Source organism: Ostrea edulis, chromosome 1 (assembly GCF_947568905.1).
Source record: "Ostrea edulis chromosome 1, xbOstEdul1.1, whole genome shotgun sequence".
Classification (NCBI taxonomy): domain Eukaryota; kingdom Metazoa; phylum Mollusca; class Bivalvia; order Ostreida; family Ostreidae; genus Ostrea; species Ostrea edulis.
Genome location: NC_079164.1, coordinates 53,180,134 through 53,252,222, shown reverse-complemented (window position 1 = coordinate 53,252,222; position 72,089 = coordinate 53,180,134). Strand labels below are relative to the sequence as shown.

At 37.1% G+C, this 72,089-nt stretch overlaps 2 protein-coding genes and 1 non-coding gene across 6 annotated transcripts in view; 1 reads left to right on the top strand and 2 right to left on the bottom strand.

Annotated features, from left to right (window-relative positions):
• Window positions 1–2,446, top strand: part of LOC125649920 (tyrosine-protein phosphatase non-receptor type 1-like) — a 31,361-nt gene extending 28,915 nt beyond the window's left edge. Inside the window, exons 9-10 of one of the 3 annotated variants that reach the window (XM_048877795.2) lie at window positions 400–567; window positions 1,296–2,446. In XM_048877795.2, the coding sequence (XP_048733752.1) occupies window positions 400–567; window positions 1,296–1,311 (184 nt within the window). In that variant the 3' untranslated portion in view covers window positions 1,312–2,446. Of the gene's footprint in view, window positions 1–375 lie in introns of all 3 variants that reach the window. The other 2 variants (XM_048877788.2, XM_056153945.1) reach the window with 2 other exon arrangements.
• Window positions 2,447–25,261: 22,815 nt separating this feature from the next.
• Window positions 25,262–40,932, bottom strand: LOC125650341 (uncharacterized). 2 transcript variants are annotated; one of them, XM_048878553.2, is made up of 2 exons: window positions 40,814–40,932; window positions 25,262–28,168 (listed from the first exon to the last, which is right to left on the bottom strand). In XM_048878553.2, the coding sequence occupies exon 2, from the start codon at window positions 28,106–28,108 to the stop codon at window positions 27,002–27,004; it is 1,107 nt and encodes a 368-aa protein (XP_048734510.1). In that variant the 5' UTR covers window positions 28,109–28,168; window positions 40,814–40,932; the 3' UTR covers window positions 25,262–27,001. The 2 variants fall into 2 exon arrangements, with proteins under 2 accessions (XP_048734510.1, XP_048734519.1); XM_048878562.2 differs by lacking the exon at window positions 40,814–40,932 and adding an exon at window positions 29,593–29,663.
• A 16,084-nt stretch (window positions 40,933–57,016) lies between these two features.
• Trnat-agu (transfer RNA threonine (anticodon AGU)) lies at window positions 57,017–57,090 on the bottom strand. Its single transcript has one exon. It is a non-coding gene; the product is annotated as a tRNA-Thr (tRNA).
• Between the last annotated feature and the right edge of the window lie 14,999 nt (window positions 57,091–72,089).

The following is a 72,089-nucleotide window of genomic DNA, read 5'->3' as shown; positions in this document are numbered from 1 at the left end:
TGACATTGGTCATAACTTCTAAATGGTAAATATTAGAGCTTTCATATTGTACATGAGCATTTCTTGTGACAAGATCTTTCTACTGGTACCAAGATATTTGTCCTTGTGACCTTGGCCATCTTCGGAATTGGCCATTATCAGGGGCATTTGTGTTTCACAAACACATCTTGTTAAAAGCAAATTTTCTAGACAAGCTTTAGTCAGATAGTATAATGAAAACTGCAGGCATTTCGAGAAACTTTTTAAAATACTACACATCCATATGTAACATGTTATGAAAAATCTAAGCAGAGAATTTTAACTGAATGTACTACAGCATTCTGAACTAGATGTAACTGCTTACATTATATTGAGAATTTTCCTTTATCTTTACAGTAGTACTTTCCTTTATCTTTACAGTAGTACTTTCCGCCGAAGAATTCAGAGAGAAGAACGCAAACAGAAAACACAGGATCAGATCAATCGCATGAAAGAAAAACAGAGAAAAAGTGAACTATGGAGAAACAGACGCTCATATCTAACCCCTGTTGCCATAGGAATAACATTGTTCATTGGTGGACTCCTTCTGTATAAATACTATTTCTGATATATTATATATGCAAAGAACAAGTCAGTGACATCACTTTTGTTATCTCGCCTGAACCATTGGCTCAAGTGAGCTTTTCTGATCATTGTCTGCCATCTGTCATCAACCTCTCCAGAACAACTCAGCCATAAAGTATCTTAAGGGGAAGGGAATTTGAGTTTATATGAATAAAGGGCTAAGGAGATAATTGAGAAATAGTAAAATGTTTAAAACTCTTCAAGAGTGATTAAGATCAGTATACACTTATTGCATTGCTTCTTGGGGAGCAGTCAAACTGTTGTCTTGAAGTAGGAGAGAAGACCTGAGAAACTGTTGCTTGTGGTCTTGGTAATAAGTTTCCAACTCAGGTTTGTTTTGGGTCAGTCTAAGTTTAGCCACCAAATGCATTTAAAGTTTTACATAGAAATATGTATAAGAACCCAATGTCTCCAATTTGTCAACATAATATGAAGTATCTTAAGATAGTGTAGAATGACCTCCAGAGTCAGGATAGGGCCACGATTCATGGTTAATGACACACTGTCTGACTATAAGCAATCTTAACGCAAAGTAGGAGTTACTAGTGTCTGTCCACTATAAAGTTATGGCCTAGACAATCTTTAGGTCACCTGAATCATTCAGGTGACCCATTGCGATTGGTAGTTGTCCATCATCATCCGTCGTTTGTTGTCATCTAAATGTAATCAACTTTTCTTTTCATCACCTTTAGTATGGAACATCTTTAGGAAAAGGGGAATTTAAATGGTCACTGCACTCATGGAGTTTGAGGGATGTGGCATTGAAAAATCTTCTTTACTCATGGACAGACTATCATCATAGTAGACAGACTATTATAGTCATGATGAGCAAGTATGCCCCTCCCAAAAATAGGACATTCATGGCCTTTGGGTCGTGAGATCTAATGCTAGGCAGGTATCAAAACTGTAATAAAAAAAATATGCAATTTAACAATCTTTTTCTTTACTCAGGGACATTTAGCAGGCAAATTGTGTGTATAGTCATAAAGAGCAGGAATGCCTTTACTAAAATTTTGAAATTCAATGCTCCAGGGTTTAAATAATATGAGTTGTAGTTCTTTAGAAATCTTTTCAGGTTCAGGCTCTAGTGGAGAGCTAAATAGATAAGAGATTGATGATACCTTTTATCTAGTAAAATCACCCTCTTTACTTTGGTGCATTGTGACAAAATACTTAATGTATGGTTATGAAGAATGCTTTCATGACCCCACTGTCAGCACTAGTTTCTTCAGGGAGCAGCTATCGTATAATGAAAATACAATACATGAATTTATTTAGAATGCTTTTTCACTCTTGGACATTGAAAAAACTGAAAAATTTAGCTGTCCATTGAAGAGTGGAGGTATGTTAGTCAGGTGATCATTACGGTCCATGAACATCTTGTTTACAATTGAACTTATCTGGAAGACTTTTGGTGAGGATCATGACACATATCTCTATAAAAAAAACCTTGGTGCAAAGTATGAATTATGAACTCTAGGTGGCCACAACAGAGGGTTAAAGTTTTACATGGGAACATACAGGAATTTCTCGAAAAATCTTCTCAAAAACATTAAGGGTATAGTTTTTTAATGATAGGCAAGTTCCTAAAAAACATTAAGGGTATAGTTTCTTGATGATAGGCAAGTGTTGTCTTGTAGTACAGTTCAATTTTCTCCCATGATTTGAAATTGAACACCGGAGTATGAAGGGAAATGGTTTGAAAGTTTACTCTAAAAACTCGTGAGCGTACTACAGTTTGTCCAAGTAGTGCATATGCAGCATGAGGTAGGTGAGCATTGTGGTCCATTGACTTTTTGTTTCTTTAGTTTTATACAATTACAAGTAAAATACCATATTTATACTTTTCTTAATTTATTGATGCCTTAGAGCAACACGTAGTCACTTTGTATTGTTGTTCTGAGTGAATGGTATGTACATTGACCATTATATTGACTGCTGATGATCTGGCCATGCTTATAGCATACAGTACCGTCTATACCCTATCTTATACACTAGAATTGGCTCAGAAAAGCAGACATTAGGTTCACTTTGTATTCAATCCAGCAAATGCTTGGTGGGTCAGCTTCAGAGCAGACTCTAAATTTGCTTTTTAGTCGGCTATTCTTACCCATATATGAGGTGTCTATCTGTCCGTCAACTACGGAATGAAAAGTTGTAATTCTGAGTCGTGGTTAAAATGCTGGAATATGTTCAGAATGAAGAAAAATAAAAGCAGTCTGAGGTTGGGAGGGAGCATGTGAACATGTTTTGAAAGTTAAAAGATGGTTATCGCAGTCGGGATATCATCATAGATGAAGTTGAAAGAGTTGTATTGATATATTTGTTACATCCTTGGAGAGTAGTGACTTGGATAGTTCTGAAACTGGAGAAGAAGGACTATAGTAGCATTATAGGGATTGGGTTGGGCCCAGAGGCTTGTTCTCATTGAAAAAATTGCAAACAATACTATATTTTAAGTGAAAATATTGCTTACATTTTATGCCCCTACCATAAAGTGGACAGGGCAAGATTTTGTAGTTCAGGTTTTCAAACATGAAAATATACATGATCAAGAATAAAATTTACTTAAAATGATTTGTGTTGCAATTACTTCAATGTTGCCTCATTTATCTGCTTAATTTGACTAGGCTAATATAGTTTTACCCTTGTCCATCCTTCCGTCCTTCCGCAACACCCAGTTTTGTGGACTTTATTTCTAAACACCTTGAGATATTAAATTGAATATTTTGTCTGCAGGTGTATATTGATGAGTTACAGATCGAGTTTTAGTTTTGTTCCGGTTCGTTGATTTTTTTAATTTAGTTGTGCCCCTTTAACTTAGAAAAATTACTGTTACAATCAGTTTTACAGACTTTTTTTTCTAAACGCCTTGATATATTGAATTGATCTTTAGTATGCAGGTGTATATTGATGAGTTACAGATAGAATTGGAGTGTGGTTCTGGTTCATTGATTTTTATACGCCCATCATTAGACGGAACTTATTATGTTATGGCACTGTCTGTGCGTCTGTCTGGCTGTTCGTCCGTCCGGGGTCATGTTTTCCGGACTTTTTTCCATAACAGATGCATATACGACTTTGAAATTTTGGTCATAATTTCCCTTCAAGAATTGTAAGAGTGAGTTTGCATTTCAGCTGGATTGGTCCATCTTTGACCTACTTTAGGGCTATAAGTAGGTCAAACAGTTTTCCAGGTTTTTCTTCATTATGGGTACAGATATTGCCCTGAAATTTAGTTACAGGCTTCCTCTTGGTGGAATACAAATTCAGGTTGCATTTCAGCTGGATTTGTCTGTCCTTGACTTAATTTTGGGCTAAAAATAGGTCAAACAGTTGTCTGGGCTTTTTCATTAAGGATACAGATTTAGTCACAGGCTTCTTTTTGGGGGGGGGGGATACAAGTTCAGGTTGCATTTCAGCTGAATTGGTCCATCCTTGACCTATTTTTGGGCTAAAAGTAGGTCAAACAGTTTTCCAAAAGTTTTTCTAAAAATAGGTCAGTTTTTGGGGGCTTTTTTTCGTTATGGATACAGATATTTCCCTGATATTTAGTCAAAGGCTTCCTCTCAGAGGAATACAAGGGCAGTTAGCATTTCAGCTGGATTGGTGCACTATGACCTACTTTAGGAGTAGAAGTAGGTCAAACAGTTTTTCAGATTTTTTTTGGTATGGTCACAGGTATTGCTCTAAAATTTAGTCACAACCTCCCTCTCAGAGAAATACATTTCAAAACAGTTCACATTTCAAACATTTTAACTTAATTGGTGCACTATGACCTACTTTAGGGCTAAAAGTAGATCAAATGGTTTCTTGGACTTTTTATCATCATAGATATTGCACTGACATTTTGTCACAATTTCACTCTTAGAGAAATACTTAATCAGTTCACATGTCAGATTGATGGGTGCACCATGACCCAATTTAAGGTTTAACATATAAAGGATTGTTGTTGAGTTCTTCATTGTACTAAATGGGTGTAACATACAATCTGAATACCACATTCAATGCTTTCCTACATAATACATTTGACTTTATATTACTGCAGGCAGGGGCTTCCATGTCGTGCCGACAAGTTTTTTAACGGGTGCACGCCCCTGTGGGTGGTGTGTGGAGTAGACTTGAAACATCCCTCTGTTCTTGCAGTCTAACGGTTTACCTTTGGCACTCCAATATTAGTAGCCCAGTATTACGTGTAATATCAGACTATCAATACTGATACTCTTCAAAATAGGACAGTTACTGTAGGAAAAGAAATAAAAACGTGATTATTTAACAAAACATCACAGTTAGATTGTACGTGATTATTTAACAAAACAGCACAGTTGGATTGTACGTGATTATTTAACAAAACAGCACAGTTGGATTGTACGTGATTATTTAACAAAACAGCACAGTTGGATTGTACAATGCGTATTTTGATACCTCAATCGCAACACATTTTTTGCTGCATGCACGTGTACACTTCTCGTAGCAGATCAGAAACAACATCACAAGGAGAACAAGAAAAAAGCACCACATGGAGTTGCATTATGTAAATGATTTCATTTTCGACGATTTAGAATACTGTCAACAACTCTAAGCTTAAAATTGATCATCTGACGTTCTTCTATACTCACGAAGTGCCAGTGGACAATAACCAGTTTTGGGGATATGATTTTTTCCTGAAATAACTGTTTGTCAATTCTTGCAGAAAACGGACACGCGGTCGCTATTGCACGGAGAGTTTGGTAAAGAAACCACTGAATCTTACAGGTACGACAACAGTCTTTGGATGAATGAGTTGAAACATGAAATCGTAACAACCGTCGTATGATTTCAGGCTTTCTGACAATAAAACGCATTCGTTTTCCCCACTCTCTTAAGTCAATGACATGTTTTTAGTACATTTTCAAAGTTCATATCTGTATTTTCCTTTTTCATTCCCAGAATCAAAAATAACATTTATGTGAGGAAATATGACATACATGTAAATTTACATTGGACTCTTAGCATGGTGGTTAGGGCGTTTCGGATCAAACCTGATGCTAATCCGAGATTCTTCTGACTCTTACCCCCGCTGCACATGCCACAATATAAAAGCGGGGGTAAGAGTCGGAGGAATCTCGGATTAACCTAAGGCGTACAACTGGTGACGTCTCAATGAGTGAGAATGGAACGTAAAAACAAAACCTTGCCCCCACCCCCTTTTTTAAAATTTACACGTAGACTCTATTTCATGTCATGAATATGATATATTTCATAGATTGAAATATTGTATCATTTTACCACTCCAACAGTCCATATATCCATTACGATTTTTTTTTCTTCATTGTAATTTTAGATCATGACCATACTATGCAATGTTTGAACTTGAACATCCCCGACGTTTTTCAACCGGAATCGCACATTTTATTATTTTTTTTTATTTTATTCGTAAGAATACTTATGAAAATTCTGAAAATCTAAAGATTGATATGCAAGCAAGTATGTACATATAGTGTAAATTCAAATAAAATTTGTTTCAATGTGTAACCGACAAGGGGTCTTGGCGACGTCTGGGCCACAAGGAGTTTTAAAGTTTTTTAAAAATAGGAATATACAATGTAAAATGGGAGGGAAATTCACAAGTACATTATATTAAATCAATATGTAAGAATTTAATGCAGTGTAGAATAAAGTTCGTTCACACAATTATCCCTGGAGCCACAGTACGGATTCGTGTATAAATTAGGATTGTTTTTTTTTTTTAAGAATTACGTACTTATGAAAAAGATACTGCCAATAACCAAAAGACCGTCCAGAATTTTTTTTATACCAAAATAGTTTTATCAATAAAAAATTACAAAACCAAAGGGAGAGTACGATATACGAATCGTGACTGAACATAACATACAGTGTACTACACAGTTTTGTACTTGGTAGTTTTAGAGTCGTGACTGAACATAGCATACATTTGTACTTGGTAGTTTTAGAGGATTGTTTGTCGATCTTGCATTTACAATATACATTGTACGAGTATGTATGGGACAGCATTGCATTTTATGTGCTTGTAGCGCCAGGTGCTTGTTGACATCATCAATAAAATGAAATTAACACGTTGGAACTCCTAGGCCTAATATAATTTTTGAGTGGGACACATTTTTGTATAAGGTACGCCACACCTTATCTAATACGATAACCTTGCCCCATTATTACTACTGTAAGGAATGGCGCGTTATAGAGCGCTTGTGATAAAATAGTGAAAATGATATGCCCAAACCAATTCTGACCCCCACCCCCCAGTATGCAAGTATTGAAATATTAGCCGAACAAGTCCTTCCCGTCCTCAAACGCACAGTAATGTTTTCATGTCTTATTTCAATATTTGAAGAAACTCTTAACGTTCATGACCGTACATGAACCATCTTTGTAACCATGCTTTGGTAAACAATGTTGAAAGTTTCCGCTGATATTGTGGCGCGTTTATACAATTGAACGCCAAAAGTATACCTCCAAAATGTCTAGCATTGTGAACTAGAGAAAATCACCGGCTTCAACGTAACACTAGGGGGTTCAATATACGTCGTAGTTTTGAAATTTTGTGTATTGCAATCCATTTAAAATGGGTTTTACTTATTTGTACATGTATTTTCATTTAATTTAATTATCGGTTATTATGTTCAAGAGACTCAAGATAAAACATATTAAATTATCTAATAACCGAGCATATTTGTGGAAGTATTGGCTTACATATATACTATATATTCCCAAATATACTCGATAAATTTATTATCGTTCGCGAAAAACATTCGCTTTTATTTTTCTATTTTATTTTTCTATTTCGTTCAAATACATGCAAGAACTCTTGATTAACAGACCACCCGCGAAATCATCTTCACGCGAGTTGACGTACTCGCGTAAATTAAGGAATCTACAGTAACCAAATGTTATATTTCGTGGTTCCATTAAAGCAAAAATATATTTATGCATGTTTCTTTTAATATTGAATTTACGGGATGCAAGATTTAAAAGCGAAAATATATGTTTGGACCTAGGGTATACCAGAAAATTTAATGCAGCCACAGAAATGGAAAATGTTCCATTGTATTTGTTAAAAAACCACTACATGTACTGAGTTGATCTATTGACAGTGCATGAGAAAGGTCACGTAAAACTGTAACGTGTATCTAGGAGTCTTTAAAGGATTTCGTTATTACCTGGTAAGATAAAATTTTAAAAATTAATTTTCTCTACTTCAGTAACAGAGAGTGTTTTGACTGGGTATCAGCCACCTCGTAATGCTCTGGTAAAGGGTTTCTGTCGAGGCGAATTGAAGGTGTAAGGCGTTTCAATCTTAACATAAAGATTTACTACCTCCTTACACTTTAGCTTGATTCCCCTTTCAATTCCGTACTACCCTAGCCTTCTAATTACTTGCTCTGCTTTTTGCCCGTTTTCTGTCCTATCTCGGCCAGACTGACTAATTTAGCTTCTGTAGCTCTTTCATAGGTGGCAGGGGACAGTTTCTTTGGTTTTGAAACATGTGGATAGGGGGTATACACCAAAGTCAGATTATGACAGACTAATGAAAAATCATATTTCCCTTTTATGTCAATACTTGTATTTCATATTAGTGTAGTTAATAAATTATGACCCTAAATTACATGTCATCTATAAATACTGGTGCTGGTGCACAAAACATGCTCTGAGCAGGTTCCCCTTTTTTGCTTTGATTTTCTCTCATTTGGGCTAATCCGCACCATCCCCACACCATCACAGTACCAAACATGGGGATTTAGACACTGTGCACAATCAAGAACCCTATCTGCCCTTCTCAAAAATCTACCTCTCATATGGGACCATCCACCTTCCCTCACAGCTACAGACCTTTTGTTGGACCCTGCATGTTTTCACCGGAATTTCTTCAGCAACTGACCACGTGTCTTAGTTTCGTATTTGCACCCATCTATATGCTAGGAATCATGGTGACACCTGCATGTTGTATATCAACATTTTTATTAAGCACTCAGCTTCATTTGACATGCATCCCAAAATTATTGTATACATTTTTACACATGTAATATCACTTCAAATCCGGGCCTATAGTGCGAAACTGTCCCCTGCTACCATAGGTGGCAGGGGACAGTTTCTTTGGTTTTGAAACATGTGGATAGGGGGTATACACCAAAGTCAGATTATGACAGACTAATGAAAAATCATATTTCCCTTTTATGTCCATACTTGTATTTCATATTAGTGTAGTTAATAAATTATGACCCTAACTTACATGTAATCTATAAATACTGGTGCTGGTGCACAAAACATGCTCTGAGCAGGTTCCCCTTTTTTGCTTTGATTTTCCCTCATTTGGGCTAATCCGCACCACCCCCACACCATCACAGTACCAAACATGGGGATTTAGACACTGTGCACAATCAAGAACCCTATCTGCCCTTCTCAAAAATCTACCTCTCATATGGGGCCATCCACCTTCCCTCACAGCTACAGACCTTTTGCTAGACCCTGCATGTTTTCACCGGAATTTCTTCAGCAACTGACCACGTGTCTTAGTTTCGTATTTGCACCCATCTATATGCTAGGAATCATGGTGACACCTACATGTTGTATATCAACATTTTTACTAAGCACTCAGCTACATTTGACATGCATCCTAAAATTATTGTACACATTTTTACACATGTAATATCACTTCAAATACGGGGTAATTCCATTTTTTGAAAAAGTTGACCGGGCCTATAGTGCGAAACTGTCCCCTGCTACCATACCACTCCGAAAGAAGAGTTAGGTTGTTCCATTATTTATCTCATAACTGGGTCTTCTCTGCGTTTGGAACGCACAGACCATAAACTTGCACCATTACATTAAGGTTGCACCACTCTATTAATTTTGCCTATATGTTCTTACCAAAATTACTCACCTTTGACCTGACCCTGCTGCCTTAAAGTAAACTTTTCAGAAGTTGTACTTTCACATCATGTAGTACAGTTCTTAATGAGCATTTTCATACCAAAAAATACATACCCATCCAGCAAGGCGTGAGAGTTTGTTTACATCGAAGTCAAGCACGTGCAAAATCAGCTGGTCAAAAGCCAAATCACCCACCTCTACAACAAAAATTCAAAAAAATATTTAAATCCTTCTTTCATGGTTTTTACTCACAAAATTTCAAACACAATACTTGAATTTACATCTCATAAAAAATTGGAGAGCCTACCTCATAAGGAAAGTCCCATAAAACATGCAAAGTTCCAGGAATTATTTTCTTTCGGCCATGATTCGACGTGAACCTCCACATAAATAGAGTGATGCAACCTTAACCACGCCTCTGTGATGCGTCCCGCATGACCAATGATTCGATACCTTATTATATTAAGAACTACAATATATTTTTCTGGGTGTTTTTTTTTTTAAAGACTCCAATGGTATGATGTTAAAAGTGGCATTTTACCCAAAACCATTAAAAGAGGATATGCAGTAATAAAGTACATTCCATGTATCGTCATAGGGTTAAACAAAATATGTCTCTGATATTCTATCTACAAAGATTATGTTGAAAAACAAAACAGTCTACACAAGAACGTTTCATGCCATACTTTTCGACTAATACCAGCCCACGGGTGGACAAAGGTTCTACAATAGCTTGTTGTATCATTAACTCTACCTCTTGATTAACAACTTCAGCAGCGTGGTGAGGTCATCGTCTTGGAGGCTGTTTTATTGGCTTGGCTCCCTCGGTGTTTATTTTGTGTTTTACCAAGGATGTTCTATCAAAGGCTTGTTTTGTTTTGAGAAAATATCTACTGAAATTTGAAAAGCAAGCCTTTTATCTTTGCTTTCTGTTCTTCTGTTAATTCTTCAGACATTTTCCTAAATCTCCTGCAAATGATCTGGTATATCTGGTTCGCCTCTGTATGCTGTGATACAATTTACCATGCCACTCTCATGATCATCGAATACATTAACTTGATAACATTGTCAGAATGGAATAAAACTTAAAAGTATAAGAGGAATATTAAAATCCCGAATTAGACATATTGAAACAAAAGTACGTACCATCTATCCTTATACTCCAACTGCCCTTTCAAAAGATGAAATTCTTCAAAACCATGCTTCAGTTTTACACACATTTAATATCCCAGTCAATGGGTCGGATGACTATGAGTTACCGTACCTATACTGGATTCCTAGGCTTCATAAAAATCCTTACAAAGATGCATTGCTGGATTCAGTAAATGCTCTACCAAAGCTCCCATCTTTGCTCCTCACGAAAATATTAACAGCTGTGAAGGAGAAACTTCAAACGTACTGTGCGACTACATATGCCCGAAGTGGTGTGGATCAAATGTGGATTCTAAAAAATTCTGAAGAACTTTTAGTAAATTTGAAATCGCAAAACTTTTCTCAAATCAACAACATCAAAACGTATCACTTTGCACGTCCATTCCACACGATGAATTAAAGACTAAACATTTTGACACCATAGACAGTTGCTTCTTCAACAAAAATGGAAAACGGAAATATTCATAGCTAGTGATCAGTCATTCAAACAATTACTTTGTTAAACACCACTCTGATTCCACGCACAAGTACTCTGAAATAAAAATATGCTGGAGTTCCTCATTGACAATATCTTCGTAGTCTTTTGTGATCAGGTCTTCCAACAGTCTGTTGGAATTCCCATGGGCATGAATTGTGCTCCTTTGTTAGCTGACCTGTTTTTATATTTCTATGAAGCATTCTGCTTTTATTAAAAAACTTCTACGTTAGAAGAAAAAATCTCCTGCTCTGACCTTCAATTCGATATTTAGATATATCGACGACGTTTTATCTATTAACAATAATAATTTTCATTCATATGTCGATTCGATGTATCCCTATGAACTCGAAATAAAAGACACCACAGAGTCGTGCACTTCTGCTTCATACTTAAATATTTTATTGAAAGTAGATATTAACGGCCGGCAAACCAACAACTCAACTTTATAACAAACGGGATAGTTTCAGCTTCTCCATCGTCAACTTCCCATATTTATGTAGCAATATTCCATTATCACCTGCATGTGGTGTTTATATCTCTCAACTGATTCGATACGCAAGTGCTTAATGTGTGTATGGTCAGTTTTTCAATCGAGTCAGGCTACTGAGAAACAAGTTGATGGTACAGGGGTTTCAGCAGTCTCGTTTAGAGTCAGCATTTCGCAAAGTCTATGGTCGTTATAGCGATTTCGTTTGCAAATACAACCTTTTATTGGGTCAAATGCTGACACAGAGGCAACTTTAACCATTATAGCAGATAAGTTATATGATCAAATAGAAAGCAAAGGTTATTGTGAACCAGAACCAATTGCGAAAAATACCACAATAGTAGGTGTGGATGGTGCGCCATTTAAAGTCCAAGGGACGGGTAAATTTTCACTTTGACTAGGGTCTACGAAGTTTTGTTGCCAAACGGTAGTAGCGAACATCAAAGCTGATGGAATCTTGGGTTTGGGTTTCAAGTGGATGTTTAGTAGATGTTTCTCAGACAAAAATGTCCATACAGAGCGAGGAGCATGAGCTACGACTTATTAACTGTTTCCAAGTTAGTTTAAGTGAAACCATTTCAATACCACCGAGAATCGAGATTGTATGCCCTAGAAAACTGATAATCCCTCCAAGAACAAGTGTGACCGAACCCTTATTAATTGAACCAAGTCAGAAATTTCAATGCAGTGGAAAATCTTTGGTTGCTCCTGGTGAAGAGGTGATGTTACGCTTGATGAACATATCTGGCGAGGCCCAAACTATATTCAAGAACACCGTAGTTGGTGTGACATCCAACATGAAAAGTGAAGATAACGAACAGTAATCAATCTCATAACTCCTAAAAGCGAAACAAAATAAAGAGATAGGCAAATACGGACCCCCTGGACACACCAGAGGTGAGATTAGGTGCTTAGGAGGAGTAAGCATCCCCTGTCGACCGGTCACACCCGCCGTGATGTTCAGGTAAACGGAGTTATCCGTAGTCAAAATGAATGTGCCAACAACGGCGTAACAATCGGTATGAAACACTTCAGACAGCCAAAATATCGCAGGGAACATTGTTGACCAATGCACTAATAAACAAACCAGATTCAACATATACATTGACTTGTTTCACCGTGGCTGCGTTTGACTTACCCGGGTTTCTTTCCTTTATGTACATCAACTTCAAAGATTTTGGTTTGATTTATTCCGGTCTTTGTTCGTTTCTCCCTCTTTGAGGAAGTAAGCTCCTGAGCTTTTGAGCAAAACTGCGCAGGATGCTATAACTATGTATTTACTGGTTCAATATTGATCCCATTTGTGCAAACATATTACATATCTATTACTAAACTCTATCCAGTTAAAAGTCAAATTTTGAAAGGGTTTGTCAGGGACTATATTTTGTGGCGGAAGGATTGATTAATCAAAAACCTCCACGGTATTACAGTTTCTGTTTCATGAAAGGTGAAGATAACGGACAGTGATCAATCTCATAAATCCCATAAGCAATACAAAATATACAGTTTGGCAAACACGAACCCCTGTACACACACCAGAGGTGGAATCAGGTGCCTAGGAGGAGTAAGCATCCCCTGTCGACCGTCACACCCGCCGTGAGCCCTATATCTAGATCAGGTAAACGAAGTTTTCCGTATTCAAAATCAGTGTGCCACGAACGGTCTAACAATCGGCATGAAACACGTTAGACAACATTTTACCCAATAATAGGTTGTATTGGCAAACTAGATCGTTATGACGACCATAGAATTTGCGAAATGCTGACTTTAAACGAGACTATTGAAACCCCTGTACCATCCAATATAGCTTCTATTTTTATACTCCTATAAGTGTATTTCAGTTTTATAATTTATTTTACGAGTAGTTGAACTTGGAACTAGTTCAAATGTTGTAATTCATTTATTTGATTGCTATATCTATTTTCAAACAGAACACCGATTCTTAGAAAAGGTTTAACTTGATGACTCAAAATTTCGTATAAAAATTCTGTATTTCGCCAAGGATTAATAAAATTGATCTCTAACAACTATTTTTTTTAGTTCCATTATAAATTTTAAGATAAGACCTTGAAAATTATTTGAAATTTTAGAAATTGACATTACTCCTAATATGTCCTTTTAAACTCTCAAATTTGATATCATGAAGTTTTTCGTATATCAAGTGCAAAAATGTCATTTCCCATAGTGGTGGCACTTGTACGGAAAGGTCCCTGGTCTTACCCATTCGCCAGATGTCCTTGCCGATGTCTGCGCCTCCTTTGCGGAAACCGATATCATCGTGGAGAGTTTGTTCTCCATAATCCTTATAGACTCCTGCAACTCATTTTGTAGCTTCGTAAATTCCTCCCGAACACTCACATCGGGGTTTACGTCAATTCTTGATCCCTTACAGCACCTCGGACAGCCCCTACAATCGGTCGTCTCTGGCACTCAGCTCTACTGAACCCATCTATTTCAACTGATAGTCGTATGGCTTAGTTAAGAAACTTGGAGCGATTTTGCTGAATGCGAAGTCGCATGTCAAAATCAATTAAGGCGTCTACAAACTGATCTTTTGCAATAATTTCCATTATTCTCTTGGCGCCGTAGGATAGGCCAAATGCCGTATGCTTTCTCCCAGCTCAGGCAATGTTTCTGATGTTTTCCGTCGTTTTTCCCTTAACATTGCTCGATACAATACTGTCTGGTTTGCTGGTACAAATCTAGATTCGCATCACGTCACATAACTTTAGATATGTCCACGCTGTACCCAACTTCATATTGCCAAGCACTGTCTGTGCTTGCCCTCTCAGAGATGCTGCAAGATATAAATTTTTCTGGCGATCATTCCACATATTTGCATTACTACAAGCTTCAAAATGAGCTCTAGTCTATCCAAGACCCAACTCCATCATAAGTAGCTGGTTTCACAACTGTTTTACCATAAAACCCACTGAGTACAGAATTCGTGTCAATAGCATTCTTGTGCTGCCCAACTGACAGTTCTGTAACCCTACAATGACTATTTGTCTAGGTTACAATCGTCGTTGGAGCGGTAACTGATCACGTAGTGCATGTCGTAAACAGCGGAACACCAGGAGTTGAATGTGCTTGTGGAAACCAAGGCTGATGTATCTGTGTTCTGGACAATTCATATTTCTCATTTGCCCCTCTTACATCTTTGATATTTTCTTCATACATTGTGTACCCTGGTTTAGAGTTTCTAGAGTAGTAAAACGAGTATCCTATATTGGTATCGCCTTGGGATCTTCAGTTGCTTTGTATCCCAGCTCATCTAGGCTACTTTCAAACACTGTTCTACTAGGTACTTCTACTCCAGAATCAGGCCTTTCAGTTAATCTAATCGTCCGAGGCGTTGACCTAATTCTATTTAGGGTATCTCTCAGCTTTTCTATCCATGCATCTCTTGCGCTGAGATCCGCCATCAGTTCAGCATTCTGATTAAAAAACCAAACAAGCAGCATAAAATTCCGAACTATCAGTTTGATTTTTCTTTCTTTTACTCAGTAATAAGCATACACACTACAGTATGACTGAAATGATACTCGGCAAAACTTTAGCGAGTACACGATCGTGCAGTTCGTAGTATAGCCAAACAGACAAGGTTATATACAGTAAACACAACTCTGTCTAATTTTACCGTGACACTATTCTAATTTGCACTATAAATACTTGGTAAATATTCCATGCAACTGGCTTGTATGCAACCTAGCAATTACAAAAAGGATCAACTTAATTTCTGTATTGTTTACCGAGTAACAATCTACTGCTGTCTATCAAATTCCTTCCCCAGCTGCCACCAAAATGTAATGTGTATCTAGGATTAATTAAGGGATTTAGTTATTAAAATAGTCATAACTATTTTCTTCTTGCAATTGACTCTAGTTATAATAATGATGATCTAAATTTTAAAAGAAATTAAACTACTCTACTGGAGTAACAGAGGGTGTCTTGGTGCTTTGATTGGGTATCAACCACCGCGAAATTCCCTGATACAAAGTTCCTATCAAAGGGAAGGTGTAAGGTGTCTCAATCTTAACATAAAGATTTACTACCTCCCTACCCCATAGACTGATTCACCTTGTACCTTACCTGCTGGTGGACTTTATTCCTTACTACCCTAACATAATTAACTGGGTCATTATTGTTACTGTCTCTCTAAATTTCATTTTGTATCACACACTGCCATATATACTGTAGAATCATTTAAATTCGTGGGGGCCCATTTTCGTGGATTGCTGAATTTTTACGGATTCGTGGGGACGTAATTTTGTGGATTTATATATTTGTAAGAAAGATAACCCTGCAATGTCTTTATTCGTAGAGGATGTAAATTCATGGGTGAGGGGTACCTACGAATTCCACGAAAATTGAGCCACCACGAATTCTAATGATTCCACAGTAACATTCATCGAGTGAAAATTCTTCGTTCACAAAAATGATATTGGGATAGTTAATTTTCTGAGAACAGTATAATAATTAAAAAATATCAGTTTTTGAAAGTATATTGAGATGATACTATACATCGAGCCTCTTTACACCGGTATATAGAATGGAGTGCGTTAACTAGCGCTCCATGGAATACTTGTCGGTGTAAAAACTAACTCTCATAGACATCTATTTACATTTTAATGATTTTAAAAGTATATCAACACAATTTCCATGTGCGGTCGTTAGTTATATGCTATTAGGTCAGATGTATTTCAAAAGTTGAAAGTTTTTGAGATATTGAGTTCGGTTTGTAAGAATGATAAGAAAACGGAGTGAATGTGAATATTTAAAAAAAAAAAAAGTAAGATACTATTATCTGCTGGAAATTTTGAAATTTTACGAAATTAGTTCAACAGGCATTTCGATGTGGGCAGAGAGAAAGGTCTCCTCGCAAGGTGCTTGAGATGCATGGATCAATTACCATGGAAAAGATTCTGTCACCATCCTCCAAACAGTCTTTAAAAAGTTTGATTATGTCTCATCTTAATAGTCTTGAACCCTAACATAGGTCGCCGATATTTTTTGACATTGACGAGAAAAGTACATGCATACATGTATATAAACATTGGTGGGCTTTTCTCGGAGAGTTCAAAATCTTTCTTCAGACAATATATGTGCTGAATATTCGGTTTAAAATTGGCATGCAAGATGTGGATATGATTGCAGGCGTCGCACTAGCTCAGTGGTAGAGCGTTCACTCAGTGACTGGGAGGTCGTGCATTCGAGCTCCGCGCTTGCGATCGCCGCATCAAACCTAAGATGTAAATATAGGTAGTGATGATGCTCCTTCGCCAAAAAGTGAGAGTCGCGAATCTTTCGGAAATGATCTTAAAAGCGGAGGCCCCAGTGTCGCGACAGGCGTTTGCGCAGTAAAGAAACCCTCACTGATACGACCCAGAACACTTAGCATAAGTCTAAATTTGAGGTACTTCACCTACAGCTGTTGACATCTCATACGAGTGAAAAATTGTCGAAAGGACGTAAAACAAATAATCTTACAACAAGCAGTCATTTAAAATCATTTGGAAGGCCTGCTTTTGACTGCCTGTGCGCTGTATTAAGATAATAATTTTTGCATACATTTTGAAAAAGACCAATGATCAAGATGGGCGCGACCCCCCCCCCCCCCCTTCGAATTAACTATCCGATGACGCCGGACAGGGTTGGGGTAGGAAAGGTCCGGGTACGTGCCCCGGAGAGAACTGGCTTGAACTATTCTAATCCAATCCCAGTGTGAGCAAGGGCGAGCCCTGGGTCACATACCCCTACCTGAAAAGGATCAATAGACCATCCCGCCAACTCTGAACCCAGATGGGGGCAAGAGTAACTTGATGCCCCTGAGCTCTCGGACTTGAATGAGCCATGTACCATAAGATTTCTCTCGAAGTCCAACTCCGCCCCTAGGGTCCAACCTGATAACCCAAGAAGTTCTCGTGAAACATAGTTCCAAGCTAGCTGAGGCACTTTGACCGTCCAGAACACCTTCACCAGGCCCAATTTGAGTAAAGCCAAGAGCTGGGAGCTTCAAGTACGCTGATTTCCTCATCAATGTTAGTCTGCTCGAGGGGGATATCTCCCCCACTGTCCGATATGGACTCCTCTGACTTTGCCCAAGTTCCAGGGCAAGCAAAGGGGGCAATATCATCAACTTTCTCTATAAATGTGTCGACCTTAGCCCTGCTTCCGTGTGGCACCAGCACCCATGTTTCGGCTTCCAAGGCTGATCCTACCACACTGCCTCCCAGGATAGACGCTTCTTCATCTGAGGCGCTGATAATGCTTGTCATCGCTGTCCTCTCGCCAGTATACGTCTGCGGCACCAATAAGACGTCCGAGAGCTACGTGATATCCGAGATTATTACAAAGTGCTCCAACTCCCTATCCAAATGACAGGGACAGGGACAGCGGGGACAGTCAAGGAAACTTGGGCCTCCTCTTTCTCTTCGGGACGTCAAAGCGTTATGGAGACGTGTCTCCTTTCCCATGGTCATGGTACCATGCTCAAGGTCCAAATGGGCTTTCTGCTGATGGAGAAACTTCATGCCAAGCAACATCTGATCCTGCAGTGGGGCAACATACAAAATGACACTGCGCTCCGTGTCTCCCAGGCGAACTCCCACGGTACCAATAATGAATCCCCTCCTCCTGACACTCTCCCCTGCTTGCACTAGGGTAACATGCCGTTTAATGGGCGACTTGGGGTTGAGCTCCTCGTAAACCTGAGTAGACAAAACACTAACCTCTGTCCCAGTGTTCATCACTGCCTGTAGTCGTACTCCTTGGACTACCATCTCAACCATAAACCCTGTGGTGGAGCGTATCTGCCCAATTGGCACAATCGATCCTCCACGGTGTCTTCTCGTGCCGGCAGAACATCTCCACTGTCCCGTTCTCCGCGTGGCCACCAACCACCTCCAGCCCGTCTTCCTCCTTGGGCTGTGACTATTCCTATGCTGATGCTGGCTCCGGGCATTCCCTGGGCACTGAGTCCGCGCTCGCCTCCTCATCCTGAACAGGCCAGTCCTCCGGATTCGGCAAGCCCCCGAATCAGCCTGGGAGTCCTCTCTATTCCCCTGGTTTCCAGGACAAAGTCCTGGCAGTTCAGGCAGCACGATTTCCTCGGGGGACTCAAATCCAAATGACTCATCCTTAGAAGTGGGCTCATACTTGTCCTCCTCCCACCCGATGACCCAGTCCTCAGATTCCTCCTAAGGTGCCTCCCAGATCCTAACCTAGAGTGTGCCCCTTCTGGAGCGGTGCATACAAGAAGGTGCATGGCTGAGCCCTCTTCCAGACTGACTCTTCCAAGTGCGTACACCGCACGATCCTGGCCTAGCCGAGGAGCGTTCTGGCGTTGGCATCCTCATCTCCCCTTGTGTAGGCCCTTCTCTGGTCCACGGCGGACGGGTCTTGACTTCTCACCCCCGTAGCTCTGATGTATGTAGGCAAACTTCCGGACTCTCCTTGGGCCTCACCTTTGCCCCCTGGTCCGTGTTTGCCTCTGGTTTTCCCGCAGCTCGCGGCAAACTCTCTTGAAGTAGCCCAGAACCCCGCACTTGAAACAGCCTATTGGATTCCATTTGCTACTTGATGGTGTCGAGGGATGTTTTCGAGGAGTTCTTTATCCAATTCCTCAAGTCGTTAGCGCATATCCTACCACTCCTGATTGGAATGTTGAGTCTCCTCCAGCGCCACCTGCCTCACATTCCTCTTTGACCTGGAAGACTTGGTTTGCCTTGAATGCTGATAATATTCCATTCTATACACGGCCTCTTCCACAGTCTTAGGTTCGCCGTCGAGTGTATACATTCCAGCGTCCGTCCTCAGCACCATAGCACAACCGCGGGATGGCATAAACATGTACATCCAGCATGGACAGGAAAGCCTGGGTGGCCAAAGTAAGCACTCGATCTACCCACTGTCGCAATGACTCGCCAACATCCTGCGATGCTGACTGAAAATTCAACTGATGCGTGAAACCCGGTGCAGGTGACCCGAAACGTTTCTTGAACCGCCTAAGGATGTCGGCCAGGGAGAGGCTGTGGTCTGTTTCAATCAAAAGGGTATAGTAGTCGCTTGTCCCCTCCTATGAAAAGCAGAACTGATCGTGTTGTTCCATCTCAGTCCACTGTTGGCTGCGGGCCAAACGAACGAACTTGTGCAGGAAGGACTCCCAGCTGGGCTTCCCATCATACAGCAAATTATTGTACTGGGGCGAGTTCTACCCTAGGCCATCGACTGCTCCCCTGCAAGAGAGTACTGGGGATCCTGGATGGGATGCGAGACACTGGAGTTAGCCCCTGGGCAGAATGCACAGAGAATGGTCCTTGTCGTTCTGGTTCACCTAACTGGGGTTGTATATGGGCTACTCTACTCCCTCATTCCGTGGTGCCATGGTCAGTGGAATGCCTCTGTTGTTGATAGGGAGGAGTCATCGTGGTGAGGCATAGGTGTGCAAGCACAAGCACCAGGCATTGGAGGTAGCAAAGGTTGGATGTGGGGGACATCCCCCAGTGCAAGGGTCTTGAAAATGGGGTGGCTAGGTGTGTGAAACTGGGAGTCCTGTGAGATCATAACCCTGGCGGGGCCATGGGTCCCGTAGGTAACCACCATCCCCGAAAATGGGAAAACTGGGAAATACTGTCCAGGAGTGGGATGCTGCCATCGTGAACCCAAGCCCCCTTAGGGCAAACCCTGACTAAGCTGGCCTAGGGTCTGGTCATCAGCCCATGAACGAGGAATTAGGGCCGATCTCATTGACATTTGGGTGTAGGGATGCAGTGTGATATTCTGGGAGATTCCCAGAGCTGGGTACATAACCATCCCCTTAACTGGGGTAAGCCTCACAGGGACATTAGGAATAACTGACCTCCCACAAGGAATAAGAAATCTTCCTCCCACCTATCCCAATCCCGAAACCCTGGGGTGTGATGTCCAGAACCTTTCTTGGGTGAATCTAATCTCATTAAAGTCACACCTGTATCTATATCGCAATCTAAGCTACACTGTATCACCCTCTTTAGAGCCGAACTGGGGCCAGTAGACCTCACTCCCCCACCTGGATTACCCCTAAACCTTCCACCCCCTCCCTCAAACAGGATGGCAAGGACGTGTGAAATACGGTTATCTGTCGCCCAGGGGTGTTCCCTTAGAATGCCATGAGTCCCCCCATATCCCGAGGGGTTATCAAATTAATATGCCTGAGGATACCTGGGAGTACGTGGCGACATTCCGCGTGACTGCAGGTGTGTCCGGGTGAGTACACAAACCCAGCCCGGATAATGCCTCATCTGTAGGCATATCCATATCACATATAAATAATGCACAAAAAATGCATCAAAATGCAATCAATGAATGTCTAAATTAATTCAGTAATTAAAAAATCCCTGTTCATCACTAAAATCGAAATCTATTCCTAAGTAGAAAAAATCGCAAAATTGACACTACCCGCCGATATGGCGACCGAACAACTTTGTGTGGGGAAAGCCCCACCCCCCACCCTCCCCTCCGATCAAATGCAGTGGCCCACCAGGGCAAGTCTGTGGCCTCGAGTTGGATACCAATGAAATATCTAATGTATTTATTACAATATCTTTACATAAACATGGGTCCCACGGACTTAACTGCTTTACCTGCTGTTGGTCTTCAACTTCGGGTAGGTCCTGATGCAGATTCCATAACCGCGGGAAATTTTCTCGTTCTGCCGGAAGTCGCTCTTCTGCAATCCGGGACTAAACAAGTCGTACTGGAGACACACCCCCCCCCCCCCCCCCCCCCGTACTACAAGATCAATGAAAGGCGAAGATAACGAACAGTGATCAATCTCATAACTCCTATAAACAATACAAAATAGAGTTGGGCAAACACAGACCTAACAATCCCTCCCATATTCACTTAATGTAGAATTGTTGTTATACGGTAATATTTTATTAAGTCCAGAAATTTCTTGTTGAAAGAAAAAGGTTTCGAGCCTACCTGTGAATGTTGTTGTACTAAATCTGTTATTTTATATTGTGTATAGAATATACTCATGTGAATGTTGTTGTACTAAATCTGTTATTTTATATTGTATATAGAATATACTCATGTGAATGTTGTTGTACTAAATCTGTTATTTTATATTGTATATAGAATATACTCATGTGAATGTTGTTGTACTGAATCTGTTATTTTATATTGTGTATAGAATATACTCATGTGAATGTTGTTGTACTAAATCTGTTATTTTATATTGTGTATAGAATATACTCATGTGACTGTTGTTGTACTGAATCTGTTATTTTATATTGTGTATAGAATATATTCATGTGCACCAGGGTTGTGATAAGTAGAAATATTGTGCTTGTTTACTTATTATTTATATGGCATAACTCTACAATTTGTTACTTTAACATTGCCTATATTTATATCAATTTAATCTGTATCGATACTTTTTACATATGAACGTGTGCTATTTAACGTTCAATACTCAATTCCAGCCTTTCTTTCTTTTTCCCTTTTTCCTGTTCTTCCTTGTATTATTGTAATAATTGGTATATGCTTTTTTTATCATACCTAGAATTTTCATTCACCTTTCACTTGTAACATAATGAAAGCGAGATTGATATAAGCCTTTTGGCTTGTTTTTCAGTCTACTATAATAAATTATTTGTAAACATTAATATCAAGTTATTTTTTAATAAAATATTATTTAAAACAAACAAGAACAAATGTTCAAACCATTGATACGACTTGCCAACAAGTAAACATTTTAAAGTGTTCTTTAAAGTCATTAGACTAAAATTTCATACTTTCAAAACACAATATTTGTCACGGGGTATAGACAGTATTTATGCTTTATGAAATGACGTGTTATTCAGTAGTGAAACGAAACTACAAATCGGAAATCTTTTTGTTGTAGTTGCTTCCGGATATTACAATCTCGAAGTGGTCACGTGTCACCATTTAAAAGCAGTGTTTTAAGTCAGAAATGTTGTGAAAGGACTTTCAAAATCTGTTTATTTAAATATGTACTTTCAGTGAAAAAAAACCACAAACTAAAAGATAAATATTACTCATGAAATATTTTTTCAAATTTTGCGCCATGTTGGATGCAGAAGGTGAGGGTCAAAATTAGCGCATACGCTATAGCCTAGTTCTAAAGTTTCGTATAGTGAGAGTACGTTTATTTTACTTTATTGACTCTATATAACGGACCAATGAAATGAGTCGATACAATTTAGACTTCCTGTTTGTTTGTCCCATGGAGATCCGGGTCAGAATAGGTCCTCAGTACTCCTTGCTTGTTGTAAGAGGCAACTAAATGAGGCGGTCCTTCGAATGAGACCGCAAATACGGAGGACCTGTGTCACAGCAGGTATGGCACGATAAAGATCCCTCTCAGCTTAAAGGCCGTAAGCGCCGAGCATTGGCCTAAATTTTGCAGTCTTTCACCAGCAATGGTGACGTCTCCATATGAGTGGAAAAAATTTCGGACAAAATACAATCAATCCTGATTGCTTGCGAATGTAGAACAAGCCACGATGTGTTCCTATAACATGCAAGAATGCGATAGTTTGTCGAAGTCATACACAGGGATATGAATCAATAGACCAATTAAGTTACACACCCTTGATCTGCCGTAATCCGGAAATTAGCAAATCGGAGTTTGATTGTATCTTGCTTAACGTCTCTCTCGAGAATTTTTCACTCATATGGAGACGTCACCAAGACCGGTGAAGGGCTTCAAATTTAGGCCTTTGCTCGGCGCTTACGTCCTTTGAGCAGTGAGGGTTCTTTAGCGTCCCACACCTACTGCAACACGGGACATCCGTTTTTAAGGTCATCTTAGAGAACCCGTGACATTCACACCTGATGCTGAGCGTTTGGCGATGGAACGGTCACTACATGTTTTACCGACTTAGGTTTGTCGCGGCAAGGATTCGAACCCCGGCCTTCCGCATGCAGGGCGAATGGTCTAACCTCTAGGCCACCGCGAAAATCCAGTTCAAAGTGGGGATTCCCTATAATTATTTGATAAAATGGGTAAAAATAACGCATTTTTAGGATGGACCCCACCCCCCCCCCCTTTAAAAATCAAAATTAATGGTAGACCCTCTCCTTTTTAAAAATTCCTGGATCCGCCCCAGATACATCACATGAAAGTCAGTGAAAATCCAAGGTCAAGGTTACAACGTCAAAATCTTTGGTACCAAAAGGGAATGTATTTAAGGAAAGATGTATCACTCGCTATTCTAAAGTTATGAACAGGTAAAACTTAAGATTAAAGTTTTAAAATTTGGGTCAATCTCCAAGGTCAAACATCAAATAAAGTTTCTTGGCATAAGGAATCTTTATACAAAATATGAACCTTACCTTGAATAGTTCGGGAGATATTGCCTTAAAAAGATTTTCTTAAAACTAGGTCAAGGTCAGAAACTTTGATACGAAAAGAAAGGTCTTGTCACAAGGAATATACATTTAGATATGAGAGCTCTATCACTCGCCATTGAAAAGTTACGAGCAAGTTTGACTATTTCAGACAGACATACCCCCCTCCCAATCTTTAGTAATGGAGGCATAATAAATACTTGATTCCATAGAGCTTAGGAACATTTTTTATTTTGATATGACATAGTGTGGTCCTGCTAATCTTGAAAAGAATTTGTTTTCATTAATTTCTTGTATATTTCCATAACAAACTTTGGTCTCCTATCATGGTTCCACCCTTCCTCTGGGGTCCCTGAATTGAACAATCTTTGAACTACCGGAAGATCCTTGTATAATAATATGATTAAACTATGGTGCTGCTGTTCTTGAGAAGATTTTATAAAACTTTGATTCCCTATTGTGACCTCACTCTACCCCGGGGAGAATCACTGTTTGAACAAACTTCAATCTGCACTACCTGGTAATGCTTGCATGTCAATATGAGTATTCATGCCCCTGCTGTTATTGAGAAAAAGATTACTATGTAAAACGTTGATTCCCTATTGTCACTTCACCCTACCCCCGGGGAGGACCACAAATTAAGCAAATTTGAAGCTATACTACCTGGGAATGTTTTCATATTAATATGATTAATAATGATCCTGCTTTTCTTCAGAATTTCTTTTTAAAGATTTATCCTATATATCCCCTTTTAAAACTTTGATCCCCTATTGTGGCCCCGCCCTACCCCAAGGGGCCATGATTTGAACAAACTGGAATCTACACTGTGAGGAAACTTTCATGTAAACAACTTCACTGGTCCAGGTATTTAAGATTTTTAAATGACCTCATCCTATTTTTGCCAATTCTTGATTATGTCCCCGTTGAAGGGAACATGGCCCTTCATTTGAACAAACTTGAATCTCCTTCAGCCAAGGATGATTTGTGCCAAGTTTGGTTGAAATTGGTCCATTAGTTCTTGAGAAGATATTGTAAAGATACTACAAATATTTTACTAATTCTTTATTATCTCCGCTTCAATAAGAGCAAGACACTTCAATTGAAGAAACTTGAACCCGCTTTACTCAAGCATGCCTTGTGGCAAGTTTGGTTGAAATTAGCCATTGGGTTCCGTAGAAGAAGTCGAAAATGTTAAAAGTTAACGGACAGACGGGCAGATGGACGCCGAACAAAAAGTGACTTGAGCTTTCAAGCTCATGTGAGCTAACAATAAATCACACATCACACATAAATCACCATCTTGTACATATACTAATTTATTCAATAATTTAAAGTACATGAACATAAAACAAATATAAGTATACTCTTAAATTTCATATCACTTATGTGACACCTATCACTAATATATTTAAAGTTCGTCTGGAACTATCAATAGAGCTGTGATTGGTCTCTGTATATATGTGTATATAGTAACAATATATGAGATACAAACAACATGAATTGGTCAGTGATACTGACAATCATCATTAAGATGTTTGCACTCGAGTGCACATTAAGTTTCAAATCACACACAGTCATTCTGAAATCACACTAAAACGCAGGATGTTGGTCACTATCACTCACGCAACTGGGCGAAGAATACACACCATGAGAACGACAACGTTATGTTTATGTTCGAACAAAAAATCTTTCAAAGCAGTTTACTAAAAATGCCAAATAATCATACTGTTTCAAAGAGAAAAAAACGGGTTATTTAACGAACACCTCTATCTATTACGTCACACTTTGTGTCACTATAAGTCTTTCAACAGTCCCAGTTCTCGTTCATTCTCGCATAAAAAAGCAAAGGGTATATACTAGTACCTGTGATTTATATTGACTACAATTGTAACACATTTGATTTTGTTAATTCATACACAATGAAAAAACATCAACTGAGATCGCATTAGATCACACTACAATAGAAACACCGTCACTGGCCAAGGAAACGTCCTCACCTTCACTTCCATCAAATTGACACAATACATGGCACCCAATATTCAGCATACAAAAATATGCCGGTGCATGTGAACATACAAACAGTTCTTTTCTGTGTAACAAAAATATACTTGGCTTACACTTTCAAAAATACAGCAATTTTTGCATACCTCCACTGACTTTTCGACACTTTCACCTTTCTGCACTATGTTGAACATCCCTCTGAAAGGCTCTGGGTTTATGATTATACCGACTCTAACATCACAGATCGCATATTGCAAAATGACGTGTTATCAATGCACTTTATAAAGCTGTTTTGTTATTGAGATATCTAGCATTACTTCTTTACTTGGTGTGCAACAAAGCAAATCCATTCATGACACGTAAAATTTGGGACTTTCTGGATAATGGCGAATTTAGAACCTTGTTTACAGCATTAGCCCCTTTCTTACTAGGATTTCTTAAATAACATTAGTAGCAATAACACATCACTTCTCACCGGAAGTATAAAGAATCCAAAAATAGACAAAAAAGTACAGCAATAAATCAAAGATCCCATCCATTTACTACTTTACTTTATTTGTGACAAAAGTAAAACTTTATTTTTGTCAAACTTCTGATAATTATAATAAATCGCAAGGAAGTTTCTTGAATTTTAGAAATGCTAATATATATGTATGGTATCTATGAATGTTGCTTTATACATCATATGATATCGTCCGTCTAACCATTGAACCATTTGAACTTTATAAGCTACACATAACACAGACATCACTTATACAACATTTGTAATAAATATTTCGTTTACAACACACAATTTACTAAAACGGGATCTGTTCCAATGTCTTAAAAATATTTCTATATATTTGATAACATCTTCCTGAACTACATAGATTTGAATTTTTTCAGTAAAATACTTTAAAGTGCCGCTACATACGAAATTCTAATCCACTATATCAGTATTCAACTCTTTTTTGACGACAAAGCGTCCATTTCAGGATGACAATATCATAATAGTGAGACGATTGTCAACATTTGTCTATATCTACATGTACCTAGGCTAACCCTATTTCCACCTGTAGTTCCACTATGTCCATTAGACATAGCTTGCCGGGTTTTTCGCCGCGGATGATCTGTTGGATGTGGTTATTTCTAGCTTTAAATGGTTTATCCTCGCTATGGAGCACATTTTTGGAGATTAAGTAATCTAACGCCACAAGACCGGCACCGGTATTGTTGCACCGAAGCTTTGCCTCACGCGCTTGTTTGGCACTCTTCACGATAGTTTCAAACAGTTGTTTCCGGAATGTCGCCACATCGTCTGTATCCGGGCAATTGTCTATCTCCCGTATCATTTCTGCTTTTATAGAGCTAGCTGTCTCTTTGTTGTTTTCTTCCTCCTCTTTCTCACTGGTCACTGTAGCGCTTGGCATGGGCTTGTAACGCTGAGATGCGTAGCGTTGAGATTGAGATACTAAGTGACTGTTACTTTGCGATGGACGTGGAGATATTTGCTGAGACGAGGAGCTTGTTGAGTACTGTCTGGTATACTGCCGCTTCTTTGGTAATCTTTGAATATGACTTGTGCTGTAGCTTCTCTCACGGTACTCATCATCTGGTGGGGTCGAATTGAAAATTCCTTCCATCGAATTCTCATCTTCCGCTACCGCGATCGGTGTATTAATGGATCTAGGTTTGCAGAATTCGTTATTCTTCTCATGACTAGGGTACGGTATACTTCCGTTTGGAGCGTAGCCTTGGTAATCACCGTTTAGAGTTGAATATGGGTCATCATAAGCCGCCAAGCTATTCTCTGATGTGGATCGTGCTATTCTCTGTTTATACATTTCAATCTTGCGCCTTTTAGGATGGTAAAAGTTAGTGTTTGAATATTCATCCATGTATGTCCTTTTGCCTAAGCTACCATCATAGTTTATTCCGTCATGACGAATATCGTATGGTCTGTCCATGGCACTGGAGTGGATCATATACTGTTCAGTCCCTGGGGGACTTTGTCTGTGTTTGGGGCTTTCGAGAGTCGTTATGTGTTTTAGAGGACAGGAGCAGTTCGGGTATTGACAGATTGGTTCCTCTACGTCCATATTGTACTCGCTGCGTTTGTTTGAGTCACTGTTTTGGCTTAAATCAAGAGGTTGCTCCATGATGTTGTTCTGGGGAAGTGGAATATCTCCAGCCCACAAGATATATTAGTAGTGGTATATCTGAAATAAACAATTTAAAAAAATTGTAAACCAAGACGTAGTACTTAGATAACTCCTTGATGTATGTTATCCTTAAAAAATTCTGGGGACTGTTCATATCTTCCACCAGATTGTGTAAAACGTTCGGTTCATAACAGAAATAGAACGATTTTATTTGACCGATGCCTGATAACAATAGTAACAGTAGGGTATACCACTGGAGGCGGCTTGTGTATAAAATCGAAAAACACGCAATCATTCAACTTTTTACGCTAACAATGAAATCTACGAATTTTAGAATTATAAACTTTATTCTATATGACCTATTTCATTTCATTTAAACAGAAGTAAACAGCAACAAAAGCATCTTCGAATGTCCTAAGAGCTGAAAAAGAGAATCTGTTGAAATATGTAATGAAAGAGAATATATTTTTTTTAAAAATGCGAGTTTTGTCTTGAAGCGTTTAGTTATTCCAGCGTGCTTGGACATGTACAGTGTAAGTTTTTTGGATTCTTTCAAAAGGCGCCGGCGGCTTTTTACAAGCAAAGGTCGTATAACTAAGCCCAAAGTCAGAGATAATCGAACTACGGTAGTTAAAATGGCGTCGTCGTTAATAAATAAAGGATAGCGACGGCGATCTTAATGAAACAGGCTCGCAATTCTGGGAAATCGCAAAACAAGCTCTAGTTACTCTTCCCTACTACAACTAAGTACTAATAGTTCTTGAATCATGTTATTTAAAATTATCCATGTTCAACCTCCGTCAAGAAATTTTATATTGATAAGTCATTCAAACAAATAGAAGAAAAATACTAAATTTACCTCTCCGTGCATACCATGGTAATTAGTTGCTGAATTTCAATCCCACAACACTTGTAATCTCAGTAATTAAAAAAAATTGATTGCACTGTTCGTTATGTAAAGTAAGTTGTATAGTGAAAATATATAAACACTGTCTTATATACGCAAACTCCAGATGAGCCAAGAGCTTATGCATCACGTAAACTTTTCACCTCGTGTGACCGGTCATAAGCACCAAGGATTGTACATTCATACCAAAACGTACTATTATGTACGAGGCGGTCTACGGTTTAACTCAGGACATCGACCGATCACAACCTTTTCTTTCTACGTGTACACTTCACACTTTTATATATATCGCATTCAAATGTATTGTCTTAAAGCTGCATTGGGGTCATTCAGCGATCAAATCATATATGCGGCTTGTTTGAATTGATTCGAATGAATATATTGATTTTGCAATCAATTTATGGTCGTTTAAAGCAGATGTGAGCAGAAGACAACGAGTACTGAAATTCACGAGAGAGAGAGAGAGAGAGAGAGAGAGAGAGAGAGAGAGAGAGAGAGAGAGATGTACTCAATAATCTGTTTTAGGTTCGTCGTATAATAGTTTAACCAGAAAAAAGGATTGGGGATAACTTACCAATTCAGACGTATAATATTTGTCTTTTTAATAATGGATCCTTGGTTTAAAACAAACACGCGGTTTCTGTTGAGATCAACTGTAGTTTGTAGTAAATGGAATGCTAATGTTCATCAATGTACTCTAAATTTAGTCATCTTCAACAATCTCAAAGTGGGTTTGCTAAACGTGGGCAGTGTGAATTACGTGAGAGAATAACAATTTTTGTGGAGGATGAGTTGACGAGTATGACATTCACTTGTTAAGAACAAACAAGATACCCGTGGGATACAAGGCTTACCGACTCACTTTGCTCAAACAGGGATTAAGACAAGACTCACGAGATTTGTACACTTGTTTGATTTAAACCGGACGATCTGATTCCACTCCAGGGTCATGGAATGAAAAGATAGAATATTGACTACATCAGGACACTTTCATATATGAATATATTCATCAGATTAACTGTATGCTTGCGGTTCTGGAAATGGTTTGAATCAACTTCAATTTACACGACACGAAGACGCTTGCTTATTTCATTGCGAGAGGGAATATAGTAACGGGGTCGTTCTTTTGTGAGTGGTGGGTGCGTGCGCATTCGTGTGTGTAACGCTGACCTTTTAGATACTCTAGAGACTGCATAATTTGCTCGATTTGTTACTTCACATACAGCTTTGTTATCAAGAAGAAGAAGCCTATTGATTTTCAGGTAAAAGGTCAAAGTTACAAGAGAACTTAATAGAAAAACTTGAAGACATTCTAGAGGCTGCATTTTTTGCTCTATTGACTTCATATTTCACGTATAGTTTTGCTATAAAAAGAGAAAGACCCCTATTGATTTTTGGGTCAAAAGGTCAAGGTCATTAGAGGGCTTCATGTGAAAAGCTTGTAGACACTCTAGAGGCCGCATATTTGAATAAATCAGTATTTAGCTAGGTACTTATATTTACTGATTGCCTACATTGCGCGGGAATAACTCTCCTGGCAAAGCTCTTGTGCTTCCCTTGATCTTGAGCATAATTTTCCTTTTGTCCCCTTATATTCCTATTTTAACTCTAAAACACTTTTGTTGCCTTACACTCGCCCCAAGGAGTTTGAATCTACACTGAATGAGGATACTTGCAAAACAATTTGATAAATTGTACCCAAACTGTTATTCTAAAAACAATTAAGAAGCATTCTCAAATACATTCCGACGTAAACCTTCCAATCCATACATAGTACCCCCATCCTAACTAAGATTCAGAGTCTAGGACGAGACTTTGCCGAGTCTTAGACCGTGAATCTTCTCCGTGAGGTGGAAGTTCACTATCCCGCACGGATGTAAATCAAAAACAACCCTAGGCTGTCCCCAGGAAAGCTATATCAAATAGAACTATAGAAAAAAATGCATGCAAAATAATTAATGACGTCGTCAGAGAGTGCGACAGGAATTTCACACATTCCAGTCAATAGTAATTAAGTACGGATATTTCCATAACAGCAAATCATTGATACAAACGTCAATTCTTGGTAACTATCAAGACTATTTTGGAGGCATTGATATGAGAAGTAACAAATACTATATACATGTAGAGCAAAACTTTAAAAAACCTTAATTATTTTATTTTGAAGCTTGGGTTTTCCCTGCAACCAGTCCATCATTAGAGTTCATTGTCACGGTTTTTATTAGATTCCCTTACCATTAAGTGTATAGAGAAACAACCACTTATCGTAGAATTATTAATCATAAAAAAATATATAGTTTTATCTAAATAAAACATGAATTATAAAGTTTCAAAAAATGTGTGCTTTGCCCTCTAACTCTGTAATAATTTTAGCTTTCTAAAGTAGTTTTCAAAGACAGATTAAAAGATAGAAAATAAACATGTGATTAAATATAGATTTGAAAACTTGGGAGAAATTTGTATTAAAATACTACTAGTACCGGTATGCACAGAACACAATCTTTCCAATACCACCTAAAATTAGATTCACAGCAGAACAAATAATAATGTTATTTATCTAAATCATTCTTATATACATGAAAATGTATTAAATACCGTTATTGAATTTGATAAAACAACCAAATAACGATGGCTTTCACCGTCGTCTTTCTAAAACCATATCCAAATTTCCGTCAGACTTCGTTCTCAGCGTGCGGAGACGCAGAGGATTATAGGTCGTACGAAACCACATCATGTAATCGACCGCCTCCCAGCGACCAATAACAAAAAGGCGAGCGTGATCCAACTGAATCACCAGAGTGAGACCGACATTACTCTTCCTACGTCATTGATTATGATGTCATATATTTTCTCTGATTTACGAATGAAGGATTCTTAATATGTATACGATGTTACCGTTAGACCGAGCGAAGCATGTACGTAACTCCGTTTCCCGAGTGGTAATCATAATTCCGTTAAGTACGGTAGATTATGATTCATTTAAAAATACATATTTTGAATGAAATTTCCTTGCGCTAAACACCCAGTAACATCTCATTAAAGGAGTTTATATGGGGACAACAGTTTTACATGATCCGCCTATTCATTGAACGCGGGAAATAAAACGCAAGGCGACGTAAACTGTGCATTGTGACGTCACACTTAGCCTCGACTTTTTTCTCTTTTTCAAAGCAAACAATTATAAACAACAATAATACATTCCGTATGCAATGAAAAAGGCCGTTAAAACTAAACAAAATTAACCAATAAATTCAGAATGGTAAAAAAGTAACCGTAATTTTATCGTATATTCTTATTCAAAGAAACTCGTCAACTCGTTCATCTATTTAGTCGTATTACGGTTTTATATGTATTTATTTGCTAAAACCTGTTACAATGATAATTGTACTTTCACTTTGAACAAACTGAGTGTTTAAATTACGAATTGCACGTCAGGGTCTTCTATTATTGGCATTCAAAATAAAACACGAATAACTGTTGAAGCAGGTAATGAAAAAAAATAAATGGCGGCGCCCATATGGATCACGAAAATTTCTGTGAACGTATATAGAGATTATCTCTTTTTCTTTTGCTGATTATGACTTTTTTCCTTTACATACGTGTTACTTTTAGAGCCTTTTTCGGCCCGTCCGAGCTTCGCTCGGTATTAATCTTCTGTCTCACACTAGACAAGTCTATTTAACACCGGTGATAAAACTCTTCATTAGTATGGGGGTGTGATTGGGATATTACACCGGGGGACAGGATTCGCAATCTGGGACGAGATTTTGCTGAGTCCTAGGCAGCGAATCTTGCCCCAGAAAAAATAATGTCTCGAGAAAATAATAAAGGATTACTTTTCTCACATTTTATCCACAATTTAGCACATTAATTCAGGGGCTTTGTTATCAAAATCTGTTATTTGAACTTAAATGCGAAAATAGAGCATATCCGAAAATCGTTAACCTAATATGTCTAAATTAAAATTTAAAACAAAAGGCCTCGTCCTAGACTGCGAATCTTGTTCCCTCGGTGGGATTTTCCTATCCCACTCTCTTACTACTGAAGGATTAATCTCAAATGGACGATGGCTGTCTCACACTGGTGATGATATGAGAAATAAAGATAATATACATTCGCAAATACTGCGAGCCAAAAGCATACATGTATAAACTACTGTATCTATACTGTAGATTAACATCCTATAACATTCATCTTCCATTCAGTAAATTATTTTACCTATAATTGAAGACAAAAACAGGCGATCTTTTGAAGATTCCAAAAATTCATTACATGGACAGAGAAAAACCTATGATGAACAATGTTAAATCAATGCATAAATTATCGGACAAGGTATGCTATATACAGCCACTATCTAGGTGTGCTACTTTGGGATACTCAAAGAATTTTCTAATATTTGATTCAAGTACAAGATTAGGTTAGTAGCTATAACTCAATTATATCAATAAAAAAAACTACAAATCAAACTAATCACATTGACTTGATATACATGAATTAATATTTTTAGAAAACTCAAAAACTCATTTTCAAGGCACTATTCAAAAGTCAATTGAAAATTCTTAGGTCTAAGAAAACAAACAGGAGGCCTACATGAAACTCTGTTTTCTATTTTCAAATGAAAATAAAATGAATAATTGTACCTGCAATAATCATTAAATACATCAATCCACCCACCCACCCACACACGTAATATAATATTGTTATCCGATTACTGAGACTCTTTTTCAATTTTGGAGAGATATATAAATAATAGAAGAATACTCAACAATTCAGATGTACTACATACATTTTTTTTCATCAGAAAAAGGAACAAATTATATTTGTTTTGGAATCAGTGATTGACCCAGTTTACCTTCTAGAGTATAATCATTGTATAGGGGACTCCCCGATTCCTGTGGCGTTTATATAGTCCTCTATAATCCTATTCCACTGGCGTGCACTAATGACATTCTGGGGTTTTTTCGACTCTCTCGGGTAAAAATTAAGCAATATATGAGAAAATATCCAACAGCCGTCTGTCGTCTCTGTGACGTACCGCTTGATCTTAGTTTACCGATAGTTTGGACCCTTGTCGTGAATTACATATCGATAAAATATTGACAGAAGTCGCATAATGTAGAGGCATAACATATATGTATATCATTTCACCAGATAAATGATGACAATGGAAACCTTACCCAGATAAAGATATAAGAAGGGATCCAGACCAAAGACGAAAACTCTTCATAAAAATAAGATGTTTAATATATACATTGACCCCTTCTCTACCACCCCCGATGACCCGAAAACACAACGTCGTCTGTATTGATTTTCTATTGACCAAACATGTAACCCCGCGTGAACCCAGCCAAAAGTTTACTAGGTCATCATCTCTGCCATGGCCGTGTTTTACCATAACAAGAAAAAGAGCAACTGGTCACAGTCCAAAGATAAGATTTTAAGAGGCATGATATATGAGAGAGAGAGAGAGAGAGAGAGAGAGAGAGAGAGAGAGAGAGAGAGAGAGAGAGATTTCATTAATCAATAACAGGTAATTGAAAAATAAAAGGAGCAACCTAAACACTTAATTCTCAATAAGTCACTGACAAAAAGATACACGAAAACAATTCAACTGGAGTTTAACGCAATTATAATACACAATTCTTGATTTTCATGAACCACCGAGATATCGTTAAAAAACCCTCTGTCTGTGCAGAGATTACAGCAACTTGGTCATTCCCGTTTTAAGTTGTTTTCGACAAGTCATTAATTGTTTGATAAACAGTATTGTATGCTTGTATTCACAGTCGAGGGTTCTTTGACCGGGCGCATGAGGTAATGAACCCTTTTACTTGATGTCGGAGGCAAGCGTGACGTCACTGAACACCCATGCCTGAAATTCACAACCCTCTTTTTATTGGAAGAAAATAACCACCCAATGTAGACCTACATTTTGTTGACATTTACATTTTTTTTTCTGATAGCACATTAAAGCGATTCACAATCGGGTAAAAATGGCGACTTGTCGCATCCACGTACATGTACTATTACTAATGTTTAATATATTTGTAACATATGATAATTAGTGCAGTGGTAATTAAAAGAACCTTTCCCCGATTGACACAAAAATAGATATTTTCCCTTACATGATGAAATATTTCCCCCCTAGATTATAGGAAATTCCCAAATTGGAGAAATTCCCTAGATAGATTGTATTTAGATTTCAACAAAAGTCCTTTTCATATATTCTACTATAAATGATAATCATTTACAACTTGTTCCGAGATATTGTAATCTGAGGGGGGCGCACGCCTGCATCCTCAATTCCCTTTTAAAGACCTTACGTTGGGCAGTTGCATCATCTTCTGGTCTCGTTTCATAAGACATGTATTCATTACAAGGTTCTGTATATGAAATACAAATATGTAGCAAGATTAATGGAAATTTTGTCCATCGGAGATCTCCAAGGCTTGGATTTGTTTAACCTTAGACATTTCGTTTAAATATTAAGAATGTTGAGGAGTTGAAAATTTAAAATATTTATGACGATGACGACATATGACGAAAAAATGAGAAAAGCTCACTTGAGCCTCAGGTAAAAATCACCGTACTGTGACGTAAACTCCAATGATCATTTCACGTCTGTGACGCTATATCATTCAGTTGGAATGACTTCTGGTGTCAATGATATGAGCCTGAGTACTCATCGGGTATTTACAAGGAACATTTTCAATACTTTTTGATCTTTAGAAAATGCATATGGTGCAGTATTAGTGTGATGTTTCGGAATGAGTCCAAGGGCAATATTCTCACTGTGACTCTGAATTAATCCTAACATGTCCATCATCATCATGTTGGCTTTCCAAATAACTTTTGTATCACGCCTTCCACGGCCTTATGGCGTTTGTTTTTTGTTCCCCTTTTATTTGTAAATTCAAAACTTTCAGAACAGATAAACTCATTGAAATTTTTACAACTGTTTGAAACAAACATAGGACGTCATAAGAGTGAATATTTGGATTTTTAAAAACAATATTGGGTATTTTAATATATTTTATTTCATAACATCTAGCATGGCAAAACATCATATTTCAGATTAATTAAATTTGATTCCGTATGGTTTTAAGCGCATTGATAACATACAAGCAAAGGCATTTTAAAAAGTCAATACGATGATTTAGCTACCTGAGAAGTCAATAATTGTTTTCTTTTTTTACGACTGAGTAAATCAATGATTCAAAATTTATCTCGTAAACGGCTGCTGCGAGACTTAATCGAAGGCGAGTAGAGACACGCGAGTTTTCATTGAACGACTAAAAAAAAAAAAATTCACTGACATCAAATTGGGAATTCCTACTATATATTTGATCCAATGTTGGAAAAATGAAATGCAATATCCACCTCAAAAGAATGTGGAGGTGAATACATATATAACGTTATATCCCCCCCCCCTAGTTTGTTGGATTCAATCATAAAATAAAAGATGAATGGATATTCATGTTAACATTTTCAAGATCATACATTTTGCTTAAATATTATTTTTGCAAAATCATAATCATGCAATCTATCATATATAATGCCATGTATCACCCACCATTTTTAAACAAATGATTTGAATGCATAACAGATTTGGTAACTCAAACTTTCATTTGACAAAATTAAAGCAATAATCATATACAAGTGCAAACAGTTATTTAATATACACTCAGTCAATAGACCTGAATACTTTCCCTTGGTTCTGGGAACAGCTCGACGCCTCAGGCAATAGAACACACCGAGTTGTTCACAGCACGGAGGGAAAACATTCTGGTCTCTTTACTGATTAGAGTTTTGAAAATGTTGGCATTCAAAATAGGGTTTTTTCGGGTAGTGTGGGGTCAGGTGTGGTCAAAATCTACCGGATAATCTTTTAAAAGGATGTTTCCTATTGTTTATAAAGGTCATGACGAGTAAATCTCGCAAATTTCATCTCTGGGGGTGGGGTAAATTTCGCAAATGTCATTCTGTGGGTGGGGTGGGTCTAAATATCAAAATCATTAAGGATAATAACCGTCGGCTCGCAAAGCTTTCAAATGAATTTGTTCAAGTTTCATTTCAGACCTCATAATGGTAACAAAGACCAGCGCTAAGTGACTTATCTTGACGCATCCTTCTCGTTATTGTTTTCTCCTGCACGTGGGATCTCGTCTTGTTAATATTTTAAGGGCTAATGACGGATAATACAAGCTTTACATTAAAGCATAACTTTTGTGAAGAAAAAAACAACAAACCTAAAACAAGAGTCTCATGGGCCACATCGCTCACCTGAGTCACCTTGGCCCTGTCATTGTTCAGCTGTTGTGATTTTAAAAGATTTTTCATCAATCTTTATGCCATGAAATTTTATTACCTCATATTTCGGCCCCAACCTAGACCCAAAGGATCCCAACATAACTGAAAATGAATTTAATATGCGCATATGAATGCGGGATGAAGGAAAGCAATTTGCTTTTAAATCTTCATTTTAAAAAATCCACAGATATTGGAACAAATACGTCCTTGCAGCTCGACGTCATGTGACAAAACCCAACCTAGCCTCAAAGGATCACAACATAACTGAAAATGAATTCACATAACACACAGATGCCCCAACACCAATATAACCAACATCACCTTGCTGTTCTTGATAAGACCAAGGTTACAGTATGATATAAAGACCTTGCCATAAGAAATATACCCACAGAATATGAAAGCTCTATCTTAGATGGTTCAGGAAATATGAAATAGGTAAACAAAAATTATCAAAAGTTGGTAAAACTTCCAGGTCAAGGTCACAAGATCAAACATCAAAGTACATCAAGGTCTTGTCATCAGGAATCTATATACAAAATATAAAAGCTTTACCTTAAATAGTTCAAAAGATATTGACTAGGTCAGAGATTTAAAAAAGTAGGTCATAAGAAAGCCCTACCTTAAATAGTTCACAAGATATTGAATAGGACAGGTTTTTTTAAAGTAAGTCAAAATCCAAGGTCAAAAGATCAAACACCATTGTGTACAAGGTCTTGCCATAAAGAATCTACGTACAAAATATGAAAGCCCCACCTAAAATAGTTCCGTACATATTTAATAGGTTATGTTTTCTTAAAAGTAGGTCAAACTCTGAGTTTAAGGTCACAAGGTCATGATATGAAATAAAAGGTCTTGCCGTAAGAAATATATATACAAATTATGAAAGATCTACCTTAAATAGTTCAGGACATATAATTTATAGATCAGGTATTTATTAAAAGTAGGTAAAACATCCAGGGCAAGGTCACAAGATCACACACCATTGCATCACATTAAAGGTCTTTCTGTAAAAAATGTATACACAAAATATGAAAGCCCTAGCTTAAATCTTTCAAGAGATATTTACTTAGATCCCCTATTGCGGCCCCACCCTACCCCCGGGGACCATGATTTGAACAAACTTGAATGTGCACTATGTCAGGAACTTGTGATATAAAGTTTAACTTTTCTGGCCCAGTGGTTCTTGAGAAGAAGATTTTTAAAGACTTTCCCTATATATTCGCATGTAAAGCTTTGATCCCCTATTGTTACCCCCATCGTACCCCCGGAGGCCATGTGTTGAACAAACTTGAATCTGCACTATGTCAGGAAGCTTTCATGTAAATTTCAACTATTCTGGCCCAGTGCATGTTCTTGAGAAGATTTTTCAATGACCCGACCCTATTTTGCATTTTCGTGATAATCTCCCATTTGAAGGGGGTATGGACCTTCATTTGAACAAACTGGAATTCCCTTCAATAATGGATGATGTGTACCAAGTTTCATTGTTATTAACGCAGTGGTTTTGGAGAAGATGAAAATGTGAAAGACGGACGACGGGTGATCAGAATAGCTCACTTGAGCTTTCAGCTCAGGTGAGCTACCCCCCCCCCCAAAAAAAAATATATACCCACTTACTTTCATGTAATTGGTATTCTTATTGCTGGACTCAGAAACAATAGAAGCTAATCCGAGATTCCTCTGATTTTTACCCCGCTTTTATATTGTGACATAAGCGGGATTAGTCAAAGGAATCTAGAATTAATCAAACAGAAGCAAAGACTCTCAGATTTGACATATTTCAAGCAAACAATCAACCAACACAGCAATTTCTAGGAAGATTTTTTCTTTTAATCAGTTACTCTGCATATTTCCTGTGGGCAGGGACAGTCCGATATAGTCTTAGCTTTAATTTTGTAGAGAAGGGGTGTATCATCATACTGGGTTCATCCAAGTTCAGGTTGAATATACATGCATCACTTTTGCGGTCGGTCGGGACCCCTAATCAGGGCTATTTTTGGCCTAGACTTTGTAGGGGACACTATTACCTTTTCTCAGAATTGCATCCTTTAAGCTTTCTATATCGCTAGAGACAATAGCATGCATGAAGAGAAATTGGTCATATTGACCCTTTAAGTGATTTCTTGCATCAGAAACCGCATACTTAGTACGCTTTCTGGAGCTACAGGGTTCGTCCTTAATACATACTTCTTGTTATAAATTTCGATGTATGTAGATTTAAAGAACGTCTACTTCCTGTACTATTTGGAAACGCTCTTGTTCTCTATTCTCAAAAGTACAAGTTAGACTGTACCGGAGTTTAATTAACCTGCAACGAAGCTATTTCATCACGTCATCTGTTCATCGTTTGATTACTTCGATCTAACAAGGAAACATAAAATTATCACTTTGGAGAGTGACCGCTATCTGAACCCAGCAGCACATACTTTATTAGCAAATGAAAATCGACGGTCAACGGCGTCTCTATTTACGAATTTAAACGTAAGCTTGACGGTGTGTCATAATTGATGTTTTTTAAAGTCCAGTATTTTTATATCAAATCTTGAACTGACATCGGCGATCTATTGACTATTGAGACATTTACCCACAATCAGAGAGAGAGAGAGAGAGAGAGAGAGAGAGAGAGAGAGAGAGATTAATGACACGCAGTATATAAAAACCGGGGTCAAGTTAAGGACACGGTATACTGTACAACTTTACACACAAAGACGTACACACACACACACACACAGAGAGAGAGAGAGAGAGAGAGAGAGAGAGAGAGAGAGAGAGAGAGAGAGAGCGATTTATTTCAATCCCCCCAAACTACATGATCTTTTTTCAGACGACAAAATTGTATATAGTATATCTATATTTAGTAAGAAGTATTTTCATACACATTGAAATCTGACTGAAGATGATCAAGAATAGGAATGTTTTACTTTTGAAGATTAAACGTCACTGTTCTGGTGAAACGATTACTTTATCCTTTCGATCGAAATTACGAGTCGCATGCACAAGTATAGTTTCGTACGTGCTGAGGCTTTCCAGAAATGGGACAGACTAAAGATCCAAACAGATTAAGTGAAATCAGACATTCTTACATATATTAATTGAGAAAACTACCCATATTGATCCGAGACTCAATCACAAGCATCTGAGAGACTCCCATCCATCCACACACTAATTACACACTTGACGAGAGAGAGAGATAGAGTAAATTTTCAATATGGTATTTATTCTCAGTAATAATGCTTTGAAACAACTATTTATAGCTCAGGTGGATATTCCTAAGTGACCTCGCACTAACCTAATGCCATCTAATGGGATTAAAACTATAATCACAAGCAATCCTTCACCGATTGTAAGATCATAGGTTAAATAGCACATTCACACATCATGTCTAGCAGACGAATATTAGACGAGAAATCTCGCATACAAATAAAACATTAATATTTGCTTTGCAGTAAATGTTTTCTTTGAATTAGTAAAATTTGAAATTTTACCCCTTCTGAAGATTTCCGTATCCTGCTCCTTGTGGTTTAATCCTTTACAAAATAACTAAGAATTTTCCCTACGATTTTACTTTCCTATGATATTGTGTCTAGACAATTTGCGCATGCGTGACTGCGACCTCGCCAATTCGACAGATGTCAATGCCCGTTCGCGAACTCTGCTTAATTAACATACCTTATGTCATTATCCTGAAACGACCTTTTGAAATGATATCGCGAAAAACGTGCACAGTGTTATATCCCTTAAAAAATCATTTTTCTATTTTGAATTAGGAATGTTGTTTTCTCTGAAAGAAATTTAAAGTAGGTCACATTTTAGCAAACGCGTAATGTGCATATATATTTACAACGTTTGATCTAGAAATGATTAGTAATTGTATCATCTTATCTGCATACGTCGTTTTCACAAACATGTAAACGGTGAAAAAATAGTCAGATGCACATGAATATATTGCAATTGATTATTGACATAGAAGTCTGTACGACGACGCTATGTGTAGGCGCGTGCAGACCCATGCAAGATAAGCTAATAATCCAATATCTTTCGCTCAGATTAATTTCCTACATGTTCACCATAATTACATTCAATATAGACAATAGATCTGACCCGCTCTGAGCAGCAGCAGCGTGAAGTCGAAATCATGACCACTGTGTTGTATTTTAGTTACAGTTTTTATTATTTTTATTTAGCCTGTCTGAAAACTGCTTTTATACTGCTATTCAGCCTTTCAAATGGCGAATGTGAGGATGTGAAAACATGTGTGTCACTAGCTACAATGTAATCTAAAAGCACAATTCAAAATACATTTTCAGATTATTTTCCATCTGAAATGTATACGCAACGTGGCTTTATAATGTATAATATAATATATATATATATAAACATATATGATCTCAGTCTTGACGCTCGATGGGAACAGACTTTTCTATTGCCCCATATTACACTCAATAATTTTAATATGTAGACGTTTTGTTTGTTATCAGCTTTTATAGTTTAGTTGTAGTTGTAGTTTCCTTTTCTATTTAGTTTTCTTTTCTATGTAAATATTCTATCATCCTGAGGAAGGGACAGGTTGTCCTGAAAATTTGACAATTCACTGTTGTTCGTGTCGTTGGTCATTTTTAGTGTTTTTTATATCCTTTTTTTATTGGACCTCATATCTACTTTTAGATTCGACACTTTGGATGTTGAGTGCTGTTGGAATATAAGTGCTTGAAATGTATAATATATATACATATACTGAAACAAATGAATCGTGATCATGTCCACTGGCCCAGAAATGTCCTGTCAGAACGTATGCAACGCATACACTACACACACAATATTTTTTGGCTTTATAGTGTAATATTATATCACACACACGCACGCACACAAGCACGCACCACACACACACACACACACACGGCGAAGATTGGTTGTACATGTAATGAGTATACACAAATAAAATTCTTTAAAAAGTAAGGAATTTGTCAATTTTCTATATGTTATTGATTTGGACTTAATTCATAAATCATGGGAATATTCCATATAGTAAATTGTATTCATTTTACTTATAAAAACATATAAATCTATTTTTCATTTTCATCATTTTTTAACAACAACAAAAAATTTGTAGCAGGTGTCGTTTTGGGAAAAAATCATTATACGCATAAACTGGCGACATTATAAAGCTCGTCAAATATATCGTGTGTGTAGTGTATGCGTTGCATACATTCTGACAGGACATTTCTGGGCCAGTGGACATGATCACGATTCATTGGTTCAGTGTGCTTACATTTGAACTGTTTTAATAACCATATGGTCCTTGGGGAAGTGACCTATCATTTGTATACAATGGAGCTGCGTACACTGCTTAACCCGGAAACTTGGCGTGACCTCACGGTGAACCCGCAGGCAACTAGCCAAGCTAGCCAAGTAGCTGAATATTTTTAAACAAATCAGAAATATTTCTTCTTTGATGGAGTTATAAATATCATACCTTTACCGTGGGCTGATATTGGCATTAGGCTTTAGAGAGGAGAAGGGGGCGCAAGTCACCTAGGAGGTCTGTAGTTGCAACCTAGAATGAGTACCTAAACAATTTTGTGAGTTTTCAGTTTTGACTTACGCCTTCACCGAATCTCGAAAGAGTCCTTCATAATTCATGTATGGAAATTTGCATTCAGTTTCGGCCTGTTCTACCATTTGATGTGCACTTAGGTGACACTGCTGTTCGCTATTAACTGCATTGCTTGCCGTCTAGATATGGAAATCGCAAAATAAAAACATTCATTATTTTCACTCAAATAAGGACTCCCATGAAGGAATTGTGTATATCCTAATATTGAAGAGTTTCTTTAGTCTGCTTTTTTTTTTTTTTTTTTTTTTTTTAGTGATTTTTAGTAGGTATGGGCAGTTACAACATATAACAAGTATAGCTTTTTCCAAAAAAAAAAAAATGCCGCCTTTAGCAACTCTAAAAAGTGGACTTAAATTATCTCTTTGTTTTCATTATTGAAATGGATATCTCTACAAAAGCAGTATCATTGTACAAGATTTTCTTCACAAGTATGACCTCGAATATGAATGGTATTTGTACTAATCAAAGACCATTGTTCCCCATATTAACTCTGATTAAAGCCTCTATATGAAGTCAAAGAATAGGAGTTTCTCCGTGTGTTTGATAAAAAAAATTGAATTTTTTAAAGACTAGTAAAGAAACAAAGCAAACAGGTTTGAATTGTTTAAATTTTCATAGATATTATTCTTGCACAAGTAGTACAACTGTGTTAGAAGTGAAAATGAATAAAAATCTGAAAATACTGTTACTAATTATTTGGCCACATATTACATCATATAACGTACCGTTATATAAAGTTTGATGAAAAAGACGAATAATTGTTATTGTAAGGAAATGAAAATCTGTCTTAAAAGAATAGAATAATTTTACCACAGAAGTGTAGAAAAAATAATAAACTGTTGGGACATATCTGCATATGACCAACCATCCCAGGCAGACATTTGTTCAAAATGCACAAGATAATCTTGCCAAGTTACACTTCTACCATCAAACTTGTCTGGTTCTATAGGGACTATCTACAGGGACAGGAGACATAGTTGTCTTGGACCTATCTTGACTTTTCTCATCTCTCTCATTCATTGCAAAATTTATTGGTTCATATTGAGTCTGCCTGAAATGGTTGATCATATGCAAATATGTCACAACAGCTTATTATGTCAGAAAGGGAGAAAATGCAACGGACCAGACCGGGATGGTCTTCATTTGATATAATCCTCATAAATTTCTCTTTATTTGATAAAGGATAGTGATTTTTAAAAAGATATTTTCAGCAATGTCCTGAAAAAACGATATCCTGTCTGTCACTTTTAAATAGAGGACATTCAATCAATCGATGACCTTCATCTTCTATACGATTCCTTCTACAGATTCTTCTATTTCTTTCAAGTGTAATTTTTTTTGTCTATCAGTGTTTCATATCTTCCACTTTCAATTTTGAGATTATGTACACTATATTTTAAAATTTACAAATATCTTTCAAAACTTAAAAAAAAAAAACTTTTCACTTTCAATTTTTCTACCGTAACACGTATGTTATATATCTCTTTACTGCTTCTCTTTTCTTAAACCAGAAATGTAAAACAAAAAATCTAATATTTCTTTGCGATTTTTGAAAAAGACTTATTAGTTTCATTGATCTATATTTAGACCATACTACACCCATTTTGTTTCACAAGTATTTAACCAAGTATTTATATTGTTTACTATATAACAAACAGTTTTCTGGTTGGCTTTCAAGTGAAAACCAAGTACAATAATGAAATTTAAAAAATGGTAGTTTGCCCAGCTCTGATAGATCTGTAATATTGGAACTTTTCTTATCTGTTACAATGATAAATTTGCAAATTTTTATAAGCAAACGATTTCAAACATAAACAATAAAATGTGTTTTTGTTTAAGGGGGAGATAACGGTCGCCAGCGTTGTAGGTAAATTTTCTATAATTCTGCTGTCCGTAAAAGACAACAGAGCCACGCTTCGTTGTTTAAAGAACCACTCTCTTTTTATTCCATTTTGATTTCATATTATTTGTGTTAGTTTCATTTTCAGCTCAATTGAGTTTTTCTGATCACACTTTGTCCGGCATCCGTAAACTTTTACATTTGCGACTTTTCTCCAGAACCACAGGACCAATCTCATTTGAAAACTGTGAAAGGAGTTCACTTAACAAATCATGTACTCTCTTTGCAATATTTTCTCAAAACGAATTGAGTTCAGCAACCTGTAATTTTCTCAAAAATTGAAGAAAATCAAAATCCTTGCCACATGCACATCTTCAATATTTATACAAACACTCTGTAAAACAAGATGTTCCTCACTTGAAAATTGTGGGAGGAGTTAGCCGGACAATTTATGTACACTCCAGGTAACAATAATTTTCAAATAAAGGGGCAACACTCCTGCAAGAAAGGTTGAAATGGATCAAAATTGCAAGAAAATCTAGAGTAATCCATAAAGGAGCTACATGGCAAGTTTCAGCTTGATATGTGATAGAGAAATGAAATTAGAAACAAAAAAAGCCGAACGGACGGACGGACGTACAGACATTGCTGTGCCATAATACGTCCCGTCTAAAGACGGGCGTATAAAAATCTTCTCAAGAACAGCTGATTAGTAATACAAATATGCAAGCATTCCCACGTAGTGCAGTTCGTTCAAATCATGATGACTTCCAGGAGTAGGCTGAGGCTACAATAGGTGTGTGTGTGTGTGGGGGGGGGGGGCAAAGTTTTATAGAAGGATAAATGGGGGGGGGGGGGGGAGCTAGTATTCTTTTTTAAATTGGCATTGATACTTTAAGCATACACAAATCGAATGACGGGAGGACACTCTTGGTTAATATTTCTATTGGCGATCAAGTGATTACATTTTTTTTAAAATTGGTTTTTGTACACATAATAAAGCACATGAATTGAATATAACAAGTCATATAATTATCATTATGTGCTGTGGAGAGAGATAGTGAGAAAGAGAGAAGAGAGAGGGGGGGGGGGCATGTTCCATTGAGTATCAATTTTTTTTTCACCATTCTTATATGCTATATATTTGTGTGTTTCATAAAATAATCAGCGGGCAAGTTTAAAGGTTTCTTAGTGCATCTTGCAGTATAGACATAATACTTCAGAAATAAAATGATAATGTGTTGTATATCACTATTATTTTCAATATAAGCTAAAATAAAGGATTTCTTTGTAATCGTAATCTGTCGCTCAGTCTTATCTTCTAAAAATTGTTTGAATTCTACAAGAAATAATTGTAAACAATTACATTCCCATAAAATATGTTCTATTGTTTCCTCCTCAGAGTGACAAAAGTTGCAATATTTAGAATCTATTCTTTTTATTTTGAACAATAATGAATTTGTTGCTAAAATTTAGTTTATAATTCTGTACTGAAACCAGTGGAGCTTACAGTTTTTTTGTCACTCTGAAGGGTATTTTGTGGATTATTTTCCATTCCCTGTCGTCTACATCTAAACGCTCACTCCATTTCTTTTTGCCAGCTGAGACCGAGTTATTTTTATTAAGAATTTCATAGAAAAATTTTGATTTGTAACATTTCAAAATTGTGTAAGTATTTGTCATAATTTGTGAGCTTCATGATGTTTTTTCCAGGGTCTGATTTTTTTTATCCATGCTCTTACTGCATGGATTCAATTTATCCTAATGATTGTATAAATATTACAAAAATGGGTCAAAGACTCAATTGGCCGGGTTGCAATATTTAGAGTAAATAATTTGGGTAGGGATTTATTTGGTGGTAGTTATCTGTTGCCCCGCTCGACTTACTGCTAATAATGCAGTCACGGACAACGACATGTCTCTTACTGTTACCGTGAATAGTCACATTTCCACGTATGAAAGATGTACACTCGGTCGTGGCGAAATAGGACAATGGATGTCTAGAAATTGTGGACGTTGCTGGCTTATTGGCCTCACAAATTCTGCAAAACATTTTGCCATCACGAAAATTTCCTCCGCCATTTCAGGACTGGGGTTCTTCCTTTACTTTTGCATTTCTCTTTAGACATTGCTACGCCATCTTTTGATGCAGAACTTTCCCCGTGTGATTCTTGAATTTCTTTGTTACATGTACAAGGCTGAGGCTTCTGTTTTTTACTATTGATAAATCCCAAGTGCTCTAAACTTCGTTTTCCCGCCATCTTGATTGTTTTGACCGAGACTAAAAATATTTATTCAGACTTCCGATCCCGATTCTAAAATTTTACTGGTTGCCCAATTTTTCTTCACTCGCGAAAATACGACTTAATTATAATCTCTAGTCGCAAAATTTATTTTCTGGTCGCAAATGCGACCGTTTTACTCGCAACTTGGAGCACTGCTGATATATGTACTATTAAGTAATAATAACTAAAATGAACAATAACTTCAGGTGCTTGAATTGTATATGATTATATGATAAAGAAACAGAATTTCTCTATTTATATTGCAAATTTACAACTCATGCCCAGAAAATTTGACATTCATATATAATTGAATTTTTCCTCAGAGGTAGTGCAACTAAATTTAACCACAAAAGATAATCTCATTTACCTTTTTCAAGTTGAACTCTATTTTTAGTAACAACTTTTTGCTGTAGCGCCCATATTCAACAAAGGTCAGACTTCAAAAAACCTAGTGCATAACTTCAATATATATACTTACTTTCTACAAAGTTTCAAGGTTGTATATAAAAAACTGTAGGAGGAGTTGATTTCACAAAATTTCCCCAACCGGCCGCCCGCCCGCCCGCACTTCACCATACTATAGACCGGATTTGCACTTCGTGCAACCCGGCCAAAAATGTTCAAAACTAAAAAGTGAACCATCTTCATTAATAATATCATTAATCAGTCTGATGTTGCTGTCAAACATTTGTTTATTAAAAAATGGTTTTCCACCAATATAAATATGTGGTTTTTAAAATAGAGGTGAATCAACAGCAACAGTAGACTCATCAATAAGACTATGTAATGTAATGTAGGACTTGAATACATCAATCCAAAATTTATTTTTCAGTGTTTTTAAAAAAGTGGTATGTATTCAACCCCACAGTTAATGAATTTGTTCAACTGAAAATTGGGAATAAACAGTCCCATACCTCTGCTGGAGAAAATGAGATGTCTTACCCAATATAATTTCATAGAAGCTATGAAAGACATTAGATTTACCATTTTCAATCCTCCATCTTCATATTTTTTTTAACTATTACTTCTTTTTTTACTCTGTGAGTTGAATTATTCCATATGAAAGAAATAATTTTTCTAAATTTTTACAATACAACTCAGAGGGATTTGGGATTGACGTCAAGATATGGTTTAATAGGGCAAAGCCAATGTCTTAATAACTGTGATTTTCCAATGGGAGTCAAAAATCTTTTCTCCCAATGTTTAAGTAAAGATTTAATTTGTACACATTTTGGTTCATAGTTTAGCTGCATCATTTTTTTTAGTTCCACATCAAAATGTATTCCTAGTAGATTAAATCTTGTAGTACCCCACTTAAGCTTGTAGTTAGGCAGTAAAATTTCATTACTAAATCTTTTGGATCCAATCTATACTATATGGGTTTTGTCAAAATTAATATAAAGTCCAGACATTTCTGAAAATTGTCGCAGTGTCTCCAATGTTTCTAAGAGAGATTCTTTACTGCCTTCAAGAATAAGTGAAGTGTCATCAGCCAACTGGGAAATCTTTTCTACATTGTTTACAGTAAGAGCTTTAATATTTTTGCTTAATCTAATCTGAATAGCTAATATTTCTGCACAATTAAAAAAAAATATATGGTGACAAAGGGTCACCTTGTCTACACCTTCTCTGAATATTGATTTTTTTTCAGAGAGATTACCACCTTGATTTACTGCAGATGTAATATCTGTACAAAATAATGATACCCAATTCCGAATAGAGTTGCCAAAGTTAAAGAAAGTTAGTACTTTTTTAATAAATTCCCAAGACACTGTATCAAAAGCTTTTTCAAAATCGATAAGTAATAATAAACCAGGTATATTTTCTTCCTCAGTGTAATGCATAATATCATAGATAAGCCTTGTATTTTCTCCAATATACCTGTTGGGAATAAAAACCTGTTTGATCAGGGTTGATTTTTTTTATCTAGATACCGTTTTACTCTACTAGCCACTTAACCTGATGCAATTTTATAAACAGTATTCAATAGAGTGATAGGCTTCCAGTTCTTTAGATATTGTCTTGGCTATACCTTTCAGTAGCAATGTAATGATACCATGTCTTTGTGTAACTGACAAAATACTACTTCTATAATTGATAGACCTTAAAACAAAAATACCAATATATTTCCAAAACATTTTGAAGAATTCGGCAGAAAAACCATCAGATCCTGGGGATTTATTAGATTTCATTTTGTAAAGGGTATTGGAGGCTTCTTCAATAGTAATTTCCCCTTCTATTGATTCTGATTCTTTATTAGAAAGTTTCGGAATATCTTTAAAGCTTGGCTCATTGTTAAAATCAAAACTATCACTTTACTTCAGTTTTCTTGTATAATTGTTCATAAAAAGTTTTTGTTTCCCTTAAGATTTCAGATTGTTCATATATTACCCTCCCTTCATTATTCTCCAATCTAGGGATTATTTTGCTCGTAAAATTTCTGGATTCCAAAGCACAAAAATAATTTGATGGTTTTTCGCCTTCTTCAACCCATTTGGCTCTCCTTCTTACATAATTACCTTGTAACCTGTGTTTTCTAATGTTTTCTAGATCTTGTTTTTTACTAGACAGTTCATCAATATTACTGTCACAAACATTTTCTTCCAATGTTTTGATATTTTCAATTAATTCTTTTTCCTCCTTTCTTTTTTTTTTTAATATTTGAAGCATAAGAAATTGTTTTACCCCTTATTTCTAATAAGAAGGTTTCTAAAAACAGTTGATCATTAATAGTGAAGGAAATGTCTGCATCAGGGATATTGTGTATGTTACCAAAATTATCTACAGGAGCTGCATATTGCTTCTTAACTTCTAAAAATAAAACCTCTAATACAATCTAAATAATTTTCATCATATAATAAAGAATTGTTGAACTTCCATAATCCTCTACCTTTCTTGAATTTATCAAAAGCAATGGACAAGAATATCATAGAATGGTCTGATCTATAACTAGACTCTATATTACATTTTTCTAAACCAGACAAAATTGTCTCAGATATTAAAGAAGAAATCTAAACGACTTTGTTTTAATGTTTTTTTTTCCCTCCACGAGTATTTTCGTGTAGCTGCCTAAAAGGATCAATATAACCATTACTTTCCATTAACTCCAAGACCTTGTCCCTTGCCTTTGGGTTAATAGTACTTTTATGATTGTAATAATCTAAATCTGGGTTTAAGACCAAATAATATTAGAACACTGCATATCATCAATGCATTTTTGTACATTATCAAAAAAAGGCGGTTTGTCGTTATTTGGACCATAAACATTACATATCAACACTTCGTGATTACAGTAGTTAACGTACAGGCACCGAATAATCTATTTGATGAATGTGATTTCTTTAAGAGAATGCAAACATGGATTAATCAACATGCAAGTACACTGGAAAATTTGATACTGTGTGGAGATTTTATACAAGTGATAAATGTTGCAATATCTTGAATATCTTGAGAAAATGCTACTTAATTAAATCTGTGTAATATGTGGAATTAAAACTGGGTATAAAATGGTGTGATGCAAGCAATGTCCCGAGAAGTCGTATTGATTACATATTTATCACCAACAAAATGTTATGTATGAAATCAGATGTGTTGCTAGTAAACAAATAATACCTGGTACCCATTCAAATGGGACTAGAATGAGTGACCATCGATGTTTGTCAATGTGTTTATTGTTGAATAAGGACGAAAGTGGTCAAGGTTACTGAAAATTTAATGCACCTTTATTGAATATAAACGAAGGGGGTCCAGGTTACTGGAAATGTAATGCGTCTTTATTAAATGATAAAACATGTGTTTTGGACATAAAATCATATATTCAAAATTTTTACAATTTTAGTGCAGACCTACAAGTATCGTGGGAAAATTTGAAATATGGTATCAAATCTTTTTGTATGAATTATCAATTTTTCATCACGAGTAAACCCAAAAAAAAAAATCAAAGAAAGAATAAAGTATATTGAGAACAAAATATTTAGTATAGAAAATACGGACCCATGTTTAATAGACATGAACAAATTTTTTATTGAAAATGAGCTGATTGAAGATCAAGAGCGAATGGGATTGAAAATGGTGAAAAGAGTTCAGCATATTTTTGGGACTTGGAAAAGTGTTATCAGTACCAAAAAAAAAAAACACCCCCAACTATCAAGCACTTGTTCAATGAGAGAAATAAATTTATACATAAAGATGAAGATATTTTGAAAACCATGTGTACCTTTTATGAAATATTGTATGCAAATCAAGAAGAAAACAGAAATTAGGAATTGAATGAATATTTACGAAATACGAGTTTTGAAAGTGTTTAAGCGATGATGACAAGAATACGTGTATGTTAAAACAATTTCCACCTCTTGATGAATATACGTATGCCTTATTTGATATGATGGAAAGCAATCAGAATTTTGTAATGAGTTAAAGAGCCATTTTTATTCTTGTATGAAATGTTCATGTGAAAAAGATAAAACGTTTATCTGTCATTTCACTCTTATTTAAAAATGTGATACGATAAAAGGGAACTGAATAATTATAGGCCAATCAGCCTCACCAATACACATTAGAAGACTTTAGCCTTTGTATTAGCAATAAAATTGCAAAAAATATGGAATGTTATATCAAAGGATCAGTTTGTCTACATAAAAGATCGATATATTGGTATCAATAACTGCTCTAGGCTTATTGTTGATATTTTAAAATGTTGTGAAAATGATAATGAAGAGGCAATTTTACTTTTAGTTGATTTCCAAAAGGCGATTTATTCCGTCGAACGGACATTTATGATAAAAACACTCGAGTGTTTTTTTTATATTTTGGACAAGAATTCATCAATTGGATTCAAGTCTTATACAAAAATCCTGTATTTGGACTTAAAACTCATAAACAGCTATATACCTGTCCGCATGATTAACTAAACCCACGCGTCGTATATGCAATAAAGGGCAGCTACCTTTTGTTTACAGTTCACGACTTTCCGATCATTGGGATTTTCTCCAGTCTCCAGTCTGGCACTTCCTCAGTTAATTAAAGATATCATGAATTGTTTTTGAAAGTATAAGGGATCTACATGTCAACAACCACTGTACTCAGGTATATCACCGGAAGTTTCCCTTCTCGCCTTCTCTTCATCCTGGTGAGGACGCTGTTTAACTAGAAACATATTTTACGGCTACTCGACAGTCCCTCTCATTTCATCTTTACTTTTACACATGTACTGACATTTAACAAAATGCCCATTGCTTTAGCATCCTGGGTTGAAATATTTTACCCTACACAATGACCGAGTTGCGGAAGGTACAGTGTATATAATGTTTGTATGACCCGTCCGTCGGTCCTGTTCTTGTCAACGCAATTCCACTGAAACCGTTTAACAGAATTTCATGAAACTTTGTAGTTGATATGGGCATACTGTGTAGATGTGCAGATTTGCAGAAAATTAGGATTTGTTTTCTTTCTGGAAATTATGCCCTTTTGAACTTAGAAGTTTGATCAAAATTAAATATACTACAGAAACAGTTTGTCAGCGCAAATTCTCTGAAACCGCTAAATAGAATAACACGTAACTCTGCATGTAATATAGCCATCCTGTGTAGATACTGATTTGATTTTCTTCAGGGAGTTATGCCCCTCTTGAACATAGAAGTTTGGACAAAATGTACTATTTTGTGCAACTTTCGTGAAACCGATTTTCAAGCCATATGTAATAAAAATATTTCTGTTTTAATACTTTTCACAATTTATATTTCTAAACAATATTACATATGACTTAGTAGTGTCATCTACTTACATGTGTGAAAATAGTACAGTACAGTATAGACGCATGAGAATTTGTTGTATTTTATGCTTAGAGTGTGCAGCATTATAGAGGCATGAGAATTTGTTGTATTTTATGCTTAGTGTGTGCAGCATTGTCATTCATTGTTCGGGCGAGAAGTATGTGAGCTTTCTCACTTTTTCTTTTATTTTGTTTACCTTCAACATGTGGTGGACATGCGTGGATTACTGTTTTTAAAATGCCTTGAAATAGTTACCATTCCTAAATTAACATTTACTATAATTCTAAGATCGGGGTTTTTAACCAGTATCAGAGTAAAATATTTACACTGCATTGTGCATGAATTCTTAAATTGTATGATTTACTGGTCTGTGAGTTTTGCAGATTTGTAAAATCAGGAAATCATTTAAGTATATAAACTGCGTATTGCAGCACATATGATTTGCATAGACAACTGTACGAGTGTACGGGGTATTATACTCTGATACTTCCCCTGATAGAAGGCAGCTGTACGAGTGTACGGGGTATTGTACTCTGATACTTCCTCTGATAGAAGGCAGCTGTACGAGTGTATGGGGTATTGTACTCTGATATTTCCCCTGATAGAGCTGTACGAGTGTACGGGGTATTAATACTCTGATACTTCCCCTGATAGAAGGCAGCTGTACGAGTGTACGGGGTATTAATACTCTTGATACTTCCCCTGATAGAAAGCAGCTGTACGAGTGTACGGGGTATTGTACTCTGATACTTCCCCTGATAGAAGGCAGCTGATCGTCACCGGTCAAGTCTGTACAATGAAGTGACAATGTGATACTGTAGGAATATAAATGGAGTTGATCCTTTTGTTTCATGGATTATGGTAATAAAAGAAATTTTAGTACTATTTCCGACTATTTGAGGTCCTTTACAGATAGTAGACCCAGGTAAATAGTCGTTCGCATTCGATGCTTTTTTATGACGAGCACACATGTCATGTGCAAAAGTTATGTATTGGCATTTTGCTTGAAGTGAGGATGAATAATGAATGGTATGAATTTTATGTCTTTGCTTTTTTCTTTCTATCAATAGATATTGAAATATTTTTCCGCGTTTATTGTATAATTTTGAAATGTGTACTGCAACTATATGTACATGCATGTAAAGAAAAGTTTTTTATTCCAAATTTATTCATCAACAACTTTTAGAATGCTTTACCGTTGTAAAATATGTTTATTGTAATTTTAAGCACTACATGGTGTTCTTTAACACGATTTTATTTGTTTCTGATACCCTATACATTACTATCGGAGATGTACGTGTAACTGTCTAAGCTATCCACACAGGGAAATCGGAAACACTGATGTGTAGTGAAGCGTATCAAATCTTGTCCCCTTATATACCATACAAAACCTGATATACATGAACATAACAATAGAATGGTCATGAAATATAGCGGATAAGCAGATATAGCTATATCTAAGAATCCATGTCAGCTTTAACTTATCTGTGGAAAACCGACTAGTTGAAAACCTTGGCCCTTGATAGCCTTTTGCGTATCTCAGGTTTAAACTCTTTATCAATGATACTGGTTCTGAATACAGGTTTAAGGGCTGAGGCGAGAACGGCACAGAATTACGGTAAATAATGAACCAGGTGCACGGATAGTTTAAATCCAGCTCCATGTTCTCGTGGGGAATGATGGCGGATTATTTGGTGCACAGGTTTGATCTTGTAGAAAGATTGATTAGAAGAGAACGAATTGTTAGAGACAGACTTAATCCTATCACTTATCATAATGATACAGATTTTATAAATAGATTTCGACTTAGCAAAAAGGTTCTTTTGTCTATTCTAGACGATATAGCAGAGAACTATCGCCTGATTTAGCTTACCTGTGTTGCAAAATAATGGAACATATTGTCACAAGCCATATCATGAAACATGCTGATAACAACGACAGATCGTATCCGCTCCAACATGGCTTTCGCAGCAGACGTCTCCTGTGAGTCTCAGCTTCTTGACTTTGTTAACGATGACACTAACACCATGACGGCAGGTAAGCAGACAGACATGCTGATAATGGAATTCTCTAAATCCTTTGACAAAGTGAGCCACAGTCACCTTATACGTAAACTGGACCACTACGGTATTAAAGGTGAAGTCAACACCTGGATCCATAGCTTTCTCACTGACAGAACGCATGCAGTTGTAGTGAACGAGGAAACATCTAGTCAACAAGTGGAGTTTGGGGTGCCACAGGGATAGGTTCTTGGGTCTTGCCTATTCCTCCTCTACATAAACGACTTGCCGAAAGGACTCAAAGCAGCTGTAAGACTATTTGCGGACGACTCTATAGTCTATTATACAGTTACTTCAAATGCAGACACCGGTACACTCCAGTCAGACATGGACAAGCAGTGAAGCTTGGGATTTGGGAGAAGTTATGGAACATGGAGATTCACCCTGGTAAATGCAACGTGCTTACGATCAGCAGACGGACTAACATCATACGTCATCAATCACGTTACATGGACATCATAAACTGGTATCTTTGGGAAGTGTAAAGTACTTCAGCTGCCTTATAACATTTGACTTGAAGTGGAGCGACCATATAAATACCGGTACCATCTGTGGGAAAACTAATAAGACCTTAGGCTTCCTACGTCGTAACTTCAATATTAGTTCAAAATCTGTCAAAGAGAACGCTTACAAATCATTAGTACATGTAAGACCCCTGATTGAGTATGCTTCATCAGTTTGGGACCCATATCATCATAAAGACATCCACATACTTGACATAGTGCAAAGAAGAGTAGCCCGCTATGTCAGCAACGGATACAGGAACAGATCTAATGTGGATGAATCCCGATGGGACTCGGGTTAGAATAGGTCCTCAGTACCCCCTTGCTTGTCGTAAAAGGCGACTAAATGGGGCGGTCCTTCGGATGAGACCGCAAAAACCGAGGCCCCGTATCACAGCAGGGGTGACACGATAAAGATCCCTCCCTGCTCAAAGGGCGTAAGCGCTGAGCATAAGGCTAAATTTTGCCCTTCACCGGCAATGGGGACGGCTCCATATAAATGAAGAATTCTCGGGAGAGACGTTAAACAATATACAATCAATCAATAATGTGGATGGTATGATAGAACATCTCCACTGGACACCTTTAGCACATTGTCGCAGACATGCCAGACTCACCACACTATATAAAATTGTAAACAATGAAATTGTTATTGACAGAAGTGATATACTTGTTCCATCCTTGCACAAGGCCAGACATTCTCACCATAGATGAATAAATAAATGTTTATTCGGTATATACATACATACATAAATACCAAGGATAACCCATGAAAGCTCGAAAGCTTATTTCCGATGGGGTCCTTTGATGCACGGATGTTTGCGCTAGGGGGGCATCTTGCCTTCCAACTTCCATCAAGCAATACTTCTGTAACAGGAAGGGAAAAATGCAATGGACCAGACCGGGATTCGAACCCGGGCCCCCTGAATTTCTAGCCAGGTTCTCTACCAACTGCGATCGAACCCGGCTGACCGCTACATTCCTCCCTCCTTAAATGTCTTCACACCTGAAGACATCAACCCAGGATCTTTATCCCCTAGCAGGCATTTTCACCTGTCTGTTCCAGGGGCTGGTCTACGGCACCAAATGTAACAGGAAGGTGAAAATGCCTGCCAGGGGATAAAGATCCTGGGTTGATGTCTTCAGGTGTGAAGACATTTAAGGAGGGAGGAATGTAGCGGTCAGCCGGGTTCGATCACCGGTGGCCAGATAACTCAGTTGGTAGAGAACCTGGCTAGAAATTCAGGGGGCCCGGGTTCGAATCCCGGTCTTGGACGTTGCATTTTCTCCCTTCCTGTTACATTTGGTGCCGTGACCAGGATTCGAACCTGGGTTGTCGCGGCACCAAATGTAGTATATATAGGAGAGAGGAGAAAATTTTTGGCTGGACCGGGAATCGAACCCGGAACCCCTGCATTACTAGTCAGGTGCTCTAACCACTGAGCGATATCCACAGTCCATATAGCCCTACTTACTACATTCCTCCCTCCTTAAATAGTCTTCGCCCTCGAAGACACATAACCCAGATTCTTTTCGCCCCTGACAGGACCTTCACCTGCAAGACCAGGGGTGGTCAACGGCACCAAATGTAGTATAGGAGAGAGGAGAAAATCTTTGGCTGGACCGGGAATCGAACCCGGGACCCCTGCATTACTAGTCAGGTGCTCTAACCACTGAGCTATCCAGGCCGATATCCACGGTCCGTACAGCCCTAATTACTACACTTCCTATCGCAAATTCTCATACCATCAGGGAATGAAATGTTTTCCAATGCAGTAAATTTTGGAGACTTGCAATTTTTCGACATCCTTCTATTAGTACGGTCGAAGGTTTGGATCAGGTAAGCCTGGTTTAGTTTTGAAGAATGCAGTGGAACCACTACTCATTCGGACTCGCCTAACATTTGAATCCGGCTTACATGATTCGTGGAACAACCGCTGAGCTGTACTCATGTGGACTACAGATACACAACCGTCCACGAGAATTATAGGAACTATTCATTTAGGAACTATTTTAAGACATTTTAAAAACAGTAATCCACGCAGGTCCACCACAAAAGAAGGCAAAGAAAAGAAAAAGTGCCCCACGATGAATGACAATGCTGCACACACTAAGCATAAAATACAACAAATTCTCATGCCTCTATACTGTACTGTAGTATTTTCACGCATGTTAGCAGATGGCGCTACTAGGTAATATTGTTTGATTTAGACATATTTTATTGTATAATACATACAAATGGATTGTGTCTACAAGTTCTTGCAACTTAATGATCCTCTCCAATATACTTAAATATAATGCATTTATATATAAACGGTCGACAGGGGATGCTTACTCCTCCTAGGCACCCGATCCCACCTCTGGTATGTCCAGGGGTCCGTGTTTGTCAAACTCTTTAATTTGTAATGCTTATAGGAGTTATGAGTTTGAACACTGTTCGTTGTCTTCACCTTTCATTTTTGAAATAGAAGACTGTCATACAAACATTTTGAAATTCAGCTTTATCTTAAAATTTTTATATATATCATTTAAATATCAAAGAATATCTAATTTACTTTTGTGTAGAGGAAAATATTTTTCTATTCGAATCATACAATGTATGATGGTGCTTCGTTTCACAATAACAAGCAGTGAGTATCTATAATACGAATTTGCTCAATTTGTAGTAGTTCGTTAAAAATATTGGTTCTCGCATGGTTATATGATTTATATGTAATATTGTTTGGAAATGTAAATTGTGTAAATATTAAAACAGAAATATTCTAATTACATATGGCTTGAAAATCAGTTTCTCGAAAGTTGCACAAAATAGTACATTTTATCCAAACTTCTATGTTCAAATGGGGTATAACTCTCAAAAGAAAATCAAATCAGAAAATTTCCTGCGAATATGCATTTCTAAACGAGATAACCAACTTAAGTACAGAGTTACATGCTATTCTTTTTAGAGGTTTCAGAGGAGTTGCGCTGACAAACTGTTTCAGTAGTAAATTTAATCTTACATATATGTAAGTTCATAAGGGCATAACTTCCAGAAAGAAACCAAATCCGAATTTTCGGCAAATATGCACATCTACACAGTATGCCCATATCAACTACAAAGTTTCATGAAATTCTGTTAAACGGTTTCAGTGGAATTGCGTTGATAAGAACAGGACCGACGGACGGGTCATATAAACATTACACCCCCGCAACTCGTTGTGTGTGGAAAGGGGGGGGGGGTCAATTCAATTCAATTTATTCGCTCAAACCATGTTAAACGGTACATGAGGTACAAGAAATATAATACATGCAATAAAAATCGTCAGAGGTTCATATATGGAACAATGCAACTCTCTTAGATACCAGAGGGGAACATAATATACAATGTATGTAAAAATAAACATAATAGTAATACGTTACAGAGGTAGCAGAAGAACAATTACGAAGAACAACAGACAATCTCAAAAATATGAGAAATAAAAACACAGAGATTTCTTGATATTTTCATATCTTGAATTGACAATAGATTAGAAAACTTCAGAATATTTGGTCTTTCATAAGAAAAATTGTCTATGTATTTTTTTTACTTGTGAAAAGGTTGGACACTGTAAAATAAAATGGAATTCATCTCCTATTTCTCCTTTATTACAAAGTGTACATAGTCTTTCATTCTGGGTAAAATATTTCAACTAAGCATACAAACGCAATAGGCATTGTGTTCAATGTCAGTACCTGTCTGATATTAGAGACGAAATGAGAGGGACTGTGGAGTCTCAGTTTCTGTGGCCGGAAAATATGTTTCTAGTTAAAGAAAGCGAGAAGGGAAACTTCCGGTGACATACCTTTGTACAGTGATTGTTGATATGCCGATCCTTTATACTTTCAAAAACAACAAACATATGGAATTCATAATATCTTCAATTAACTGAGAAAGTGCCAGACTGGGGACTGGGAAAATATCATCGATTGAGAGGTTGTGCATTGTAAACTAAAGGTAGCCGACCTTTATTATACAAGTATACGATGTACCATGCTTACAGGTATACAACTGTTTATGGTCGTTAAAAACATTTATGTTGTACACTCTAAAATTTTGGAATATATTTTAATATAATGAATGCCTGAACTTTTATGTTAAAAAAAACTTAATTACAGATAAAGGATAGAAAGAAAAAAAAAAGGTTAGGGAGCGGTAATAAGACAAGGTTAGGAAGCGGTAATAAAAAAAAAGGTTAGGGAGCGGTAATAAAAAAAAAAGTTAGGGAGCGGTAATAAAAAAAAGGTTAGGAAGCGGTAATAAAAAAAGGTTAGGGAGCGGTAATAAAAAAAAAGAGTTAGGGAGCGGTAATAAAAAAAAGGGTTAGGGAGTGGTAATAAAACAAGGTTAGGGAGCGGTAATAAAAAAAGGTTAGGGAGCGGTAATAAAAAAGGTTAGGGAGCGGTAATTAAAAAAAAGGTTAGGGAGCGGTAATAAAAAAAGATTAGGGAGCGGTATTAAAAAAAAGGTTAGGAAGCGGTAATTAAAAAAGGTTAGGGAGCGGTAATAAAAGAAAGGTTAGGGAGCGGCAATAAAAAAAGGTTAGGGAGCGGTAATAAAAAAAGATTAAGGAGCGGTATTAAAAAAAAGGTTAGGAAGCGGTAATTAAAAAAGGTTAGGGAGCGGTAATAAAAGAAAGGTTAGGGAGCGGCAATAAAAAAAGGTTAGGGAGCGGTAATAAAAAAAAAAAGGGTTAGGGAGCGGTAATAAAAAAAGGTTAGGGAGCGGTAATAAAAAAAGGTTAGGAAGCGGTAATTAAAAAAAAGGTAAGGGAGCGGTAATAAAAAAAGGTTAGGGAGCGGTAATAAAAAAAAAGTTAGGGAGCGGTAATAAAAAAAAGGTTAGGAAGCGGTAATAAAAAAAGGTTAGGGAGCGGTAATAAAAAAAAGAGTTAGGGAGCGGTAATAAAAAAAAGGGTTAGGGAGTGGTAATAAAACAAGGTTAGGGAGCGGTAATAAAAAAAGGTTAGGGAGCGGTAATAAAAAAGGTTAGGGAGCGGTAATAAAAAAAAAGGTTAGGGAGTGGTAATAAAAAAAGATTAGGGAGGGGTATTAAAAAAAAGGTTAGGAAGCGGTAATTAAAAAAGGTTAGGGAGCGGTAATAAAAGAAAGTTTAGGGAGCGGCAATAAAAAAAGGTTAGGGAGCGGTAATAAAAAAAGACTAGGGAGCGGTATTAAAAAAAAGGTTAGGAAGCGGTAATTAAAAAAGGTTAGGGAGCGGTAATAAAAGAAAGGTTAGGGAGCGGCAATAAAAAAAGGTTAGGGAGCGGTAATAAAAAAAAAAAAGGTTAGGGAGCGGTAATAAAAAAAAAAAAGGTTAGGGAGCGGTAATAAAAAAAAAAAGTTAGGGAGCGGTAATAAAAAAAAGGTTAGGGAGCGGTAATAAAGAAAAGGTTAGGGAGCGGTAATAAAAAAAGGTTAGGGAGCGGTAATAAAAAAAGGTTAGGAAGCGGTAATTAAAAAAAAAGGTAAGGGAGCGGTAATAAAAAAAGGTTAGGGAGCGGTAATAAAAATTTGAAATGCCTCGGTGTACTGTTATGTAACATATTGAAATGCTTAACATGGTTGACGAAGCTAGGCATGATGTACAATTGAGATGTAAATGTCAGTAATTTTTTTTAATAACTAGCTTGTATCACTGCGTAAAGTGCATACACAATATAGGAATATGAATATTACTGCTGAATCCATGTAGTCAAATGTGTTCAGGTACATTTTCATGACAACAGTGTAGTTGGAAGCTCCTCAAAGTAAAATATCCCTTTGGCCTTAGGATGAAATTAAGCTGGAACAGAAATGGGCACAATAGTTGAGAGTTGAACTGAGTTCAGCCTCCTAAGTCGCCGGCATGGATGTATTGCTTTTGTGTGAGCTGCATCACACCCTCACCTTTCCTTGATACGTAACACAATACAGACAAAATACAACTCGTCCACTAAAACATATAATCCTATAAAAATTCAATTACAATGGAGAAAGATTTGTTTCTTTAAATGCAAACAGCTTCATGTGAAACAGAAATATGGATTTTTTCAATGTAATTAGTACTTCGATATAAGAAAATGTCATGAGCATTATGAAACGACCATTATATATATATATATATATATATATATATATATATATATATATATATATAGCTCTAAAACTTCATAGTTATTTCGGATTTCAAACATTTCGGTTGAGCATCACTGAAGAGACATTATTTGTCGAAATGCGCATCTGGTGCATCAAAATTGGTACCGTATAAGTTTTACATATATATATTGTATAAATCTTCTTGCGGAATTTTATCGCGAATCGCCCGCCGTTATTGATTTAAGTTATCTTTATCTTTAGAGTTTCTGTCCTAACGTATCATTTCGAAATAAGAATATGCAAAATAATGTATTTAAGTTTCAGATACAATTTAATAATATTTTGTGTTTATAGCATCAGTCCAGGTAATTAAGAAATTTATAAATCATATTTAACTATTTGGAATATTAAACCTGCATGCCGGCTTATTTATGATTCATCACTACGTCCAAACGCTTCACTCTTCCGCCCATCGTCGGAAACCCAGTCGGTCGCACTACGTTTGCCTCCCGTGGGACAAAACGCTGATATTTTCGCTGAAAGGTGTGTCTCGGCTTCTATATGCGATTGGTCGCTTTACCATTCCTTATTGCGATATTCAACCAATGAAAAAACCCTTTATTTTCAGTGTTCGGGAGCATAGAAAAACATGCTTTCGAAGCGAAGATTTTGACTACGTTTAAGTTGGACAAGTTACAAAGCTTTTAGCGAGATGATTTATCTGTATTATTGAAGCGGATTGTGTATTTGTGTCTATAAAGACAGGGGAGGGAAAAGTGTTACCAAGCGTTTACTACTGTGTACGAGTCTATGTACAGGTTTACATGTTCAGCACTCGTAGTCTCGCCACTTTTATCCATCATACGGGAGCAATGGTTTTTTTTAACAGACTTGGTATTTCATCGCTTTATAGGCCTATAGGTACATGTCAATCTCTACCCAGAGTTATCGTTCCTTATACTCACAAACACCTCTGTTAACGTCTCAAAATAAGCAATAATATTCCACATGTAAATCCACTTTTTTTTTTACGGCTAATAAGACGAAGAACTACTTTATGAAATATTGGGAAAATGTAGGACAAGAAACTATTTGTAGATTTTTGTTCATTACTATATATTCCTCATGTACCTATGTATATAGGCCTGGTGCAATAGAACAACACAATATCCACGTTTCAACCCAAATTAATGCTTCTTGTGTCACAAAAGGACTTGACATCTGCCTGATTTTTTTTTTATTTATTTACGTATATTTTTGTAACTGAAGTCAAAACCATACTTTATTTGAGCATACGTGCCATTTTACAAAAATCTTGTAAAACCCTAGAGACGTTGACAGAGTGCAAGTGAGAGCAAGGAACGACAACTCTGGGTAGAGATTGGGTACATGTATGTTAAATTTACTTGCGTATTAAGTTACTGTCGTAATTTGTTACAGTTCTGTTGTCGGCACAATTTGAATAAGTAACTATGACCTTCTAACTCTCTCGTGTTTACAAACACAATTGAAGTCTCACCTACGATAATTACAATATTCCATGTGAACGGGATTGTAAGACCATATTTTGATTTAAATTTTTCTCTAATTTTAAAATTGTATCCTGCATAACTGATTTTATTCACGTGCTACATAAGCAGTGATCATAATAAACATACCAGTGGCGGATCCAGGATTTTCGGCCGGGGCGGGGGGGGGGGGGGGCACATGTGAAAGTGAAGTAGTAGCCAAGATAATCAGCCAATTTGGGTGCCAAATCTGGAGTTTTCATCTATATATTTTTGATAGTGGCACACAACAAAACACACACACTTTCATGGGCGACACCATTACTGCTGACACTTTGAGTACCTGGAATATTTACGGCGATTCCCATTGGTCCTCGATAGGTCACGTAAGGTCAAGCATTTTAATGAGTTATGCGAAAATATCGGCGTTGTGTCCCACGCGAAGTAAACGTAGTGCGGCCGACCGTGGGTTTCCGACGATGTCTGATGCCGTACTTCACAAAGTTTGTTAGAGAAGAGTTCGGGGTAACGCATTTTAAATATTGTTAGGCAAATAACAATGTTTCGATATTTTATTTTGGATAAATATTAGTATCAATATATGTTATTCTACTATTATAACATTTAGCATTTTTTTCTATTTCATAGATATGCTGATGTTCATTTATAGTTATGTTCTAATTCGTTACACTCAACCGAACATAAATAATTTATACTATAAATAAACACAGTGTGTAGGTACAGAAGCGCTCTCAAGAGTGCAGTTTATTGACGTCAAAAATCAAATATTATATATAATAACATCTTCTTAGAAAAAATACATCTTCTGTTCTCTACAATGAGAAAATAAGATCAGTAATAAAACAATTCATAAATGCTTTGTGGATGGGTGCCATGTCAAAACGCACAGGAAGAGAGCCTTCGAATGGGGCCAATTCCTTACTTGCAAAATCACAAGAAGCCGTGCTTTTCTAATTTAAATACCTGTATAACAGGTAACAGAAATTTAAATAGAAACCAATGAAATAGCTCGCCTGGATATTAAATCTGCATTTAGATTGCTGCCAGTCCACAAGTCTGATTTCGAGTTATTAGGATTCAAAATGCTGGGGATGATTTTCATAGACAAATGCTTACCATTTGGCTGTTCTGTTAGTTGTGCGAAATTTGAGAAATTTTCTACATTTTTAGAGTGGTTAGTTAAGCAACAGGCAAATAGTTTTAATGTGGTACACTACCTTGATGATTTTCTTCTCGCTGGGAGGGCAGGTACTCAAGACTGTGTCGATCTTATGTCTATTTTTAGAGCAATTTGTGCAGAGCTTGGCGTCCCCTTAGCTGAGGAAAAAAACACTAGGGCCAACAACCCGTTTAGTATATCTCGGTTTAGAAATAGACACTTTTAGTATGACAGTTAGGATCCCATCAGATAAGACTGAGCAGCTCAGGTTCAAGTTGTCTCCGATATTGCTAAAACGTAAGGTTACTCTGATCGACGGCTGTATGATGCATGTTGTGGGCTTTCCCGTCCGTATCACAGGCGTAGAGTCACCGAGGAAATGAGGAAAGATATATACACTTGGCTTGCATTTTAGATGATTTTAATGGCATTACCTCATATAGAATAGCCAATTGGTTGAATGATTTCGATCTCGAGTTGTTTACAGACAGTGCAGGCAATGCCAGTTTAGGATGTGGAGCTGTATTTGGTACTCATTGGGTTTATTTAGCTTGGCCAGACCAGTGGAAGGGGTCAGATATTTTCTCCGACATAACATTTTTGGAATTGGTTCCTATAACCATGGCATTTGAGGTTTGGGGCAGTAGTTTGTCAGGTCAACGAGTCATTATTCATACTGATAACGTAGCCTTGGTTTCAATTCTTAACTCTAAAACCTCCAAGTCCAAGAGAGTGATGTTTCTGCTCAGGAGATTAGTTCTCCAAGGTTTACTACTCAATATTCAATTTAAAGCCGAACATATTTCTGGTATACATAATATTAAAGCGGATTCTCTCTCCCAACAGCAATGGAAGCGCTTCAGGTCCAGTTTCCCAGAGGGAGATGCGCAATCATCACCAATCCCCCCATCATTTCTACACGATTTACAGCTTCGATCCCAAGAGCTTCTAAATTGTCCATTGTCAGCCAATACCAAAAAAACTGTATGACTCTGCAGTTAAGGCATATCATATGTTTTGTTCCAGTTATCTCCCAAAGCAAGTCTGGCCCCCATCCCTTGCAACTTTGGTTGATTTTGTGTCATACCTATCCCTCACGAAGTTTTCACCTAACACAGATCATATATTGCAGGCATTTCTTACTGCAACAAATTGCACAGTTTTCCTGACACTACACAGTCATTCTTACTCAAGAAAGTCTTATTGGGCCTTAGTCGTAGTAACCTACACAATGATGGAAGGAAACCAATCACCTTTGATATTTTGATTGGCATGGTTCAGGCACTTCCAAAGATATGCCAGTCATATTATGAATCTACCCTATTCTCAACCATATTTGTGACAGCATTTTTGGGGGTTTTTGCGAATGGGGGAGTTAGTCCAGAACAGTAAACATGATGCAGGCCATGCCATTCAAGCTCAAAATGTTCTATACTCGCCACACGACAAACCGTCAGGATTCTTCTACAACATTCAAAAACTGACCAAGAGGGAAAGGAGGTAGTGATTCACTTAAACCTACTCACAAGACCTTTTGTCCTGTCTCCTTCATTCAGCTATATTTAGAGTTAAGACCTAATGGTAGGGGATCATTTTTGTCACCTGTCATGAAGCCCTAGGACCAGATACCAGGTTGTATCAGTTTTCAATATGTCAATCCAAGAGTTAGGGCTAGACAGTAGGGCGTACAAAACACACTCGTTCCGTATAGGTGCAGCCTCTAACGCATGGGCTTCCGGAGCTAGTGAGCATTATATTGCCACAGTAGGTAGATGGAAATCTCAATGCTTGCGTAATTATATTAGGAATTAGCTCATCCAGATAAATTAGTTGTTTGTTGGTTTTTTTTTTTGTTTTTTTTTTTGGTTTTTTTAATTAATGTTAGTTTGTTTATTAATCATTTTAGAGCATAGAAGAATCTGGATCGTCGGGTCATCCATTGTTAAACATGCTTTTTGTCATGCAAGAAAGTCTCTCTTTGGTACCAACCTGCAAGACTCAATGCATCCATTTTCTGGCAAGGACAAGGGGGCATGAGGTGGGGGCAAGTTTATAAAAAAGTTAAATTGTTGCTTCGGCTGGAAGACCCACCCGAAATTTTACTTTTACATTGTGGGGGCAATAATATCCCAATGCAAGAGGGAAAGTCCATTGAACTTAGGTTTAACATAATAAAAACGCTGCAGCATCTTTCAAAAATTTTGCCATCCACTACATTAGTTTGGTCTCAGATTTTGCCTCGGGGTGAATGGAGGGGTGAGAGGAATCATGTGGCTTTAGAGAGAGTCAGGAATCGGACAAATAGGGCTGTGACATCCTCTTTGAAGAGGACGGATGGGAAATACATTCGATACCCTGAGCTACGTTCATATTGTCCTGCTGTTCTCGTCAGACAAAGTTCACCTCTCCAATCTCGGGAATGACTTGTTTTTGTACAGATTACAGCAAGCTTTGCAAACATTTTTGTCTGACCCAACTGTGTTTACATCTCCTAAAACCGGGGAAGAAGGGCCATGGCTGCGCTATGACTAATTGGGTCATAGTCTGTCATACTTGACACTTGTATATGATATTCTTTTCACCTAGTCCAGTCTACCAGATATCTAATATATCCGCTATGACGGATGTAGATTATCTTGTTTGTTCCATTTTGACTATTATAGGCGGGATTAAACCGTCAATATACACATATTTACATACTAATATGTATGTAGGGGCGCCATATCATTTGTTTGCTGGTTGTTTTTTTTTGTTTTTTGTGTGTTTTGTGGTTGTCTTTTTTGTTTCTTTCATGGGGGGGGGGGGGGGGGGGCTCTAGCTACTGGTTTTTTAAGTTTTAAAAGCTCGCCCAAATTTCACATATTTTCATTCTGCTTCGAACATCGGCCTCTGATAGAAAGAAAGCCCACAACATGGGGCATAGCTCTACTGGTGGCGCAGACGATGCACAGCATCGTCTCGTGGCGGCATTCTGGCTTACCAGTAGTGCTTCTATGTTAACTTTACATCATTGACATTTTCATTTTCTATTATGGACTAGGTGAGCAAACAATCTGAGCATCTGTTCCCAGGGCTCAAATATTTTGCTTGTTTTTAGGGATGCCCTCTAAGGCAAGAATTGATGCCTGGCTCCCACATTTATAAGCAGCCATGACCAATAAACTTACAAAATATATGTTGCGTAGTCATCTTTTCATTGGATGATTCCCCGTAGTTATTTTCTGCATTTCATCTTTGATAATAAGTATCTGACTTCTTGCAATATGACATTTGTCTGAAAATAAAATCGTCTGAATTTTCTTCTATAACAGACATAAGCAAGTACCTCTGCAGTAAATTAACCTGACAGTTTGGTGAAAATGTACGAGAACTATAAACATGGTTTCCTTTACTTTGAACGTCTGTTTTGCTTTTTTGAACAAATACTTTCATATGAGAATCATAAAAAATGATATGAGATCTTTGGATGTTGACAATCTCTGAAAATCGCAGAAACCCTGCGTAGCCCAACGAAAAAATGGAGCATGTGCGTAAATAAAAAAGAGATGATTATTTCCAAACAGAGACACAGTCGAAAAGAGAATTTCAGGTGTTATAGGGTCCTTTGTCACAGGATGACTAGTAAGCAACCCTCCTTTGTATACTTTACTAAGGTAGAATCACAAAGGTTCGAAAAACCTGCCAGGTTATGTGCCCAAGCTATAGCATGGGTACCCTCCTCTATTTTAGAAGCGGAGTTAATTTTTCGCAATACATGTATATATCAAATATAGAGCCACATTCACATCCGTTGTTGGTAAAAAATTTACATGAGGTTCGAAAGTCTTGCACCATTTCGTAAATCTGTCGAATGCGTACCTGTATTTTTATGCCCCCGAGATCGAAGATCGGGGGGCATATTGTTTTTGTCCTTTCTGTCATTTTGTAATTCTGTCAGAAACTTTAACCTTGCTAATAACTTTTGAACAGTGAGTGATAGAGCTTTGATATTTCACATGAGTATTCCTTGTGACAAGACCTTTCCGTGGGTACCAACATTTTTTTACCCTTGACCTTGGAATTTGACCTACTTTTTGAAAACTTTAACCTTGCTAATAACTTTTGAACAGTAAGAGATAGGGCTTTGATATTTCACATGAGTATTCCTTGTTACAAGATCTTTCCGTTGGTATTGAACCTTTTGACCTTGACATTTGACCTGCTTTAATTTTTTTTTTACATTGGTCATTACTTCTAAATGGTAAATATTAGAGCTTTCATATTGTACATGAGCATTTCTTTTGACAAGATCTTTCTACTGGTACCAAGATATTTGCCCTTTGCGTCATATATGTAAATGGAGATATATATTGCAAGACTGGCCCTCCACTATTTTTGATAGCAATACGTAGTAGTGAATGAGAAGATATTAATACATGTAAGCTTGAAAGTTATTAATTGAAGCCTTGTAGCAAAGGATGACCCCCCTCCCCAAGCCTGAGGGGAAAAATTGAGACAGCAATGACGAACACTATAAATAACTTCCTAATTTCGATTTATGTAATCGTGAACGCGATTTTTATAAGCCTTATACTTGCCTTATACTGTTATAAATAATACTGAAGTATTTTATTATACCAGTCCAGTAAAGGCCAATCTCTAAAGCTAATAAAAAGCGTGAAACGACTACATCAATCGAAATTGGTATGAGACAGAGAAGAAATCGACACATTATGGAAAAATTGACATCGCAAAAAAAATCAGAAAGGGGGGTGGGGGTGGGAGTAGTTATATCTATATATCAGGTGTCTGTGGAAAAAAATGAGGGGGGGGGCTCTATTTTCTGTAGCATTTCCCCCCTAACGTTAGTACCTAAATAATATAAAATAAGATCAATTGTGGTTAATGATCACCATTAAAACCATCCTTTTGTCTGTTATTTTAAATTCATCTATGACTATCCATCCTTTTATAAATAACTCTAAAGAATTCCAAACGTAATTTTAGAAGAGTATGCTAGCCAGTCAAAATCACGCACTTATTCTGCGCGGTATCAGTACAAAGTGCTTCGTGGTATGAAACGGAAAATCGAGCTGTAGACCCATGTTTTGTTGCAGTTTACGGATATATTAAGCAATAAATGCAGTCATGTCATACATGGTATTTTAGTTGAATGATTGTACAAGAGAACGGTAGTAAGTACATTTACATAGCATATTCCCTGGACGCTCAAAACGCCGACATTCTCGGGGGATACCATTCGGTGTCATTTGAAGCTAGGTACCTTGTGTTATTATTAGTATACAGAGGTCGTAAGTGTTTTACAGAAACAAGTGCATGTGCTGTACAACACAACCCGATTTCAGCAATTCATCAATGCTATCTGAAACAAATGCAGAATTAGACTCCGCAGACTTGTTATTTCCAAGACATATTCTGGGCGGAGTTTGTTAAAAATTGATATGATAACCATGTTCTGTTATTCGCAATATGTAATCATAAGTTCCTATTCTTTTCCAGAAATCTGATTTAGAATACAAACTTTTCATGATTCCTTTGTTATTTTCTGAACCATCAAAATTCAATTCATCAAAGAACTGAATGTGCTACTTCAGTAAGATATGATTATCATAGAATTGGTCAAACATGTCAAAACTGAGTAAATACTTATCATTTACTTCACTTTGAGGTGGAGGGTGCAGCGCTGCTGAACTGAGAAGGGCATCTTGATTTCCAGTGCCCTGTCTGAAAACATTTGTAGCAGACGTTACTGGGTTGCGGGGTGCGTCTGCTACCCAAACGAAAGGGCTGAAGAAATGAGTTTGCCGATTGTAGAGCGTTGTTCTGCTGTTGAAATACCAAAAGGCAACTGAGCAGGAGCCAGCCGCGACCGCTGGTACAGGCTTCGAATAAGGATGAAATCTGTTTCTTCCCTTGTTTGGTCTGCTTGAGGGCCCTGTTTTCCGCACTTCTGGTTCGTTTTTCATCATCAGAATTTTCTGCAACGTCGTTAAGTTGGTACTCTTGGACGGTTTTCTATCCTGCTGGTGACCCATCTGCAATTCTTGTATGCTTTTGTCGTGTGTTAATTTTTTCTTTCATACATTTAACAATTGTCTGGTCAGTCAAAGATATATCTTTCAGTTTATCAAGCTCTTCCATACACTCTTCATTAAATGCGTACTGCACTCTGTTACCTTCGAATTTCAGCTTCCCAGCAATATTTTCTTTCAGCTTTTTCTTTAATAATTGGGCGGAATTGATGTTGTCTTCCTGCAATTTCTCTGCTAGCTGTTGAAATTGTGTGCTTATCGTGGATGACAGTAACTTCACAGCGTCGGTCAATGCAAAAGCGCTGTTTGGGTTCTTTGCAGTTTCTTCTGGAGCAAAGCAAACTTCTTCGAGCATCTCCTCGTCGCTTTTATCTGCCATAGGGAGACTATGAAAAAACACGTCAACACGCACAGGAAGAGAGCCTTCAAATGGGGCCAATTCCTTACTTGCAAAATCACGAGAAGCCGTGCTTCTCTAATTTAAATACCTGTATAACAGGTAACAGAAACTGAAATAGAAACCAATGAAATTTGGTTTCCGGAAAATATATAAACAAAACACGTGTTCGATATACACACGTGTAACTATAACTACAATAAATACATTTACAATTCGAGGGCGTTAACAATATCATAGCAGTATGAAATCTATGGCATGTCAAACGTTGCAATATTTGATCTTTTTCATTTGTATTGTATAATTTTCGTTTTGTAATGTATAATTTTCGTTTTGTAATGTATAATTTTCCTTTTGTATTCTATATTTTTCATTTGAATTGTATATTTTCCCATTTGCATTCTATATATTCCATTTGTATTGTATAATTTTCTATTTGTATTGAATAATTTTTCATTAGTATTCTATATTTTCCATTTGTATTGCATACATTTTCATTTGTATTCTGTATTTTCCATTTCAATTGTGCCAGGCATTGTTTATTTTGATTTATTACGAAGGATTTCATTAGTTAACGTCGTTTCGAGAATTGTTCACTCATGTACCACAAATGTAGACGTGCTTAGTGCACAGGGCCGTAGCAATGAGGGTTCTTTAACGTGCTAACACCTGCCGCAACACGGGATATCTGTTTTTAAGGTAGCTCACTACACTAAAACTTATACTCTGTATGACACACGTCACAAGATGGCGATGTAAATGTTTTGTGAAATTATTTGTATCGATCAATTTGTTTGTCTATCATCGCAGCTCAGTGGTTAAAGCATTAGGCTTGTGAACCGCAGATCTCGAGTTCAAATCCCCCAGAGTCTTTTGTTCATATATGTTGAAATAATTTTTTTGAAAATCATGTTTTTATCCAAATTTGTATATTTTTTGCCTTTTTGGCATATTTACTTATTGTATATCATCATATCTTTTATAATTAAATCAATTCGTACTGATTTGAGAAACTTTCTGGGTGTAGTGAGCCACCGTAAGGTCATATCCGAAAGACCCGTGATTCTCACTTTTAAATGCCGAGTGTTTGGCAAAGGAGCAATCACTACCTATGTTTATGCCCCCCCCCCCCCCCCTTCAAAGAAAAGGGGCATATTGGTTTGCACCTGTCGGTCGGTCGGTAGACCACATGTTCTCCGCTCAATATCTTGAGAACCATTCACTTGATGATAATGATATTTCATATGTGGCTTGGTTATGAGTAGAAGAGACCCCTATTGTTTTTCAGGTCAAAAGGTCAAGGGTCAATCTACTCTGGACTTAGGAATATAATGTCCGCTCAATATCTTGAGAACCCTTTGCTTGAAAGACATCAAACTTGGCAAACTGGTACATCCTAAAGAGTAGATGACCATAATTGATTTTGAGGTCATATGGTCAAAGGTCAAGGGTCAAACTGGGCATAGGAATATACT

What these genes read in the sequence shown, in the direction of transcription:
- LOC125650341 (XM_048878553.2), bottom strand. Translation starts at nt 28,108, where the DNA reads ATGGAGCAACCTCTTGATTTAAGCCAAAACAGTGACTCAAACAAACGC.